At 27.7% G+C, this 72089-nt stretch overlaps 1 protein-coding gene and 1 long non-coding RNA gene across 4 annotated transcripts; one reads left to right on the top strand and one right to left on the bottom strand.

The window, feature by feature from the left end:
- Nucleotides 1–38185: 38185 nt before the first annotated feature.
- On the top strand, nt 38186–53539 carry LOC136980684 (dual specificity protein phosphatase 10-like). Of its 3 annotated transcripts, none has more exons than XM_067276847.1 (4): nt 38186–38353; nt 45488–46110; nt 48558–48923; nt 52213–53539. In XM_067276847.1, exons 2-4 carry the CDS (start codon nt 45549–45551, stop codon nt 52521–52523), a joined length of 1239 nt encoding a protein of 412 aa, XP_067132948.1. In that variant the 5' UTR covers nt 38186–38353; nt 45488–45548; the 3' UTR covers nt 52524–53539. The 3 variants fall into 3 exon arrangements, with proteins under 3 accessions (XP_067132948.1, XP_067132950.1, XP_067132949.1); XM_067276849.1 differs by lacking the exon at nt 38186–38353 and adding an exon at nt 42602–43719; XM_067276848.1 differs by lacking the exon at nt 38186–38353 and adding an exon at nt 44940–45341.
- Nucleotides 53540–60267: 6728 nt separating this feature from the next.
- Nucleotides 60268–63810, bottom strand: LOC136980603 (uncharacterized). The gene is made up of 3 exons (XR_010881580.1): nt 63688–63810; nt 61481–61569; nt 60268–61106 (listed from the first exon to the last, which is right to left on the bottom strand). It is a non-coding gene; the product is annotated as an uncharacterized lncRNA (long non-coding RNA).
- Nucleotides 63811–72089: the final 8279 nt, after the last annotated feature.

Raw genomic sequence — 72089 nt, 5'->3', positions numbered from 1 at the left:
TTTCTTGGGATGAAAAGAAAACAATATGAAGACGGATCAATTACAGTAAGTCAAGAAAATTACACAAAAAGAATATTAGAAAGATTCCAAATGGCTGAATCAAATGCAATCTCAACTCCTGTTGGCTGTGAAGAAAGTGATCTCGACGAGGCAGTGTCATCTGATATACCCTATCGCGAGGCAGTGGGCTATCTCATGTATCTTGCAACTGCGTCTCGTCCAGATATCGCCTTTGCAGTGAATAAAGCTGCTCGAGCTACAGAGAAACCAACTATTCAAAATTGGAATCAGGTAAAGCGTATATTTCGGTACTTGAAAGGTGCTATGAACTGGGGCATCATTTATAATAAAGAAGAAGAACTGAAAGTCTACAGTGATTCAGATTTCACTGGTGACAAGAAGACAAGACGTTCAACAACTGGAATTATCGCGAAATTCTCGAATGGAGCCAATCACAAAAAGTAGTGGCAACTTCCACAACTGAAACAGAGATTATCTCGGCAAGTGAAGGAGCAAAAGAATTAATCTGGCTACAACGTTTATTGTCTGAATTGATTGAAATGTCAAAGCGGCCTCCAACGCTATATATTGACAACGCAAGTGCTATAAAGCTAGCAAAGAATCCGGAATTTCATCAACGGTCCAAACATATCGAGGTTCGACACTTATGTACGTGAAAGATTTTTAAATGGTGAACTCGAATTGGAGCACATGACGGAAAGAACCAATTGGCCGATCTGTTGACGAAGCCGCTTGAACGTGTCCGATTTGAACTGCTAAGAGAAAAGATTGGTTTACGAAGATTGTAACCATGTAATCATTAAGCAAGTCTTATTTTTTCTTTTGGAGGAAGTGTTGTAATAAAAAGAAAAAAATATGACAAGGCTCCCTCTGTCGCGTAGCAGCAGAGTTAACGTTGTTTTTTTTTTTAATGTAAACAACCCGCATGCAAGTCAGCCATGTCGTTTACTCGTGAAGTCCACGTGTAAAGTTATTTATTTCAATCAAAAGTAATACGTCCTATATGCGAGGTCGTGTTATATGCGAGTAAATACGGTATTCAGCCATCTTTGGAAATTCGTCTGATTACGTAACAAAAGAGCTATATCGTCTACAAATCTGTTGTAGTTTATATTTCTTCATCCAATTTTAATTCCTTTCCATCTAGATTTGTTTAGTTGATGATTTAGACAATCATATTTAAAAAAGCTTAAATACTATATTATATCAATAGAAACATTGATCCTTTAATAAGAGACTATCATTCATCTAATGCGGTATGACGTCAGATGTGTCACGTGAGCCTCCTTTGGCTATTTTCTGGGATACCCAAACTTTGGTATTCCGGCCTCCTTGGGTAAATATATTAAAAACTACTCTTACCAATCTTTACCTCTTATCATTTCAGCCGTAGATCTATTATATAATAATCGAAACATAAAATATAAAACTTTTTACTGTGTTAAGTCAATATTTTACTGTAATATTTTAAATCCGAAACGATTTTATTATAAAATCGCTCGGTCTTGGAATTTACCAATCTTTAATTCAAAAAGTTATCATCTTTGGATGAAATAATTTCTAAATTTCTAAAAATCCTTCATTAATATAATAAAATTTAATTAAATCCATTGTATATATTAATAAAATTTAATAATAAAGCATTTATAATTACTTAAATGGTAATTTGAAATTAGAATTTAGAATCCCGATTTTTCAAATTTCTTTTCGGAATTTCTTAATGTTTAATCATGTTATAAATACATAAATTTAACCTTTTTATCTTCTACTTTTCAGCGTTTAAGTAAATTTGTCGAAGATAATTGAAGATATCCGAAAAAGATTCTCCGAAGCTTGCGAATCCAACAAATTCGTCAACAATAGACTAATTAACATTGTCGTATGACCTCACAATCGATGACGTTTAACCAACGTTATCGGTCGTGACGTCATTTGCGAAATATAATTTTATTTATTTATTTATAAGCCCGGATTATAAATACAAAATAAATCAGTAAAGAAAAATAGTGGAGTCCAAGTCTTTTCGGAGTTCGTTATTAAACCATGTGTCCCAGTTTAGGATGGGAGCAGTGTAAGAAAATACCATAAAACACAAAGTAAGGGGATTTTGGGTAAAAGGAAACAACAAGGGAGTTATAATTATTTTAATAAAGTAAGTGAATTGAGAAAAATTAAATTAACAGCATTTAATAAAATTACTGTGATTAAAAAGTATAGGAATGGTTCATTTAAACTGCGCGCGTGAAACGACAAAAACTGCGTATTTTCGTCGACATCTTGCAGCAGCAATCCGTACGCCATCGTCTGTTTTTGTCTGCAAAATAACGTTCATTTTGTATGTAAAGAAGTTTTGCGCCGGCGATTTTTCAGAACATTGAGTGTAATTGAGCAAAAAACGTGCATTAAATTATGTTTTCGAAACGCAATAACTGCTACGAAAACGCTGGAAGTGTTGTGAAAACACTTTGGTGACGACATTCTACCAAACAGAAGAGTTTTCCAATGATGAAAGATGTTGGAGGAAGGAAGAGAACGCGTGGAAGACGAACCGGGCTCTGGTAGACCATCCACTTCAACTGATGAACGTGTCGCTGGAGTCAGAGATTTGGTACTCGATGATCGTCGTTTAACAATTAGGAACATTATTGAACATGTTCCAGTGTCGTTTGGATCTTGTCGAGCAATTTTAAAAGATCGTTTGGGCTTGCGAGTCGCCCCGAAAAAAGTTGAATATTTTTAAAACGACGTGTTCCAGTGGCCGTGCTTTTCTCCAGGCGAATTTTTCTTAAAACTCGTCATTACTGGTGATGAAACGTGGATCTACTCTTTTAACACAGAAACAGTAAATGGCAGTCGAAATGTGAAGCAAGATCGAAAAGACCATGTCAGTCAGTCGAAAATCAAGGTCGTGTTGATTGTTTTCTTCGATTGTCGCGCATCGCGAACTTCTTCCGACTGGTCAAGTTGTCGACAAAGAATACTATATGGCCGTTTTGCGTCGTTTTGAGTAAAGTAATTCGTAGAAAACGACCCGATTTGTGGCGAGAAAACTCACGGATTTTGCACTACGATAATGCCCCTGCTTTCGTTCTTGGTTAACTTTTGGCCAAAAATTCAACAAATACGGTTCCGCAAGCTCCGTATTCACCTGACAAGACATCGTGTGACTTTTTCCTGTTTCCTCCATTAAAATTTCCGCTTTGTGTTCACCGTTTTAAGTCGATTGATGCCATAAAACAAAATTCGCTGCCAGTCCCGAAGGAGTTTCGAGTTTAAATTAAAGAATGCTTCGAGAATTGGAAAAAACGTTGGCATAAGTTCATTGCGGTGGGAGGGGATTACTTTGAAGAGGACGAAATAAATGTTGATGAATAAATTCAAATATTGCGTTTTATTAAACCATTCCCGCTACTTTATGATCACAGGGATGTATTGATATTTTTACAGATAGACTGAGACTTAGCCAATTTTCTTGCGACACCAGTGCATAATCTGTGTTAAATGAAAACGCTATTTGAAATACCTTTTTATCCTCTTTATAATTTTTTTTTTAATTTAAATATTGAAAAACTGTACTTTAAAGGAATCCGAACCTGGGAAATGATAATAGCCGACAACTTTCAAAGTAATTTTAAATATAAAATTAATTATACAACCACAAAATATTTATAAATGCGGAGGAGGAAGAGTAGAAGTGGATCTTCCGGAAGATTTGGAGAAAATTAGTAAAAATAAAACAGCAGTAGCCAATATAGGAAAAGTGGCCATTGTAGGCCAGGCCACTACATTGTGGGCCTGGCCTACAATGGGACAGCCAGGTGATGCGGAACGGACCAGACATATCAGGACGATACCGATAGAGGATTTGATATGTCCGGTATCAAATCCTGGAATTTTTCGATCCCTCCGAATTTGAAACCGGGATTCAATTAAAAATGGTACGCAGCTTAACCCGTTCGAAGAGCGATGTTGTTTTTTTCTTTATTTCTTTTTATAGTACATAATTGTTATTCGATTGTAAATTGTCAGCAATAAAATCAGCCTTTACTAAATAATTATGCACGCAATTATATTTTGTCAGATAACTCAATATTTGTAAGTAACGTATTGTGTAGCTCACGGTCGTGTTGAAAATTATTTTTATTTCCAAATAAAACGATACGGTAATTTAGCATTATTATATGTACGGTACAAACTGATATTCTCGTTATTTCGTTGAATACCTTTCAAATACTTAGCAATTTTGTAATCACCTAAATTAAAAATTATTTGGACAAATAATCATGCGATAAGAAATTTCTCCATTTCGAATGTTAAGCGAATGTTAACCAGATCTTTGTTATTTTATATGAAAATTTCAAGCCTGGTCTTTTTTCCTCATTCTTCATTTATGGGTTAGGTTTATCCGTCTGTAAGAAGGAAAAATTTAAGATCATTTAAATCAAAATTAAAATCATTACTCTACTCTCTTCTAATTTTTAAAAATTAGAAATAGCATAAAAGAATATATGATAAAAACATAATGTATATGGTCAATTTCAATTTGTTACAATAGGTTAAAGAAAAGTTGTAATGTCCTATAGCAGACATGGGCAAATGCGGCTCTTTTTGAGTTACATGCGACTCTTGCTGAAAGTGTTAATTTCTGTTTTTTATTATTATTTTTACAATTTTATTTTTATAATTTTGTGAAAATATGTTTATTAAAAAAATTCAATATTTGTTTTATATTATATTTATATTATATAATAAAATCGCCTTACCATACTATCTACCATGATAGTACAGAACTGCGGCTCCCATGCATTTTGCAAAACCTACATTTCGGCTCCCACTGAACTCTTGCTTGTCCATCCCTGTTCTATAGCATTTCTCAGAATAAAAATGAAGCCGATGTGCTGGACCTTGAATATGTATCACTCCGCTGCTGTAGCTAAATAACGAAAATTCTTTGAAACGTGATGTTTTCATTTTCCAAGGGATTTTCTTTTTTTTTTTTTTTTTTTTTTTTTTTTTTGGTGAAAATTTCAAAACTCACGTCATGACGTTTGTGTGACCTTGTTTTTAATATTAAATTACTTAACAAAAGTTTCTGACCGGAATTTCAAATAGATTATAACAGATTAAACATACCTTATTATTTCCTAATGTACTATTTGTTCTATATATATATATAATATTATACTTCATAATGAACACGGAGTTGTTTTCTTCTCGTATGTAGATTGTTTTCATGTTTGGCTCTTTCCGCACTTTGGGCACTAAGAGGTCCATACCCATCTTGAGTTAGCTAGGACCTTGGGTAGAGACAGGGTCCCACTTATTCGGGACAGATCACCTATGAAAAATTCTTGGAATTGCTGGAAATATAAATAAATCAATGACATTTTATTTACATAAGAATCTATCAGTATATGAGTTTAAAATTTGAAGTCATCGAAAAGAAACTGTTTTTCTTATCTCTTAATAATCTTTAAATTTTTAATGTATTCACGTCACACAGTTACCAATTCAGTTAATATAATTTTATAATTAATGGCATATTTTACACTCAATTAACAAAAAGTATATAAACTTGAATAATTAAGAAAAATATTATTCATAATTTTTTTAAATTGCATATTTTAAAACTTTCTGTAGCAATTTCCCGTAAAATTTTAAAATTTGTTTTTGTAGCGATTATTTAAACATTTATTTAATTTTTTATCTAAATATTGTGATACTGGAATACTCTTTCCAGAAACTTTAAAAATAAACGAAAAATCGTATTTAAATTTAGATAAACGTTACATAACATATTTATTTATTTCAATTTTAATTCATCTGAAAATTAAAATTAATTTCATTTATTTTTAAAAACAAATTTTAAAAAAACTAAAAAGATAATTTAATAATTATTTTTTAATAAATTTTATACATTTCATAAATAAGTAATTTTTTTATGTTACACAATGGAATAATTCTCATGTATATTTTCAAATTTTAACAACAGATGGCATTAAATGCAATTACAATTTCAAATCTATTATATAATAAATAAAATAAAATAAATAGTATAAACATTCCAAATTTTATATTTAAGATAAAAAGTCCTTATTTTTTAAAAGATAATTTGATGACATTAAAAATAAAAAAAAGTAAATTTTCTTAGCAATAATGCAAATAAATATTAAACATTATAACCGAAAGATGGCGACACGGTGTTTAATAAATACAGTACAAAAATACAAAATTCTAAACGTCAGCACAATAAGAGAAAATGTGTATTACGTTTTTATTTACACCTTCATTTATTAAAAATAGCAAAATTATAAAATTTTACGTTTAAAATATTATAAACGTAATTTATTTTTCATTCAAAATTCGATTTGTGGTAGAAACAAACTATGAACAACAAGTGAGATAACCTCCCGATCTCAGAAGTGGAACAAGTAAACATTTTTTCATCCATCCATCAAATCATCTAAATAAGTAACGTGATAATTGATTTGCAACTATTTATAAAAAGATTTAAATATTTAAATTCAGATTTTTTTTCTATCGGCTGGAATTAATTCGTTGTATTTAAAAACGTGTGTTTATTTTTATTAAAAAATAATTACAAAAAAACAAATAGTGGTTCATTAATAAAATCTGTATTTTCTTCATTAAACTTTTGATTTTTTAATAAACTTTTTAATAAAAAAGTTCATGTCTGCTGTTGCTTTTCTTTTAAAGTTATTTTTCATTTTTTACGTTAAATTTAGTCATTGCAACAACAAATTTTCAATTCTAATATAAATAAATTTCTTAAAAACTTAATTAATAAATTTTCTTTGACAATTAATAGCGTATATTTTATGATTATAATATAATTTTTGGTGGTGGTTATCATTTGTCTTTCTGGTGGTTATCATTTGTCTTTCTGGATTTTTCTTGTGTTTTTTTTTTTTAACAATAAATAAATATAATAGCTTATACAGGGCTACAGTAGAGGGAAATGGCGATATATGCTGTATACACTGCTTTTTTCATAGAAATCGTTGCGGTTATACGATTTTTTGTATAACCGCAGCGTAGCCTATACCATAAAATTTCTATAGTATAATTGATTTTATTTCAAATAATCAAACCAACTCCTTTATTTATTTTTTATTTTTTTTTTATTTTTTTTTCAAATAATTGCCTTTTTTCCAATACAATTTTAAATGCTGAAAGAAAAAATTGAAAAAACTATAGTACTAGTAACTAGGCATACGAACCTATAAGTTATATGGAAGTTTAAAATATTTCCAACAAGAAATTGCATTATATAAAATTAAACTTCATCAAATTTATTTTGTTTTAATTTTTCTGACTGCGCTTATTGTTTAACATATAAATATATTTAGTTAAACACTTTCTTAAATTTCAGCAATCTTAACTGACAGGTTAAACCATATTGTTTAATTATAATTTATAATAAGAGAAAATATCCACAATTTTGATATACGTGGCAAAATTAAAAGTAAAAAAAAAACAAAACAGAATTAAAAAGCAATTCAAGTAAATCACGTCAAAATTCTATTAAAAAATGTAAACATATTCCATTTCTAAATTTAAGTTCTGAATTATCATCGAATAATGAGTCATTTTAAGGGCAATCTATATGCATATAAGCTATGTGTATGTGTATGTTTGTGTGACTTATAGAATTATAAAATATTTATTAAAACTAACAGAAATGAAAGTATAGAATAATAAATTAACAAGTAAATTGTTACTGATATAACAGGTGTTATATCAGCAACAATTTATTGACATTATAAAGAGATGTCCAGTCGAAAGTTTAGAAAACTATTCAAAACGGTCAGTTTAAAGGTAATTAATTGGTTTCATAGTTTATTGGCTTTATAATAAGTTATTCACAACAGCAATATTTATTTTATGTACCGGTATATGATGTGTTTAATTGCATTCTATATTCCAAAGTTTCTTATTCGATGGGATAAGGTAAATTTGTATATTTGCTTTCAATATCTTCAATTTTGATATTACAGTTTGTTCGCTTTGAATAGAAAAAGCAAATAGATAATATTTTAAATTTCATTTGTGAAGAATTACATAATCGTTTCTATTGAATAGGTCTTCCTTATATAATTAATTACGAAATGGATAAACGATTATTCATTACATATATATTCGTCTTATCTTTAAACTGAAAGTGCTTTAAAAATGCCTGAAAATTGGCGTATAATAAATACATGGCAAGGGGTTTTTGGTAGTTTAATACGTATTTGAGAAGAATTAAAAAATTAAATAAAATTAAACAATATACTTTACACAACTTATATTTATCTTGTATTTGTTCAGTTCCTTCTTAGTTTACTGCACTCTGTTACTCAAATTATATATTGCAAAAATTAGTAAACTAAATTATACAAATTTTTTTTCAACCCTATCCTTTAAAAATCCTGCTCGCAAGCCTGATACGTGGACAAGTCTCTTAACTCCGACATTTCGTATATTATGTTCTCAAGAAGCTATTTTCGGAAATAACTTTTTAAAAAAATGAAGAATTTCGCAGAAAAATAATAAAGAAAAAATAAATATACCAATCTATCCAGTAAATATTAGAAATAAAGCAAACTGTGAATGAGTCATGATAAGTGATAACCTATTGATACTTAAACTAATTTTGGACCAGTCCAATATAATATTTTTTGAACTATTTTTTTACCTATGATCAATTATTATATTTTTTAAAAAGAAATTATTCAGAATTCTTATTTGTAAACTGTTTTAAACTGACGTATAGTAGAACCGTTTTACCGTAAGTAAAACGGTTCTATTTTATACGGAAAGTAGTTATACCGTTGCTCTTGGGAGCCGCAAACTCAAATAATGCTAATTGTCTTTATTAATAAAAAGGGAAAAATCATATTAGCAGCAAATTAGGTCGAATGACGTGGGCCTCGTACAACGCTACCGCGGGCCGCTGGTTTAGTGCTACACTGTACGCAAAAATATTGAATAATGTTATCAATATTTTGGATTTTATTTTGTAATATTCGACGGGGCTTTTTTTAAAAATACGGAAAAAAAATCTGATTTAATCGTTATTAGAATAAAATCGATCTTATGTAATTTTGAAATAATGTTATTTGGCGAGTTATTGAAGTTCTAAGCTTATAATTTCATTTATTTATCGATGGTTAATGTATTTTTTCAGAATAATGGAAAATTATAATTGAAGTTACTTAATAAAGAATGCAGTATAGTGTCGTAGTATTGATTTTGATTAAATGATTTCTTTTTAAATATTTATCCGAACATTCTAAAATGTTATAACAATAATTCTAAAATAAACTTAAGTATAAACTGTCCAACCTATATAATTTTATTTCAATCAATAAAAATTAATAAAATAACATTAAACTATTATGTATTTTCTACGAATATAAATAGATATTTCTAGATTTAAAAACTTTTAAATGAGATTGTTTAGGATGATTTTTATTTATTATTATATTTTTATTATTTTTTTTTTAACTTTTATCTCATTTTGGGGTCCTTTTTGTTTATAGGAGGATGAATATCTCTTGTCACTAAGACATTTTCTAATGTAGAATAAATAAATATAGGCCTATATATATAGCCTACATTGAAAATATATTGAGTGAGACGAACATTTTTATGTAACTTTCAATCATTACAATAAAAACATTACAAATAAAATATTAATTAAAATATGAATTTTTTGATTATTTACGGACGAATAATTAAAAAATGAATAATCCGAGATAAATCAAAAAGATTATTTATCGATTTTTTATAAACAAAAGTGAATATGTTTTATTAATAATTCAATCATCACTTTCACCTTACGATATGATTTAGCAGAAAACACCGTTAATTAAACTAATAATAATTTAAACTAAGTACTTTTTAAATTCAGGACATTCGCTAGAAGAAATCTCTTTTTCCTTTATGTTTTTATTGAATTTACTCTTGAATATAATAACGTAATAAATTCGTTTTAAATATAGTACTAGAATAAGGCATACGCATAGAGTTTTCTTTTTATTGTGAGTAAATATACCGCTAGAATCGTAATCAATTATCTTGAAAATAGAACTGCATTAAAATTGAATGTTTTGTTTTCCGTTTGTATTTTCTTGATGGGTGAGCTTGTCAGAACGTAATTGATTCGGGTTGACCTTTTGCGATGCATAAATCCCATCAAAAATGTCTATTGAGTCGCGACACATAAGAAAGATAAACGTTTATGTACTTTTCATTTAAAAGAAAATCGTATTAGCAAAAAGAATCGATGCAGTTTATCATTTAAAATGTCAGATTCACGTAAAATAATTCCAGTTTTTCTTTTATATAATTATATCATTAAAGAACGTTTTTATATAAAATAAGTAACGAAATAATAATATTTAATTTTATTATTATTATTATTATTATCTGAATCATAAATATGGAATTAAATTTTATAAAACAGGTAAATGTATTATAAAAAAAAAAACGCCAGAGGTATAGTTTCTATGGCATCAACTGAATCAACTTCGAATACAAAAAAAAGGAAGAACAAGATAAACTTTTATTTTCCTGTTTCCGAGACTGATTCATTCGAGACCGATATCGACCTTTATTTTGTGACGTTTTGCGAATTTTTATGTACAGATTTAAATATAGGTTACGTAGGTTCTGTATTTTATAAAATAAAAATGAATGTATTAATCTATATATATATTTTTTTCTTACTTAAAATTTGTAAAATTATTAGAGAAAATGTTACAGATTTAGATTCTGTAATGAGGTATATGTCCATTTTTATTCAAGCACTGCCTATTTATTCATACTTCAGACTATTTTAATAAAAAATAAAACTATAAAATAGAAATTTAAAGAGTAAACATATAAAATTTAAGTCTAGTTCTCAATAGGGTTTAACTTAATAACAATTTTATTTTGGATTAAATATTAATTAAAAATATTATTTGTATATATCTTTGTTTTAATTTAAAACATATATAGGCTATATAAGGCCCTATATACGTTACTTTTAATCAAATTTATGGAAGATATATGGTGTTACAAAATTATATCGACCGGATCCAGTTTACTCATTAGATATATGTTGATAAATTTTATTAAATTAGATAAAATAAATAGTCATTAACAGAATTATATCTAAATCGAAAGCTTATCAAAATTGATCAGATTTATTAATTTCATTTATCAAAGTAACTTTTACATTAAAGTATTATGTTCATTATATATCAATATTATTTCTGCACTGATAATATGGGATTTATATGCGGATTTGATTCATTTTTAAGCTATAAACCAGTGAATAAATTCTTAAAAATTTTTTGGAATATTTAAATATGAATTACTGTACAAATATTTCAATGCGAAATACTCAGTTGAATTATTTAAATAACTATTTAATTATTTTAAAAATATTTACATTTAGAAATAAAATAAACTTCAGACGAATAACAAATTGTGTGAGATATTTTACATAAATCATGAATGTTTTCCTCTAGTGTAAAATAATATTTGATTATTTATGGTCCTATATTTAAATTATTATTTACATTATATTATTAACAATCAAAAGTTTCTTTTATTAAGTTCAGTACGGTTGAGCGGCTTCGTTTAAACGCTTATATGACGTGATAAGGTAGGGGAGTTGGATCAAACTTCATCCCATTAACAATGACTCATTCCTCTCATTGATAGGTAGAAAGGTAAAAAATATGGAAAACGTTTTTGTTACTAACGTGAATTGTTCGTAATTATCGTTAATTAATCAATTAGAAATTTTTTAAAAATTATAACTTTACCCACAAAATACTAAATGTGATCAAGCATAATTAGTTACGTCTCTTTGGGAAAACGATACGTTAGCTAGACATTATGCATAAGCGACGATACACAAATTTAAAATGAAATATTTAATATATATTTTCGCTTGTTACACTTCAAGATTCATCAGAACATCCAAAAAAATAACAATTTAATAATAAGAACAATATAATTTAAATGTTCTGATGAAGCTTGAATGCGTATAGTCGGTTGTGTACTGTATAACAAATTATTTAAATTAACGTAGTCCTGATAAGTTTAAGTATCAATATATATATATATAATTTTAACGATACAATAATATAAGGAAAAATTATTACTAAAAATAAAATGTAATCATATTTTAATAATATAATTTATTTGCTGATTTATAATTTATACGGAATTTTAAGCAGTGCTAGATGCAAATTATTTATAACTTATGTTTCTTAATGTTGAATATTTGAAATTTAATCGAATTAACATAAAAATAATTCTAAAATCTTTGCATGATTTGATTTAACGAAGATTAATTGATTATAAGTTAAATTTTTGGAAACCTCAGGGACAGGAGACTCCGATTAACTATATACGAACTTCCAATGCAAACCGGAAGTCATGTTATTTCAATTCAAAATTTTCCCCGAAAGATGTTAGATAGATGACCGGCACGACTCTATTGTTAAAGGAAAGTGTGATGTACAGGGACAAGACACTACTAATTCGAGGTGGGGAGCATGTATTCGTTAATTTATTTAATTTAAAAATTGCAGTCCGGCGTCGTGACGATATCACAATAAATAATTGCTCGTCTTTTATTAATTTTCAGAAATTTCTATGTAAAGTTACTAGAATTCGATGATTTTCTATATCCGACATCAATTGTAATTGTTACGGAATCGCACAGAAAAACTATAATTCATAAAAATCAGCACAAATAATATGGAGGATAGTCTTAAATTTAATGTTTTAGGTAATTTTATCGTAAATTAAATACTTTAGCAGAAATACTTTATGGAATTCCAAAATTCTTCGGAACATAATTGTGAATGTGATGCTCTGCAGTTTATAAAATAATCACGTTAATGCAAATCAAATGTAGAGTTTATAAAATAAATATTATGAATAACATTTACCTTTATATCGATATATTTTGTATTTTTATATCCTAATCCTTTATTTTTTCAGATATTTTAAAAACGTTTTTAAATTTGTCACGCCGTTTTAGCGTATGAATCATATAGGATTAGGCTTATGTGATTCAGTAATCGAAAATCGTGCCAATTTTTTACATTAAAAAATGCATGGATTATATTTGACATTCTTTTATTACGGCATATAAAGTTAACAAAAATATTGTCAAAGTGGAGAAATTTATTTTATAAGCTTTTATTATACTAAACCGAATAAGTGATGCTCCAAACAAAAATTCAAAATCCGTTTTGTAAATTTGTTTATTGTAAAAATATTTCAAAATAAATTAAATTTTTCAAAATTTATTTTTATGTAAAATATTCCCTTTTTTTCTGTTAACAGACCGACATAATTTTTAAGACTTGTTCTCTTTAATTGTAAATGTACTGTACTTATTACTGTTTTTTGCAAAGTTTACTGATATTTTTTCCTATTAAATACATGAAATTTAGACAGAATGGGACTATATTTTTATAAGTCTAAATTTATAAGCAGAAAAATAAAATTGATTTTATTATTAAGTAATTTATTATACTAAACTCTACCCTTTCGTTTTCGTGGATCGTATATGACCTATTTTGAAGTTAAAAACCTACTTCCTGTTAAATACTGTGGTTTTTTTATTAATAATTTTTACGCCAATTTTACTGTATCTTTACAATAATTTTTACAATAATTTTTACTGATAATTTGAGCTGCCAAATAAAAATAATAATAATAGTAAAATATAAAATAGATTAAAGTCGACCTCGGCCTGCAATATATCCAGAATATGTGTTTTTTGACATCATAAATTAAGTTAGTACAAAATTATTTTATATTCTGAATACTTTTTACACATTAAAAACATAAATTGGAAAGACACCAAAATCTACAGACACCAAAAAGTCAATTTTTAATGAGTAAAAGACAACCGAAAATCATATTACTTAATGCAGTACTGTATTTATATATAACAAAAACAAATTAATGAGGCTCGACAGTAAGAAGATTTAAAAAAGTTTTATTGTAAATAAATTTGCATAAATATTATCAAGCGTTTTTAATACTTTCTTTTTTTTACAACAGCTAATAAAAATGCTAACAATATAGACCAGTAGCGCCCAAACTTTTCGAATGGTGGGCCAAATTGTGCATGACTTGTGGGTCGGTGGGCCACAAATATTTTCTGTACTTCATACATATAAAAAGTAGGCCTACTTTTATCATTTATGTGATGTACCAAATATATTCACAGGCCATAATGTGTGCACCAGGAGCCGGAAGCCAGTAGTTTGGACACACTAATATAGACTATCAAATTTAGTATTTAGAGTTAGTTTAGATTATAACATTAAACGTTCTCTGCTTTCGCAAGACGAGGACGAATATTACAAGTTGGCAAGATAAGCTTGCCAACTCCCAAAGAGTTGATTCCGGGAGTTTTTCATTCCAGGAATAAAACATTTGAGAAGCTTTAACGTTTTTTACTCTTAGCAAATATTAAAATGCTGTCACTTATCATTTAGTCTGTTTTAATACAGGTCTATACCCCAAAAGTTGATAGACCCGTCCAGTAAATATCGGAAAAACAGGCCTCAAATAGAGAGTCAGAGAATTTTAAAATGTTTGCCAAATTTTAGAAAAATTACAATAATACTCTCCGAAAGAGTTACCAACTATAGGAAAAGTATTAATAATATTGCAAGTTTTTAAAACACTATATATGCAAATCGAGTACATTAAAAACACACATATAACCACAGAGCTGTAGGCGCCCACTGTTCGGTTGCGTAAAGAAGTTTCAAAGAAAACCTAAAAGTGATTTATGTTATGTCCTGAAGTATTAAGTAGTTGAAATTCGTTGCTGATCGAGTAATAACTATGCAATCAGCTTTGCAACTAATATCAAATTTTGTCGACAAATAAAGCTGTTGAACGAATCAAAAAACCAAATCATTCGATCAAGAATTTATAAAATGAAACGGCAATATTAAATGTTCAGAATTGTAAGAATCAATCTTTTTTTTTATAGATTAAGCATTTAATTTACTACTTGTAAATATGCTACTTATTTAAAATAAAGCAAGGGCCAAAAATCTTTTATTTCAATATCTTTTAATATAAGGATAAGAACGATAACGAAGCTATTGTTGTAACAGTTATAGGAAATTTTCATATTGTGATACTGATACTGTTTCTCCTAAGATCTGAAGCTATTAATAATAATCGTCAGCTCAGTCAGGATCTAAAACTGATAAACACTACTCGGCAATGTAGGATAAACTTTTTATAGTGTATAGTTTATTAGAGTTGTTAGCTAATGATCCAAGTTTAACATATGTCATTTTAATTTTTAAACTAAATAAATATGCTAATAAAATATTTCCTTTGTTACTTCCTCATTAACAAAGATGTCCTTCAAATATGATAGAAAAATATAATTATTTAATATAAAATATTTGATATATTTTTTAATTACTTCGAATACTTATTTCTCGAGTATTTTTCTGCATAAAAATTTATCATTAACAATAATTTTTAAAACGAGGAGCTGCATAATGTCGAGCTTATACAGCTTATAAGTAATGTCTGTATTATAGGTAGGCATTATAATACAGACATCATTTAAACAGATGAAACTTGCTCTCGTAAATGTATTTATATGAAATATTACAATCGAATTCTTATACATTAAATTTGTGCTTTTGGAAATGGCTTTTAATTAAAAATTATTAATTGCGAAAATTTTTTTCAAGGCTACAAAATTTGAGTTATATTGTGAAACTTCGGCCATTTTGGTATTGCATACACATGCTTAAACGTATAAGATTACAGTTATATAAGCAAATGTTAAAACTTCTATCCTTTTTAAATGAGCAAAAAAAAAAACAAAGAATATCAGTTATATAAAAGCGAAGAAATAGCTGTTCAAAAAATGAATATAATGTGATTCTTGTGAACTTTCTCGCACAATTCGTTTCAAAGATTTATTTATATGTAAATTCGTTATAAAAAATAAAAGTGTAATTTAATTTAATTTACTTACTCCTGCTAAATTCACAATTAAGCAAAATAAATGAATGCAAAATCTGAATGAAACCGAAATTACAAAGTACTTAAATATCTTATTTATTTTTTGAATAATGTTAACAAATACATGAATAGTTTTGTGTATACTTTATATATAGGCCTATATAAAGTTACACTTAAGTTTTCGTTTATCGAGAACATTTAAGAAGTTTTAAGATGTAGTAATTTGAATATTTATAATACTTTATGTAGACGATCAGCAATTAAATCTTCATTGAAATGTTTGAATAACTGTTTTACTAATTTACTGTTTTAATAATTTGTCGATGCATTACGGTTACGTCAATACAATAGAGTTTTACAAAGACTTTTCTAAATAAATTTTATTTATCTCAAAATGATCTCACCATTTACAAATTAATAAGCTATACAAACTTTTTCGCAATAAGTTATTACATGAATTTTATTCTTTTTTAGTCATCCGCACTGTTTAGTTTATTTTACTTTATTTTCTATCATACTTCTATTCAGATATCAAGTATTAGGTTAATTAATGTTTTCGAGTATTAGGTTAATTAATGTTTTCGAAGTAATTTAAATATTTATTAGCGAGGTTGAGGCCGAAGTTTTAAACGCGAAAACGTGTACGTCGGACGTTCAGCGCTGCTTTCCTGTAAGCCTAGTAGTTTGACAATGGCGTTCGGAATGTCGAGCGTGATTCCACTAACTTTCACTAATTTAAATAATGATTATGATCATTTAAATTATAAACATTTTAAAAAATATTTCCTTCAAATGGTTAAAGTTACCAGAGGTTCTAAAGGTTTCCTGACATTGAACAAAGAAACTTGATTTAAAGATTTAAAATCTAGATTCTTCAAAAATTCTTAGACATTGGTCGAGCAGCTTTACAATGTATTAAAATTTTATTACTGATCATTATTTTATCAATTAAATTTTAAACGTCCATAATTTTTGCTTATAATCTATGCATATAAACTTTTTTTATTAAATTCAAGATTTAGTAACTTTATTTTAAGGCTAAATATTTTAAAAACAAACTGAAATGACAATTATTTTATTTACCATTGTAAAGAAGTAAAATTGTTAAGAATGGTTTATTAATAAAATCTGAAGTTTATTGTGACCAGAAGTAACATAAAATGTTAGTCATTTTTAAGTAAAAATAGAACACGAAAGTAAAATTCTAAGGACCATTTATTTTTGACAATTAAAAAATATCTAAAATTAGAAAAATTTTAAATTCTTAGTCATTGTATATTTCGAGGCGAGTCTCTACAGGCAACAGAACATAAAGGATTTATTATTATTTCTTAAAGGCGAGTTTAAGAAATAATATTACAGCAATTAAAATTATATGAAAATAAAAATTCTTTTATTTAATATTTAAGATGCATTTTCGTAGTTGAAACGTGTAGAATAAATTAAAAGTTGATATAAGAATTAAAAAGAAAGAAAAATTTGAAAAAGTTCTCAGCCGATGATGAATGGCAATACCTGGATTCCGAAGAGGAAACCTCAAATTGATTTCTGCTAACAATCCATTCGATCGTCCGTTATGAACCAACTTATCCTCCGACCACCAGCTATCCGTTCGGGGAGAGTCACTCCCCGTTACTCGCGTGACTGACAGGCGCTTCGTTGCCATACGTCATCCACGGCGTACATATAACACGTGTCTGCCATATTTGCACTGTGTTAGTCAGCTTGTGCAGGAGACTGATTCAGTTTAGGGGAAAGAAATGCTCCCCGTCCAGTTTATATCGGAAATTTTTTTCTTTTGTTTCATTCAATTTTACAAACTAATATTTCTTTATTACAAGTCTGTAACTGAAGTAAAAGGTTACGAAGTTCGATTTAGAATTTACGAAACAAAAAAAAGTGATCTAGATTTGGACACAAGATTAGAAAATATAAATATCTATAAATGAAAAATTAATTTGAGTTGTTATTAATAATAATAATTAATTTAAACTGAACTAACAAATGTTTTAACATAAACATCGCAGTCTGAAATCTGTGCGCTCCTTTCTTTTTGATACAAACTAAACGGGTCTAATTTTTCATTGTTTAAAAAAACAACGAAAAATTAGACACGTTTTGAATTTAAAATGCAATTTACTTTGTTTATAATGCTTTTGTAAACACTTTTATGAAATAATTTTGTCTATTATTCCCTATTAAATACATATTAATCAGCAAGTTTTAATGCAAGTGAAAAAAAAAACTTTCTACTTCCGAAGCTAAGAGAACCAAGCTAATACTTTTTTACATATTTTTCGATTAAATAATAATTTAAATAGTAATTATGCCATGTATGTATGTTCTGTTAATAGAAAACCCTTGGTAATTCGAAATTCTTAAAACTCTTAAATTGTGTTGACTCGAACAGTATCATAGATTATCATTGAACTTCAATTAATTATAATACTAACAATCATCTTTTTTTGGATTGTTTTCAATGGTTGTTTTAATTTCACAGAAAATTTGCTTTTGAAATAATTTTGACTATAAACTCTTAATGACAGAGCAATTCTTGAAATAGTTAAAATAATTGATGGTGTTATTGTCTGAAGCATTATTTGTCACACACTAAAATTATAATAGTCTTTATCGTCGTTTCATTTCTGTAGCAAATGCGTATTTCGATTCTGACTCACCTGGATGCGATTTGGGGTTCGTTAGTGTTGTTAGCAAGGAGGAGAATGCCACGTCATTGGAAAGCAGATCATGACCCGGCCCATGCAACATGGCCATATCGTATGTGTACTATTCCCCCGTCAACTCTAATTAAGCCTAATTCTACCACTTTTTCCACAGACTAATCTTTTCTCTCTTTCTAATCAAGTCTGTCTAACAATGAAAATATTTTTTAAAATATTTTTCGTAAATAAATCATCTCAACTTAAATGAACTATTCAATTAGCGATAACGTTAATTGAAAGAAGAAAGAATTTATTAATTATCGTTATTGCATTTTACTATCAGCGACAACAATCGGTGACAAATTTGAAATGAAAATTATAGACCACGAATGGCATATTTATCTATAATTTCCATTTCAAACTTAAACTTTGAATATAAAAATGATTATTTTTCATCTTTTCAATTACATCCTTCGCTTAAATGTAACTTAATTATATACATTTGACTGTTTTCTACTAAAATAGATTAAATCCCTTAAATTATAAATGAATATTTTTGATAATTAAGTTATTATTAATGGTACAGAAAAGTTTTTTTATTTTTTGAAATAACTTTTTACGTTAAAAATAATAAATATAAAATATTTTATGTCTCAAAATGTAGTCATTTTGTCCATGTAAATGTATTTGCAATATAATGAACTTAAAATATACTTTTGCTTAGTTTCAATACTAAAGAACTTAAACATCTTAGTATTAATATATTTTAATATAAATGTATATAAAATATCCTATGTAATGTAAACAGACATTACAAATCTGTATTTTTAATATTATTTATCGAAAAGTTATGACATTTCTATTAAAAATGTCCTTATTTTATTTTCCTTGTTTTCTATTGTTACATAATATACTACATTTTCTTTCTGGTATTCGAATGATTCGACTTAATCAATCGATTACAGTATGACACTAGGGATGATCAACCAATTGATCATTTTTCAAACGGATATTATATAGCCCTGTATTATTCAAGATGTAGCTTTTTTGAAAGATATTTATTGTTCTGTTGTATTATTTAATATACTTGAAGGATTTTGCTCAGTTAATTAATTATAAAAGCGAATTTTAAATCATTCAATATAAATATTTTTTAAATTTTGTTATATCAATAATAAATACCTAACAAAAATATCGTTTAATAATTTTAATCTGCAGAAATTGTAAATATTTGGAAAATCCAATGTGTATCTGTTTATATAGTTTTTAATTCCGTGTTTATGTAATAAAAATAAATACAAAAAATTACCAATGAACTGAAATACAATGATGCCGCCCGAGTATAGGTAACTGGCAATTTTCTGTGAAAGTCACACCTATTGGCGGAATTTGTTTAATAACGTAATCTACAAATAAAATATACCGAATGACTTTTCTCAGAAAATAAATGAATGGCGATGTTTTTCTAATGTACTGTACACTATTAACTTTTCATGATTTCATTATATTATAATTTCGCGTAGTTTCTGTATAAAATTAATTCCAATAATCAGTATTATTTCAAAGGAATTTTAATTTTAGCAATTTTTATATTAAATTTACTTAAAAATATAAAATATTTTTTTAAACTGCAACAGATACTAACCAAGATTATTGCTAAGGTCAAGAACCATTTTTTTTGTGTGTGTGTATATGTATGTGTATGTTTTTGAATGTGCGTCCGGTTCACAAGAAGAGACGCCCAGGGTGGAAAGGATAAAATTTTTCTATCATTGAATATTTTGCCTCGGAGTGAATGACAAGAATGGCTTTTTTAGTTTTTCTATTTAAATTCCTATAATGTCTCTGTAAACACAATTACGTATCATAGATTTGAATTAATATAAGTTCAATATTCGTAATCTCTGCGTGCCGTAATGTAAAAAGTGCTGTTTAACCGAAATCAACTTAATTAATAACTTAATATTAAAAATTTAGAAGCAATTACAGTATACAAAGTTGAATAAAGTATAAAAAACCTACGAACGATTTAAAAGCAATTATTCTAAAAAGATAATGTAAATTCGACTTTTTATTCTTATTATAAAGAATAACTCAAAGTTTCTTTCATTTCTATAAAATTTTAATATATTGTCTTCTTTTTTTTTTCTTGCATATGCCAAAGCGATAATCGATTTCGTGCTGGACATTCTGCAACAAATAATGATCAATTCTGATAATCGTTGTCACTATGGAGTTTTTTAAGTTGTTAACATTGTAGGTTCTAGCAGACTGGTTTCGGTTTTTTATGAGAAACCACGTGAAGAAATCGCAGAATCTTGTGAAACGACTTTTTTTTTGGATGATCCATCATTTGGACAAATATCCATTTAAATACTGTATATTGTCAGTTCTGTGTAAGTTTTGAATATACAGTGACAGTTCCATGATACAAAACACTTGTCTAAGTAAGCTAATAGTTCAATATGTCACACTAAAGCTAAGTTTAAGTGTGACATATTGAACTAACTCCGAACTAATTATTTTCTGTGACATATTGAAGCTATCTTAGCTTCAATATGTCACAGGAAATAATTATTGGTTTGATAAGAGTATCGATTGTCTTGATGTGTGCGAAGGAATAAATGACACATAGTACTAGTCTACAGGATTATAATAGTTTTAAAACAGTAAAATTTAATTTTATGCTTATTAATTTTTAGAAATTTTTATGATTAATCATGCTCATTAGACAACTTTCATTTATTTATATTTATAATATACATCAACGATATAAATATCTTTAACTTATTTTATTAATTAAATCAAATTATGATTAAATGGTACTTAATTTGTTCTTTTTATTTTAAAAATTTATTAAAATGTATGTAAATTCATTATATAGAGATTAGTTATATATTTCTCATACTTCATTACTCAAACTAGGTAGGTTATTAATTTGTATTTTTACTTCTGATTTAGAGAAATAGCAAATGATTATAGGTTTAAACTTATATTTTATAGGAAACTAGTTTGATTGTTTCACGAATTTGTATTGTGTTATTAAAAATATTTAAATTAAATCAAATTTTACCATTTTATGTTTCACATAAGACTAATCTATATCATCTCTTCAATATGTTCAAATATTGTAATCTACAAGTAAAACAATACAAAAATAATTAATTTAAAATTAATTTAAAGAAGTCTACATAATGTTTTTTTTTTTTTTGCACACAAATACTTTTTGGATAAAGTCATCCCTCAGATAATATAACCTTGGAAAAAAATATTAGACCATGTGAATGGTCTTTAATTTTTAAGAATTGACATCACCCGTAAAAAACAGAAAAAGGAAAAAAGGTGACTGCCCATATCGTGATTTATTTTTAATGTGTTTACACGGGGAAAAAAAAAGCTAAAGTTATTAGTGTAACAATTATACAATATAACGAATTCTATAATATTTCTACACACAATATAAAAATAAAACATACAAAAGAAGCTGCTCGCTATTTTGATTGTTTTAAATCAAATTAATGGCTATATAAAATAACAATAAAAACAAAAGCCTTTTTAAAATATAAAAAATGGCACTTTATACCATTTTTACAGAAAAATAGGCATTTTATGCCATTCTCTGGAGTGTCTTGCGCTCGTTAATTTAAAATGAGAGTGGCAATAAAAATGTAAAACAAAAGAGACAAACAAAAAACTTTAGAAATTATTTAAAGCTATAGATGTAGAGCTAATTTAACAATAATGGTTGATTGTATTCGTATTTATATAATCGAATCATTACGAACAAATAAAATGTCAAGTTGAACATTTTAATAGTTTTTAGTATAGCTGTAACTATTTACAGCTTTAATTACTACACTTTTACAGCTGAAACTGGCAAAACTGTAATAATGAGTATATATTATGCAAGCTCAAAATGAATACAGAAATATATAATGTTTTTCGTTTTTTATCTAAATTATGTTAGTATATATTAATCATTATTTATTAATAAGATGATTTAGCCTATTTATCATTATCATAGAAATAGTTCATAAATAAAATAATGAAATTAATAATCTTAGTTTATATTTGAAATAATAAAATTATTTATTTTTAACATTTTCTATCTTTATTTTTCAAAAAAAATTGTTTACGTTTTATTTTATTTTAAATGTTAACTTTTAATGTTTGAATGTCGGAATTGATTCCCATTTTTCCCTCATTTTTTCAAGGTAATTCAAATTACATCCAAATAATCTTTATCTTTCTTCCATACCGACTGATCCCATTACAGAATAGATCTTCACATAATGCGCAAAATTGAGGCTAATCATGTAGCACATTCATTAGATGATGCCTCGAAAACATATCCAATCTAACCCATATGTTCTGTTCTAGTTTTACTGATCCTCATCCTTTTAATTTGAAAGCCTCTCTTTCCACCATTCTAATTTATCATTCATTATTTCCCGTGAGCTATCAATCAATATTACATCATCTGCAAATAACATATACCATAGAATATCTTCCCGAATTCCGGTAATCAATTCAAGCAAAATCAGAGCAGACAGGTGTAAAATATATTTATTCTAACAGGAAAATTTTAACCTCACTTTATTGTAACGCTAGCATACATACTCTGAATAATTCTAATTATCAGCATAACTATATATTTTACGTGAACGATAGATTATTTATTTATTGGACGTTTTTTTTATTATTATTATTATTTTTGTTAAACGTTAAATAACAATAAAATTTTCTGTTTCTTTTAAGCGCTGTTGTCATCAATTTGCAATTTTTCTAAAAATAGTTTTGCTGAAAAAGTCTATCAATCATTCTGTCTAATTCTAAATAAAATAGAAAACGTCTGAATCCTTCTGATTATAAGTTACTTCCATATGAAATTCTAATAGTTAAAATACACACATGTAATCTTTTCCTTTTTACAATGGCCACTAGATTATTTCGTGCACGATTTCGTTATAATTTTTTTCTTCAATGACCAAACATTCTTTCTATTTTACTTGAACATGACTATTAATTTCCAGTGACAAAAAGTGACCTTCGTCAATGACCCTATCTAGCTAGTATAAAACATCTATTTTAAATTTCTAATTCCTGTTTTAACCTCTCAACTATCGTTCTTTTAGCTTCATTGTGTGGACCATGAATTTTATTTTCGGAAATTATAGACGTTCTAGGCATACCCATTATTCTCATCTATAGATATTTACTAATTGCTATAGATAAAACGAAATTCAGACGAGTAAAATATAAAGGTTAAAAAGCTTGTTTTAAAATATCTTTTTATAAAATAATTTTTTTCCCTTTTAGATGTATATTCGAAGTTTAGAGGAGGAAATTTTTCAAAATTTGAGTACAAATAAGAACGTAGGAAGTATTATTATATTCATCAAATCGTTGAAGTTAAATATTTAGACAACCGTGTGTCCTATTTGATTTATTACTAGCATAAATCACTTTAAGTTATTCGTTGAGAATTGTACCAAATAATGGAAAATTCAAATATATGTGCCATATTTAACAAATTCATATTTGTCAAATTCAGGAAAAGATGACATGTCAATATATGTAGTTATTTCCATATGTGGATGACTCATTCTTTAACAACACTGAATATATATATATTTTTTTTCAGTTTACTTTTACTAAACAATAATCTGGAAATAATTTAGATATATTTTAATTTTTATTTAGTGGATAACTGGATCTAATATATGGCAATTATCAATTTAATTTTTTTCTCCAATAAAATACATTAAATCTTATTTTTGTTTATACATTTTTAATTTTTTTTCGAAACATTTATATATTAAAATTATTTTTAAGCTTTATAAAAACACTCAGCGATAACATCTATAATTTTGATATCATTTCTATGTTTAATTTTGTACGCAATGTTTCTGATATTTTCTCTCTTATACCAGCTGCATCTGATCAGAAAATTTCTTGATAATATTCTGAATATAAACCTTCATTTTTTTCCTGTTGATCTAGTTTTACTTGTTTTAAATACAGGATTTCGTATCATACTTTGCCTATCTGAATATTGTTTTTATAGTCTCTATTTCTTTATTAGATCTATTTAAATTTCAGAAATTTCAACTTAATTAAAATTCTCAATTATCGCTTTTCTTCGACACTGAAAGTAGCACTATTTAAGTACGAATCTTTCTCAAATTTTATAATCTAAAAGCTCACATTCTTTTTTTTTTTTACAATATAATCAATAGAATTTTTCTGGACATTGTTAAACTTTGAGAAATATTTTATTTATACTTTTTATATTTGATAATTTATTCATAATTTGTCATTTTTAATGAATAACTAATTATTAACTTCTAAATGTAGGTTATATCCTATGTCATATACATTAGTCATATAATACAATTCTCTATATTACAACATTTTCAATAAAAATTTCGATTAGTAATAAATTAATTTTTTCAAATTTATTATATTAAATTAAATATCCAACAACTGATATCCTTAATTATAGTTGTAATTCAATTTAGCCTGGGCTTTTTTATTTGTGATTTTGAATCATTTATAGATTATTGTCTTTATTTTAGAATTAGAATTCATAGAAAATTTAAAAAATTATTGATTAAATAATCTTAAAGTGTGTTAATCAATTAACTAATAAGATTCTTTAACATTAAGTATTTACTCTATAGGCTAATACACTAATACATCATGTATCGAATGAAATAATTTTGGCAATTGCTAACGTTCAAGGACAGAAACATACTTAATTCAGAGATTTAGGCTATTTAAATTTTGTATATTTAAATTAAAATTTTGTTTCTTAAAATATATACGAAATTAACATTTTAATATTCAGTTCTTGGGTGATTAATGTGGACCTTCCGCTAAGACTTAAATAAACTTTTTATCCGCTCTTTGCGGGAGACACGGCTATAACATTTGTGAATTGAAACAATAAAAAGATTTACTCCAATAAAACAATTACAGGAATTTTTCGACTCTCTCTGCCCGGTGGAAAATTAACTTTGGAATATATCTACCAAAAAGTTTATGAAAATATAATTTAATGTGTAAATCTCTTATTTAGGCATTTTAGTAGATTTCAGAAAAAAAAAAAAAAAATTAGACTAAGGTCACTAAATATGCTAATCTGAAAAGTGTTAATTTTTGCTGTTTGCTTGTATTTTACTCTCTCAATTTTTACACCATTAATGGGTTCCTAATAGAATTTTAAATGTTAATAACAACGTAAGAAATAAATATAACGATTATTGTTAAATTATTTCGCATAATTTCATTATTTGATTTGAGTCTGACGGGACTCTCGCCGACTTGCTCGACTTACAATTGCGAAGTTATAACCTTTCTCAGGTCTACTTAGGCTAGGCTACTATATCAAAATTTTAAGGGATAATTTATGACCAGGGACGTGGAGAGCGATTTCGGGTCCGGAACTAAAATTACCAATCCCCCCCATTCCTTCGTCTGACGTACGGCTCAGTTTATTACATATTTCTCCGTTCATGCACTTGAAATTACATAAATTGATCTTCTGAACTTCTATTGATATTCTTGTATTAATTCGTCTTATATACTTCTAATAACACAACTAATAATAGCCGTATAATATCGAGCTTTTATAATTGAAGTCAACTGAACTTTCCACAAAATGTCTACCTAGCATTTCAGGCATTGTTTTGCCGTTTATTTTATCTTTATTTCATTATAAAATGACAAAAAGCTTAATTTTGAGGGTAGGGATGACTTTTATTTAAAAACACAAAACAAAAAAAACATTGTAAATGCTATTAATGAAAATCTAATAAATAAAATCTTCATAAAGTCCGTCCCCACGTGACCCCCCCCTCTATTTCTCCACCCTCTTGACCTTTAACCACCAAAATTTACTAGCATAAATCCCATAATACACAAACCTCCCTGCAAAATTTCAGAAATTTTGGAAAAATACCACAGAAATTATTAAGCTTCAAAATGGATGAACAAAATCGTCTCTCCCCACACGTACACATTCATACATACAAAAAAAAAACCTTAAATTTTTGTTTGCATTTCTCAACGTTTCAATGTTCCTGAGTGCAAAAAATATATTAAAATCTTGGGGCCATGAACAGTTACTTTCCCGGCTGTTTTTCCCGGCTGTTATATATAAACAGCCGGGAAAGTAACTGTTGTAGTTTGGGTTTGCAAAGCTCGTTTTTTATAACACTTCTTTTTCATTGTTTTTGATTATAGACCTACCCTATATGTAACTTTTATACTATTATAAATTTAAATTTTCAATAATGGAGGTTGACATTTATAAGCTTTTATTTATAGCAATGTTCTGTTTGAATATAACTTTCAAAATATTATAATTCAGATAAAAGTTTGTCATTGCAGCAGTTGCTGTTTTTTATTATTACGGTAAAACCTACTTTCAATTATTAATAAAACCGTTAAAATCGATAAACGTAAACACCTTTTCCGAAAGTAGAATTCGAACTCGCTATCTGGTGAATAATGAAGAAATCCTTAACAACCTTTGCGATAGTAAAACCTTTACTATCACTTTCGCTGAAATTTGGCTAATAGTGTTAATATAAAAGAATTTATTAAATTCGATAATGTAAATAAATAAAAACTCACGTCTTTTAAATTTCAGGGGAAAACTTTATTCTGAGATTTCTTACGGTAAAGGAATTTACCAAAGGGAATATAATAAAACAATTAACTTAAATTGTATACAGATGGTTTTCCAGGAACATGTAGATTGTTGTTGAAGTTGTAAAACTATAAAACTTTGTGAAAGTGAAATGTGTCTAACAAAAATTAAACACATTTTGGCTTTTAATTAAGTAATTATCATCAAATTATTCAACAAATATTTCACTATATTCGTGGAATAATTATCAAGTCACCAGTATGGCAAGATGGAATAATAATAGATTTTTGGTTTGGTTGCTCTATAGGCCCGGATTCCGAAACTACTACCCTCCTCTCCTCGTCGGCCCTGTTTATAACACAAGTATAATTACTTAACAAATATAAGTTTTCAGTTCTGCTGAGTTGTTTTCTGTCAAGCGTAATGCATTTATATGAGCCAATTAGAATACCAATTAACAGCATCCATATCGCATTATTTAAAATTTTTACAAAACACGGACTTACATTAACAGCCCACTGCGAAAATTTTCTCTCTTTCAGATGCGATAATTACTGAAATCCAAAAATTATTCTCAACTGTCAACAGTGTGTGGAAAGAAAAATACGACGACGCTCTAGACATTAGCAATTGCCGATGCTCACGGAAAAGAATTGGTTTTTTTTCTTTTCCTTCATTTCCTTGGCGTTCGATCAAAACGCTCAGACACCAAATTTTCAAGTTAAAAATTTCATTCCTATAGAAATTCGCCTCCCTGTGCTCTTGTACAGTTTGACATTGCTAAATACTATGCTGGACGTCCATTAATTACGTGTACATTTTTAAACTACTTTTGACCCTTCTCTTTCTGTTGTGTTCAATGATGTATTTTTGGCAAAACCCTTCTCTTTTAATTACATACACGATAGTTCATGGACCTTTCCTGATATTGAAGAATGACTTTAAGAAGTTCTACAAATATTTTCTTATTGTTTATTCACATGACTAGTATACTAATACGCTTATGAATAAATTCATATACCACTAATACCACTAAAAAAAGTCCACGTAGACAATATCTCGACCGTCTCCCTCTCAGTCGTGTACAATGATGTACCGTACTATTGAGGCCCGCATTCCCTTATACTGTACACAGTTAATGTTTGGGGTAGTCATTAATTATCATTACATATTTTTTCTTTTCATTCCAATTTTCATTAAATTGAAACTGTAAAATTACTCGTACTTAAATCTATTCTCAATACTGTCAATACTTTCATAACAAATTATAGGCTCAATTGTTAAAAATTGATAATGATTATTGATGTAAAAAAATTAATTTTAGTAATATAAAACTGCATTTAAAAAAATACAATCTTTAGAAAAAATTGATAATAACAATATCTAATAGTGAGTGATACTCTTCTATTGAAAATATTTTAAAATTAAAATTGTTTTGTAATTTAGATTAATAACTGAATCGCTTTTATTTGTAATTAGTTTACAAATATGGTCAATTATATATTATATCACTTAAAATGGAAAAATAAAATAGCCTAGTTTTGTTTCTTGAAATTAAAAATTAATCATAATTTATTAACAAATATTATTTTATAATTGTTTTTGCTTTCTTTATCTATACACATTTCCTTGATAAGCTCCAATAATGAAAGTTTTTATTAAATAATTATCAATTTATAGAAAACTTATAAATTTATATCTATATTTTTAAAAATAAAAGAAAAAACATTTTTTTTCTGTAAAATATCTTTTGGGAAAATAATTCTACATTTTTCAACACAGATTTTGAGTTTTAGTTCTAACATTTCTGTTTCTTCTTTGGATTTTTGCATAATTAAAAAATTAGAAACCATTTCTTTAAGCCAATGGTTCTTAACCTTTTCGAAGTTACGGAAAAGTTTTGAATATAAGAAAAATTTGCGGAATACAGAAATCACTAGGTCATTTTATATTTGTAAAAACAGTAAATAAAATAACTTTAAAATTGATTTAAAGAACTTCCATTTTTATATGTGATACCTGAGCTTGTTTGCTTCTGCAGATTTCAGCAATGTTGGGTCTAATATGTGATATAGTTATCCTCATTTCTGTATTAGTTAGGATTTCGCGTTTTTTAGTTTTTACGTTGGTTAATGTTGCGAAACCGAGCTCACACAAATGTGATAATGAAAACTAACGAAATTACGAGTGCCTTCGTAGAGAGGGCTGAATTAACAGCTTGGACAAAAATCTAAAAACCCTCAAGACCGTCCACAATTTTATTATGAAGCGAAAGAAACACCGTACAATCAGTAAATAATATTTGTAATGTGCATGAAATAGTCTGGCGTTTTCATAATTTTGCGGAGCGCTTGAAACAAGTTCGCGGAACACCGGTTAAGAACAACTGCTTTAAACTTTACTTTAAACATGCAGGCTTATTTATTTTTAATTATGTTTTCTTTATTCTAGTTTTATGGAGCAAATTAATTGTAGTTCACGCTATAAATCTGCTACATTCATATTTTTGAATAAAGTTAAGAAATTTATAATATTAACTGTTAACTTGCTTATAAACGTTAAAATGCAAAATGATAATCACTTATTTTTCGGGCATGATCTTGATATATGGTCCTGTATAATATAGTGAGCAGAAGAATAGTTCAAACTTTACAGTTTAAACGAATTATATTTTTCTTTAATTGTTCAAAAATATCCTGCTTACATGTATTATGACGTGTAAATTTATGTACAGTACGAATTACACATATTAATCCATAAATTTATGAAGAAAATCTGTGCACTTTTCAGAATTCTCTTAATATATTCATTTCTTATCTAGATCAAGGTAAGACTTAGCTAAGACTACAAATTTTGTACTTTTATTTTTGTCATTTTTATTTCATATATATTAAACCAGAATGATTTTTTGATAGAAATAATAAAATAAGTATAATTTTATTTAATAATAGGAATATTTTCCCATTTAATTTTTAAAATAAAGTTGACGATCTTTATCTTATTTTCCTCCTATCAATTTTTAAATAAATTCAGAATGTTTCTTTCCTTTACCTTTTAGGTAAAATATTGGCATTCCAATATTTTATGCAAATAAAATAGAAGAAAAATTCAAGTTTGATTATTTTTTTCTATTTTAGTAGAAAGACAAAACTAAGCAAAACTGATATATTTTTTTTAACCTTTTAAAATAATTCTGTAAAAATTCAATCTTGCATCTTTGTAAGTCTATAACTTATCCAAATCCATCTATTAAGGAATTTGGGGAAGAAGTCATCGGGGATTTATGTACAGTAGTCAGAAAGTTGATTATTCATTATCAGAATAATGTTTGCAGAAAGTATTAATACAGTATTAATTTTAAAATATTTGAAGTAAAATTGCTTACCTGCAAACCTTATTATTTTTTAATAAGATTCAAAAATAATTATAGATCTTATCAGATTTGCATATCAAACGTGTACGTTATCTTATTTTATTCTTTATTTCCTGGAAATCGAATATAGCTTAATAAATAAACTTTGTGATTCTTGTGATTGTAATAGTAATTTAATGTTTTAACTTATCTTAAGAGTATGGTGTAGTATGTGTTTCATTTAAAGACGAGTTAAGATCCTGAAATATTCTAGTTAGTAGTTCCATATTAAAAATATTTCAAAACGATTTTTATAATTCTGAGAATCTTCGAAAAAAAAAATTATACTGTTCAAATTTCAATAAAAATCAAAACAATTTCAGCTTTTTCTTTTTCTTTAGAAGTACACTCCTCGCTAAGGTGTTAATTAAAAGAGTCACATACGAATAATTTTTACAGAATGTTAAAGGAAATTATCGCGTAATAGATTCGAAACACTAAAATTACTAAATATTCAATTTAATATTTAGTAAATTTAGAGTAAATTTAATAAAACAACAATTTTCTAATCTATGAAACTGAGTTGCTGTATCCTTAAAGCCAGTTTAATAAGTCCTGTTAATAGATACGTACTAGTGGACGAAATAAGATTTTAATAAATTGAGGACATTGAGGCATATTAATTTTACTAAATATTCATTTAAATTATACAATAATCGTCTTCAAAAGCTAGACAAAAAAACTGATTCTTGATTTTTATCCCGAAAAGATTAACCAATTTATAATATTTTTCAATAACAATTCTTGTTTTATCATTTAAATCTTTTAATATCAACATTATCATAAGTCCTCATTTGTACACAATTTACATTGCATTTGTTTTCTTAAAGATAAGATTTTTCTTTTTACTTAAGATGAAATTTTTCAAATTTAGAAATATTTTTCTTATTTTTACTTCAAAAACTTTACTGTAGGCAAATTTAATGACAAACGAATATCTTTTCTCTCTATAATTTTTATTCTCAAATATTAAACTACAGAAATATTATTTATATTATGCAATATCAAAATTATTATAAAATTTTGGAATGCCAAATATGAGAGAATAATATGAGAGAATGTAAACATGGTACGAGGGAATGTCTGAAGATAAAAGAGAGAGTACCAAGTAGAGATAGCAACAATGAGGGTCGGAATTTTGTTGTCTCTGTATCTAGATTGTTTAAAAGAATTTAATCCTCTTAAACAGTCTGTCCTCTATGATATAACAGAATGCCAACCCTCATTGCTGGTATCCTTTCTTTTATTATCAAATATTCCATCTTATTATATTTTTAGAGAATTTGATTATCAAAAAAATTATGTTTACGTAATTTTGCATAAAGTATTCTCACTTTGTTGGCAATTGAAAACAATTAAAGCTAACATAAGCAATTACTTCTACCATTCATCCATTTCTACTTCACTCTTCACTCCAATAATAATCTTATTATCAAGAATAATCATAGGTTTACTAGAATATTTACAATGTCGTTCTTGTTAATTTTTTAATTTTTATTCCATTCATTTTAGTTATTTTCGTTTTCTCTTATGCTATTATTTTCATGGGAATTATATTTCATCTTCTTTAAATTCTAATTACGTATTCACTTTATATAAAATATATTTTTGTACAGTAATATATTTTTATTTCCATTTTCTGAAATGGAACTGCCTAATTATTAATATTTTAATTAAATTAACAACAAATATTGATTTAACATATATTTATTATTTCTAATATTATGAATATAGAAATTGTTACATGATAATTATCATTTCTAAATATTTATTAGCCTATTAAATTATATTTATCGAACAATGAATTATATGATATAATAAGGTTTACTGTAATGCATATTTATGTTAATGTTTATTTTTATAAACTGAATGATATAAAAATTTAATTTTCGTAATTTGTATTTTCTGAAATAAATTTTAAAATATTACTAAATGTTAAATTTTTAATGATTTGTTCTGCAAGTATCTCAAAAGAAAAGAACAGAAAAAAAAGAAAAAAAAGGCACGCTATAACTTGGTATTTAGGTCGGTCATATCTTCTAAGATCTTAAGTCATTCAAAATTTACTTTTTATCCCCTCCCACATTAAATAGCAACCCACATAAAGCAAAAAAATGGAGACCGTATTTTGTTTGTGTTCTCTTTCAGCAAGATAATAACTGATGCTCAATCGTACAGAGATTGTATGATTCAGTGCTTTTCGTTCGGACTTTTGTGACTCACTGGTGACGTGAGTGTTGTTAGTTCTAAAATGTAGGCCTGACAGTGACGCTTGGATGAGTTCGTCTCAATGGGTTAACTTATTCCTCGTCATTCACATATGGCAAATCTACGTGTACGATGTGAATATACCATGAATGAATGTCCTGTATAGAACATTTTCTCGAGAAGGTCAACGAGACAGAACTAAAATATTTTTGCAGAAAAATTTCCATTTTATTAATTTTAATTAAAGCTTCTTTTAAGATAAAATTGTACGATGCACATTAATCAAAATATCATGAAAGAACTTGTTAGGTAATTAGAATGAAATAATTATAATATTTTAAGATTTGGCTTAAAATTCTAGCCTTTTGCATTGTATTTATATTGTATTTGTATTAATAATATATTAATATTATTAATATCATTACAATATTAATAATAATTTACTTTTTCTTAATAATTAACGTTAAAATATATTAATTTTGTCTCTTTATAAAATTATAAATATTAGCGATAAGATATTCTATTAAAATAGCCAGAATATTCTGAATTATTTATGAATGAAAAAGCGCTTAATGCTTGAATTGCTATAGTATTCATTCATGTGACGTTAGGAAATTTCATGGGGTGTTTTTGATGACGTTTCGAGTTCAAGCATTTCCTATGGAAGCACGAAGTGGAAAAACCTTTGATATAGAAAAGATTTCGATAATATTTTGAAATCATAAAATCCCCATCCCACATCGATCAATGGATTTCAAATTTGTGGTGTAAGATATAATTTATTACTACTGAAACAAAGTTATATCAGCTAGAATTTAGCGATTGTTTGACAATATAATATTAAATATGAAATAATTAATATACAAATATTTATAAGATATTTTGTAAATTATTTTAATAAAAATATCGGATTTTTATTTATATTTTATTATTCTTTGTTTAATACTTAATAAATAATGAATATAATAAAATACGAGAACATTATTTATTGAGTTTTATCATTTTTAATTCCTGTAAATGACTAAAGTTTTGAAAATTAATCAAGATATATTCGAAAGGATTATGTATATAAAGAACATATATTAAAGATTGTATATATATATATATATATTAATAAAATTAATAAAACAAATAATTTATTACTTATAAATATTGTGGAATTTTTAAATGTGAAATATGATTTTTAAGAAATTGTAATGTTAAAACAGAATATACTTTAAATTCAGAATTAAAAAAAAGAAAAAAAACATAGCATAAATATTTAATATTGAAATTATGAAAGCAATATTATGAAACTATTAAAAAATATATTTTTATTGCTAATATTTGTTTTACTTTTTGTTGTGATCAGTATTACTACTAACTTAATATATTTCCTGGATTAATAAATGATTTTGCTTTTGTAAAATGTTGCATATTTTAAAACTGATTCATATTTTAGTTTTCAAATGTTAAAAATAAATAAATAAATTATTCCTATATTTTGAAGAAAGAATATGAATTTTTTAAAATTTCAAATAGGTTTTGTTTTATATTTTTAAAATGTTCTTCATTCGTAAATTTTATACATTTTATGCAATGAATTTCTAAATTAGCAATTTAATATTTAATTATTCGATTAAACAACTTAAAGTCATGTAATAATTACATAATTGGTAAATAAAAATTTGGACAAATTAAAAAAATAAATTGAATTTAAAGATTAAAATGAAATAATTTATAGGTTTTTATAGATTTATAATTTACATTTGTTCTTGTTTTTAATAATAATATATATATATATATATATATATATATATATATATTATTTTTTTAAATCGTAATTCTTAGTATAGAAGTATACTGTATGAACATTTCTAAATAAACATTATTTTATTTTTATAAAGAAAATAATTTCGAAAATATGACATGCTAAAATTGTATATATGTTAAAATATAAAAATGACGAAACACGAGAATTGAATTTAAGAGAATTTTTATTTTTATAAAATCAGGAAAAATACTTTGAATATTTTTTTTAAAAAAACATATCTAGTGAAAAAACGGTAATTAAATAACAGCTATTTTTAAAAAAATTGTATCGCAATTTCCATTCATTTAAACATACTTTTGTAAGATGACTTCGAATAGTTTAAGTGTTTTAAAGTGAAAGTTGTATGAGAAATAACGTGGTTATAAATGAATAAACTTCTAAAATATTATATAAATTTCCATATGATAATAATAAAAAATAGAAAAATTGGGAATATCTTTAAAATTATAGCGAGTTTAACATTATAATTAACAACTTTAAGCTTATATGCAACATTTCATTGATAGATATGGCATAAAAATAGTTTTGTGAAATCCAATTGGAAAAAGTTTGATTTGCTGTTTGGTAGGTTTTCTTTTTTTGAGTTCGATAGCACTTATCTTAAGCGTTATCTAAGCGACATATATCAATTTAGAGTGCATAGCAGCTGTACTAAAAATCAAGTAGAAAACTGAATGACGTCATGCTACTCTACACGAAACTATTGTTAGGCATTCTCAAAGTTCGTTGATACATATATATAAAATAAAACACGATTTGTCTATTTACAAATGGACCAGTGTAAAATACATTGTATCTGATATTTTCAAAGAACTATTGGCTTCTAAAATAAATAATTTTATTTGAATATAGTTTTTTACAGTAGATAAAAATAGTGGGTAGTATTAAATAGATGCAGTATAATTGACGCTATTAATGAATTATGAATTACAGTTATAATTATATATATACTGTATACAAACTTCATAAATTTAATTTTAGTAAATGGCTGAGATTAAGATACAGTTTATTAAGAACATGTAACATATTTAAATGTTTGTATATATATTGAAATTAAAATAACAGGAATAAATATACCATCAAATTTAAATAAAGGTAAAAGTAAGTGTTAAATTTATGATTAAGTTCTGGTGAGATTTTTTTTGTTTGCATCATTATGAAAGAATTTGAATTAAAAGGTTAAGAATAGATTGGAAAGATTAAACGAACAAAATTATGAAATTTTAAGAAAAATTATTGTGATAAAAATTTGTACGTAATTAAAAATCAGAAGGAAAATGAGTTTCGTTTCGTAAATTTTTTATTTAAGCAAAACAATTCACAATAATAATGTAAATTACTTAATATAATTCATATGCAAAGGTTTATTTAAATGTTTTATATACAGTATAACTTATACATACGTACGTACATACATTAATATAGATAAAATTTTATCAATTCGTATGCTTATTAATAATGTACAAGTAAAATCAAAATCATCTTATCGTATGTAGATTAGTTACAAGTTTGCTTGTCCTAATTGAAAAGTAATGAACTTCGAAACTGAAAACTTAAATAACGTATTTTTTTTATCAATAATTTAAATGATAAATTTTATAGATATTATTCTTAGAAAGTAATTTGAAGCATATGTTTCGATGATACTAAGGCTCAAGGATTATTTATTTCAAATAGACTTAATTCAATATCATTTATCAAACTTTTTGCTTATATTCTATCACTAGTTCAGAATTTATTAATATAAGGTTAACAGATAAACTGTAATTTATATTACATGTTGCTTTACGTTAGCAGTTTGAATGAATGAAGTTTATTAATACATTCATTTTATAAATTTTAACGTGTTTTTCTAACTTACAAAATCAAACTTTTTGAGATTCTTTTACGTTTATTTGTAGATCATTCATATAACCAAATATTCACAAATTACATATTAGTCATCGTTATAAAATCATAAAAATATTTTATGACTAACCGATTCATCACTAAAATTCTATGACATTCCTACGCGCTATGCGATAATTTTGTGCATTTTATATATATATGTGTGTGTGTGTGTGTGTGTGTAATATTTATATTTTATATGTACCGTACAGTACGTGTATATGTATATATATATATATATATATATAAACACGTGTATATTTTTATATTTGTGCTGTACATATAAATCTGTATGTGGAACTGTTAGAGAGACCTACTTAAAAACTTAAGATTATCAAGTAAATTGCTTATAAAATTTCAATTTTTATTATTAAATAAACACACGATAAAAGTATTTTTTATATTAAACGAATATAACCCATTTATCTACATTTTAATTTATCAAAACTTTAATGCAAAACTGAAAATATAAACTATTCATCTTATTAATTAATAATAATAGTAATAATAAAATGAACGAGATTATAATTTTATTTTTGAAATACTTCTTGAAATATTAAGAAGTTTTATTGTTTTAAAAAAATGTTATTTAGTTATTCATTAATTATTAAAATATAAGCACACATATATATAAGCTTTATATGTGAAAATATCGAAACATGATTTTATAAACTTCATATAAATAAAATTTCGTATATAAATTAGAAATAGAATAGAATTGTTAGAATGAAATAATAACAATCAGAATTGTACGAACCACCTCATTCAATTTATTTAATATTTTTAACCGTAATAGAATTTTAAGTGCAATGTTTTGTAAAACGTCCTTCTAACTAAATAGCTGCGATTTTGTAAAAATTTTAATTAGTTATATCCTACTAAACTGGCTTCATTTAAATAAAAATTTATATTGTCTTTTATTCAGTTTTCGTCCATTTATTTCTTTATTATTTTCTATCTAATTTATATTAAACAGATAATGATTATTTTATAAATTTTATCGTATTTTATCTATTTTATGATTTAAATTGTAAATAATAATAGTTTATAGTCTAATTACTTTTTTATCTTTTTTCATAAATTTTTATTCGCATTTTACTATAACAGTATAATTTTAAAATTATTTAATTTGTATAAAAAATTTAGTCGCGAGAGATATTAATGGAAGAATTTTGTATATTTATTACAACTGTAAAAATTTGAATAAAAGTTTATTTATCAATTCGTATTTAAAGTTATGTTATTATTTTATAATACAAAACAAAAACGTTTATGATAACAAGTCCAATTTTTAAACGGGACAAATTTTTTAGTCTATAAAAACTATGGAAAGGACGCAAATAGGACGAAACAGCTTTGTGAATGAGGGGTAAATCTACTTCCTGCCTCACCATCTGCCACGTACTAGTGTAAACAAGGCAGCGTACCCGACCTCGATCTACTACCCGTCATGCACAGCGCGGACTACGTCCTGGCTAATGACGTCAACGAGTGAGTCATCGACTAAAAGTTGACTAGGAACTGCGACAGGCGAACCTGTTGCAGCCAAAAACTCGACAACACAACACACAAACTTCCACTCGTCCAAAGATCAGTCGTTGTCGGATTGGTTAATCTAAATAATATCAAACCATATGGACAAGCTGAGGAAGAGTATCGAGGTAAGCCATACCTTTATGAATATATACTACGCTCTCTCACATCTATCTAACACGGTGGCAAAGCTCGCTCGGTCCGAGGAAATTTTTGACACGCTCGACATTCCGAATAAAAATTGTGTGCTCTTCTGCAGCTCGGAGAATACCAGATTTTTAAACAGGGATGTATAGGAAGCGTTATTTATTTTCCGTTTCCTGTGGTCCTTTTTTTATCGTTTGCATTCTTTAAAATTAATCGATCCAGTACAGAAATAGAATATAGGCTGGAGAAAAATAATGCAAGGACTCGAACACTGTAAGTGGCGATGATTCATACATGTCGCCACTAGCAGATAAAGACGTTACGAAATCATTGTCGCCTTTATAATTCAATGCAGATTAGACTTACGTAAGTTTTTGATTCATAGGTGTTTCGTTGCTCTTATTTCCGACGACAGCCATCACTTGTGTATAACATTTCTATCTGCTCCGATATTTACTACATAAAAAATAATACGAGAAAGTAAAGTTCCTACGTTAATATCAGATTATTTTTTCCTCGTTATTTATTGCAAGTTTTTAATTTTTCCCCCTAGCGTCACTACTTTCTCGGGTTCTCTCTTTTGTGAAAAATAATAAAAATATAAATAGATGACTAAATTCGCTTGGCTCTTCGGCTTTATTATTATTTTTGATTGTTTTTTCAGTGGTTTTAGTTGATCGAAAAGTATTAGTTTGAGTTGTTTATCTGTTAGAAGTTTAATTTCTTGAACTTTACTGGTGCGCTCTAATATTTCGATTACGTGTCGAGAGATGGCGCGACATAACACCCGAACTTTTCCTCCAATCGAAATACTGTTTCCCTTGTTGTAGTTACGACTAAGTTTTTCTTCGATTTCGGAGGGTAAACCAATGTTTTAAATTTTCTATTTCGGTTTATGAAATGGTAAAAATCAGAAGTTACGTGAATAAAATACTTAGTCATTTGTTTCTTAATTTATAGCTATAAAATTATAACTTAAATCTATTGTTATACGTTAAGTGCTGGAATGACCTTTGACGTTAATATTAAACGTATGGCCTTAAAATCGAGGTCGTGCAAGGTCGCTCTTCGGAAGGTGGACTACAGTTTAGGGATATTTCCCCGGGCGTGACTAATAATGAATGTTTCCTGTAACGAGTCACGTAAATATATTCTCGACTTCGACTTTGCCGATTATCTTAGTTTTTCTTCTAATGATCTTTTGTAAATTGAAGGTGTTCATAAAACTTGTGAGTAATTTTGACTCGCATATAAAAATAGCGTCTTGCAAATAATAATACTATAGTACGAAAAGTAATGACGTCATGTAATTCAAGAATATTTAAACACGATTTTTTTAATGTGAACAATTAATTAGTGATTAATTTCGATAAAGAAAGGTTACAAGATTAATATCGTTACTTTTTATGCTAAAAATATAATTAGGATAATGATTATTATTAAAGATTAAACTGTGAGTAGAAGCAGTAGTTTTAGGGTAATCTTTTAATTTCTTTCCATACGAAGGAATGCTAACTATTGAAAAAGTACTTCAAGCATATGCAAGGCTATATAAGGTTAGATTGGATGAATGTTTTCATGAGCTGTTCCTTTTTTTTTTATAAATAATTTTAAAAGTTATAGTCATAAAAATCCGATTCATAAGTGGATTGTTTTGTTTTTGTTTTTTTTTTTGCTGTGAAAGTTTTAAAAAAATCCAATTCTTAATTAACTTATTAAAGCATCTTTTTTATCTTTCTTTTTATCTTTAGTATATTCCTCGTGTCTCTTAGAATATATCGATAGTTTGTAAAACTAATTAAAAGTGTGTCAATAATAATTGTTTTGCCAATAAGTGACAATTTCGATACGCAATTTAAGTGCTTCGTTCTTTTCTATTTAAGTCAAGGATGAAAAATCAAATTAATGATAACGACTATTTTACTTGAAAATCAATCTGAAGGTCGGGAGATAAAATCTCATTAAGTGCAACTCTTCGAAATGTTTAACTTTTCGATTATTCGAGCCATTCTATTCTATTGAGGCGCAAAGGTGCTACTGTTAATTTTTGTTTCTTGTTTGATCAAAGTAAATTAATTGATAATTGCTTATCCTAACAGGTCTATCGATTTCCTGAAGAGTGGGAAACATTAATGATTCCAGTTTCCGTTTTCCACGATTTTCTTTATAGAAAGTGTTTATTTGGCGTTTCTCGATGTTCTTTCCGCTTCTTAATTAAGAAGTGTTATCTTTTTTTTATCTATGGATGGACTCGAATAAAATTTTTTATTCCCTTATATCATTTAATTACAGTTTAACACACAAGGTGTTTAGATTTTATAAAAATCTTTAGGGCGTAGATTAGATTGTTTAAATATAATACTGATGATCTTATAGCTTTCTGATTCATTCAATGGTGGTTTGTCATGATGTAATTTTTGTATTGTATTATTACTTACATCATATAATTTTCTCAAAAATATTTTTCCATAGAACGGAAGATATAACGTGGGAAAGTTGGAAAATCCGGATGGATTTCCTATTATCTTTGTTATTGATTAAAAACACCTGTTTAAGTAATTTTTATTGCATGCGAGTTACGCATTCGATAAATATAAAACAGTTGATCCACACACGAAATCCAGAAAAATTGAAATTCTCCAAATACCTTCGACAATTGAATGGGTGGTCTTCCTAAAAAAACCTGTTCATTTTCTAAAGAATAAGGGCGGAATTATTTAAAATAATCTTCATAACTTCCACCCGTTTGTATTAAATCTGTGTTTATTCTGGTAAACTACTAAGTTTTTATATTATTACAACCAACCTTCTATCTACATCATAATTACTTAATGAGGGTATTCTGGATTCTTATTTCTTCAATGGACTAAGTCGAGAAAAATTTAATTGATGCCATTTCCTCGTCGTAGTGAAAAAATTATATAATGCGCGTACGGTATTTGCATATCAAGGTTATGATGTTTGTAAACGAACGAAGTTAATTGAATTATTGACGTCATTACGCTCGGAGGATAAATGGAACGTTTAAGTTCGCTTGTACTGAAAACGGGATTAATTAAGTATTTTAAATAACGATACTGTACTCGTTTTTATCGAGTATCGTCTATGTGACTGATATCTTCGCTTGATAATATTCTTTTTTGGACACAATCCAAGATTGTTGTATCATCGCGTATTGTCTTCCACGAAGACCACTTTTTTCACTCGCGAATTACACTTAAATCTAGAGCCATATTTTTATAATTGATTAATTTTATTATTTTTTTCATAATGTTTTTTGTTAAAATTAACTTCTGACATACTGTGCATTGTTAGAAGGAAACTGAACAGTGTCTTTCTTTATAGTACCAGGTTAAAAGAAAAAAAATGGGACAGATACTTTAATGTTATATCATCTAAAGGATATTTATAACTTTGCATATAATACAGTCAAGATGAGAATTTTTAAATGTATCTTATTGTACTGTACTTGTTAGTCTAACAAGTAAGTTAAGGAGCAAAATAACTTGTAAAGGACGTTTACCTCAAATATCGTAAGGAATATTATTAAAATTAGATTTAGATTTTTTAAATAATAAAAATACTGGCTTTAGAAATAATTTATCAAAAAAAAAGAGGGAAATTCCATGCTTTTCTCATTTTAATGTAAGTACGAAATTGGATAATATATAACATTTAATTACGTTGTATGTATTTTACACGATTATATTTATCGTTATTTATTATTATGTTGGATGTAGGATTATTTTCACTTCTCTGAGAATCGGTAAATATTATTGTATTATGGAAAGACCTTGAAAAGTGGCGATTTGTCAACGTTGCGTCACTTGCAACAGGTCTTGCTCTGGTCTTCCCTGGCCATGAGTCAGGAGGGTGACGATCGGCGGCTGATGGACGGATTTTGAACGCTAGATATGCAAATCGCTAGAGATTTCTCTATGAATGACGCATAATAGATTGAGCCTTCTATTTTTATTTTTGCGATAAATATAGAAGGTTGACGATAAGAGTGTAAAGAGTTTTTCCTCCATAATGCGATACACGCTCTTATCGAATATTAAAATTGATCATTCGAAAATGTTAAATGAGAATTTTGGCCTTTGACAGCTCTCTGGAATAACTATAATCTGTTATTCCAAGTGAATTAATTTTCTTCTGAAGCATAGAACTTTTTAGGACCGAGACAATTATATTTAAGACGTTGTTAACATTTTTTCGTCAGTTTTATAACAGGGAGATAGACATAATTGTGTTTATCACGGTTAGAAAAAATAGTGAATATTAAGTGAAGCTTTTTATATAATTGTTTTAAATTTAAATTTGGATATTTTGTTTAACAACAATGTGAGGATAATGTATTTCCAACATATTTCAATAATAATAAAATTTAAAAAAAAAGCAGGAAAATGTAGGACAACGGCTTAGGTAGAATGATTCATCGAACAGACGCGATAAAGATTGTCCATTCTTTTTTTTGTGCAACCTCTTTTCTTATCCCGGAGTGATTCACGCTTCACCTCGATCTGGTGACGTATTTGAACGGAGTGGAGAAATCTACGTCTGGTTGCTAAGGTTACGAATCACGTGCCAGAGCTAGCTCCTCGGAGAGCATTTTGCTTCGCTGTAGATAAAAATCCGAAAAGCGATAACTTCTACTGGATTTTAAGAATAACGCATTTAAGAGGAATTTATTTAAGTCGCGAGTTTCGAGTGTCGTCGGAGATAAAACTCGGGACGTCACTCACCCGTTACAAAGCAGTTAAAATGCCTTCGGTTTATTCTCAAAAGTGTCATTAATATTTCTCCAATACCGAATGATTCATTTTAAAGTGCTAAACTGTAAACGAAAAGGTGAATCATCTAAATCGTTTAATATTTCTCGCTATCGATTTAACGTGGTTACGACTTTTATTAATAAGGAAACAACCAGATCTGATGTAGAAAAGATAGACAAGTTCAATCGTTAAGCGAATACTCGGCATCTGAGAAATTGTCTTGCCGATTTTCGGATCAAAAGCTATTAGCTCGTAGGCACAAATCTCGGTCGTTCCGCGGACACCTCGTCCTAACATCATACAATAGTCCGGCCTGTTTGTTCTGATCCCTTAGTCACCCGGGGCTGTGACCTCACCCGACCAAATCCTCGACTCGACTCGTCGATGATTTCATTACTGGTCCTTTCACCTCCTCCTGTAGTGACGTGAGGATGACGTCATCGACGCGGAGTCTCTAAAATCTGTCGTGAGAATGCTTGGATTTGTCATTTAGGCCCGAGAGCACGTGCTGTCTTTGTGGTAACCACGTGGTCGTAGGAAAGGCGTGATTTTTCGTATGAAGAGTCGATAAGGTAGGACGAAATTGCTAAATATTAGAATTATCGATAAATTATCGTTTCTATGTTTAATACCTGCTCATTACTTTTTTTAAACTTTGATTTGCGATAAAAAGTAAAGATAAAATTCGAGTAGACTAAATATGTGTGCGCGTTTTATAATTTGTAACGAGGGTAAAACAGTTCTTACAACAAAGCATTTCTGTTTTGAATCCACTTTTAAAAAAAATAAAATTATATAAGTTATTAGGAATATTTTGTAAATTACATTAAATGGCGATAAAAATTTTAATTATAGTTTCCGAATGATAAAAGACCTAAAAGTCCCGCACGCGTTCATTCTAAATCACTCGTAAAACGCTTTTTCATTGGTCACAAGAAGCGATGACGTCATTTCAACGAATGAGTGGAGGATTTACCCTGAGTCACTAAAAGACAAACTTTTGTTCTGGTGATGATCACTCGTCGATTTATTATGATTTAAAACATTGTAGTCCTAGTTGTTTGGATAACGATTTCGGATTTCATTCAGGATTAGCGACGTTAATCACAATTTTCCGTATCGATGGTGATAACAAGTCGGCAGGAAAGGGTTGTCAGTCCAAAACGCTGGTTCAAAGTAGGTTTTCCCCTTATTACGTACCGAAAACCATTAATTATAGTCTTAAGAGAGCATTAAAACTTTCATTCACGGTTGATAAAATCCTGATAGAATTGTTGGAAAATATTTTTTTTTTATAGAAATCCCATCTTTCAGCAAGTCCCGATTGTTGCGCTCTGTTTTGAAATTTACTTGTGATAAATCCAAGTTGATTTAATGAGTGTCATAGATTCTTGTGGTCTAATAGCTCTTAACCCCGAATAATCCTCGAAGATTTTAGTACTTATCCGGAAATTGAAGTAGATAATAGGAAATTTTTGAATTTTTCTCGAATAGTATCGCTAATTTTCGATTTTAGTATATTTATAAAGAGTGCATAAGACCAAACGAAACTAATTTAGAGAATAATGAATCTATAACAATAACGAACTTTTAAATATACTGTAGAAGGTATTTTAATCCAATTCTACGAGCAACTTTTACTTTCGATAACATAGAATTTTAACATAATTATCAATAGTTTGAAGCATAATTTTTTTTTGGTTTTAAAGAAGGTAAACCGTAAATGATAAATTACTTTAAATTTTTAAACTTTTTCTAAAAGGAAAATGGAAGTTTTGTTTGTGCGTATTCTTAAGGAAGCTTCATTTGTATATAAAATAAATGATCGTCAAACCTGTAACTATACTTTGTTTGACATTTTCCTAACTGTGGGTAATGATGGAAGTTTTTAGTGTTATCTTTTACAAATACCCTTAGAATTTTTTCGAGTTAAAAATGTGATGTCCCATTCTAACGAGTGCATTGGCGTTTTTAAGTCACAATGACTCATTATAACCATCAGCCATTTACTTGCCAGGTATGGTTGCCTTTCCTGGACGATGTGTTGCTAATTTCTTCTTATGAGTCACGTCCAACACTATGTTGGCGCTCCGGGTGTCAGTTGCTTTTAGTTCTTCGGCTGTCCGCTAGTTTCTCTTGGCGCTTTTTATTCACTCGTTCGCATTGATAAATACCGAATTTGATAATCGGTCAGGTTAGTAAAATAATTGTAGGTTTTGTAATGCGTAAAATTTAAATAACTTTATTTAAATTTTGTGACGACTTCTGCAATAGTTTAAACCGTTTTGTTATCATAGCTGTATCGTATTTCCGTTTCATTGGGTTTCTGTTTCCTTACAGATGCTCGCCTGTCTGTAACGTGTAACATATCAACACGTGTACTACAGATCCTCAATTGTTCATGTCTGGTGCAGCGCAGTTACAGGTCCTTCGGGAAGTGTCCGGCGGCATGCTACAAGTAAGTGACCAGAGGAGGCAAAGGTTACATTTGGCTCTCAATAGGACGCTGTGTTGTACTTCCTGCACGTCTCCTCCGCCGTCACCTCCTCCTTTAAACGCACCAGTACAAAAGAAGAGTCGGTTAGATCCGATAGACTGTAGAACTTATCTCAATCACGTGAAAATGATTGCTGCCAACGAATTAGCGGCCGATGTAGGAAGCGGAACCGTTTTGTTGGATTGTCGCCCTTTTCTCAGTTATAACAACAATCACATCGCGGGAGCTATAAACGTCAATTGTTCAGATCGCATCAACAGAAGGAGATTGCAACAGGGGAGGGTGCCGTTGTGGGATCTCGTGCCTTCAAGAGAGGGTAAGGAAACTCTAAAGAAGAATATTCTGGCCGATGTCGTTGTCTATGATGATTCTACCAGCGATGTGGACAAACTAAGTCCTTATCATCCGTTAGCCTTGGTACTTCATGCCTTATGCGAAAACGGAGCTAAACCCGGAGTGTTAAAAGGTAAATAATAACAAATATATATATATTATATATATTTTTTTTTTTTAAATAAAAATAGTGAACAGTCACTTAATAGTGTTGTTATTTATCTTCGTTAGCTAATAAATATCTTTTTTAGTCAATAATAATAATTAAGTGTGTATATGTATATATATAGCTTAGTAATAAAAAAAGGGACAAGATGAGAATATGGGAATTTGTAGCTATTGCGTCAGTTCGAAGGTCACGGACAAAACAAAGACCCATGTGTGTTCTTCCTCTTGTTTTGCATCTTTCGTCATCTGGAAATGCTTCACTTTTTCTTTAAACATTTTCTCACAATAAAACATAGACCTGCTGATCATTTGGTTTGCGTTATATATAGCTTAAGCCAGTATGGAATTATAAATAGCAAATATACAGTTTTTATCCCAAGTCGTTTACGAGTATGTATGATTATCTTTAGACTATATATATATATATAAGTTTATGAATGAAATTATATTTATTTTATACATTTAGATAGCGTTCTTAACTAAATAAATACAAATGGTAGATTTATCTAAGTAGTGAAATTCAATAATTCTGTTAGTAATTTTAATAATAATGATAGAATTGCAAATATTATTATTTTATCTCTGAACAGAGCGATTTTAAAATGTTCACATTATCTGCAGTTTTTTTATTTTATTTTGTTGTCAACTTTGCTGGCATTTAAGTAAAAATTTTCGAAAAGTAAATATTAATTTGGCTAGTAAACGATCAATGGTTACGAAACTTAAATGGGGGGAAACAAATAAAAGTTCTGTTATTCGACAAACGTCATAACCTGTTACGTATTAGAATAGCGCCATCTCTTGGTCGATTGCGTAATTATTAGGGGAGAGTTGAGTCACGATATATAGTATTTTGCCGTACAAATGACCGAGCGACCACAACCTCTCAGAAGTCCATTAAGGACGGGCATTTGTCACCTGACCCGTGCCATCCCATAAATCCCCTTAACTGCCGGGGACTTGTTCACATTATGCTTAGTGCGAATTACTGTCTCGAAAAGGAATAGAGCATTTTATACGGAAGGCTGTCATCGTTATTTCTCGCCATCAATTTCTATTGTAATTAATAGTATCGAAATGTTAAATATTTCTTTAAAAAAATTTTTTATATGTTTTTACCCAATTTTTTAAGATGACTAAATAATAAAACAACGCACATATCATGCATTGCGGAGACTAATTAAATTTTATTTACAAAAAATGCATTCTCACATGAAAATAGATAAATTAGTATAAAATCTATTTAAGAAATGTTGATCAAATATATTTTGAAACTGTTATAAGCAGGGACATTTTTCGAATATTTCAGAAAATAATTGTAATTCCTTAAATGAAATAGCAATTCTTTCTCAATCCAAGAAAATTCTTAATGAGAAATTATCAATATTTTTGTTTATTGAGACTTGAAAAAATTCGGGAAAAAAATTTTAAAAAGAAAAGGTAGGTGTGTAGATCTTAAAGATGAAGAATTCGTGATGTTAACTCAAAGATATTAGTAAGCATCCAGGTCGAGTTGACAGAGAGCTATTTTTGGTTGTCTTTATTAGCAATTGGTTGGCCTAACCTGTATTCATGATTCACTGGAGAAACCATCAAAGATCCTTGCCAAAACATCTCTTGCATCGTTCTCTAAACATCTGGATTGTTTTTTTCTTTTTTTAACACAAGTTTTAAACTGTGTTTTTAAGCTTCGATTTAGTTTCATTCTCTCGTTGAATGAAATGAAATTTAAAAAAAAAAAAACATATTTAATCTAATTTTAAATGTTTTAAAAATTTAAACGGGTTAAATTTTGAATTCATTGCGAGTCTCCTTTAGTATATTATGAAATATTAACTATAACCTCCCCTTATGAAGGACGGGGAGGACAATCGGCTTTCGATATATAGTACATATCGATGCGAAGAGCGGGGTGGGGCGGTCGAAGATCTTGGCCTCTCATCCATCACACTTTTGGTGTTTATCTTGTCTCTCCCTCGGGGGCCACGAGGCTCCCCACTCCATTAATTAGGGACCCATTAGAGCCTCGATAGTTGACGATTCTATCGTTATCGTCCCCCTCCCTTAGGTAGACCAAGAGACATGATTCACCGAAGCGACCTGACTTTTATTTTCTCGTAAATGCATAAAGGTTTTTTAATTTTTATACTTTCAGTATATTTATCATTGTAAATAGTTACGGAGAAGTTAATATCATTTTTATATCGAACAATACACCTTTAATTTTGTTATTTTCAGTTTCATTGAACTGTTACTCGAACTATTTTTTGTTCAAGTACAGGATTCCAAGATTCAATATATAAGACTGCATTTAAAAAAATAGGCAATAAATAATAAACTTAATAGATAGTAGAATAATAGTTTTAATAATATAACAGTAGCGATTCTCATGCTGGGATATTTGTACCGCAGGTGGTTGGAAAGAATTCCAGCGTTGTCACGGTGATCTATGCATTAGTACTCAACAAAGACCATCAGGAGAAGTTTGCAGCTCTCTCATCAGTCCTACCATGCCAGTTTTAACTGAATATGAACTTTTACCGAAAGCGGAGAACTTGGATGCCACGCCAATCCTCCCATTCCTTTATTTGGGCAATGAAAGAGACGCATCCGATTTGCAACGTCTTCGCACGCTAGACATAAATTACGTTCTGAATGTTACTTCACATCTCCCCGGTTACTCGGAAGACGACGGAATTATTCATAAGAGATTACCCGCTACAGATAGCGGCCATCAAAATTTGAAACAATACTTCGAAGAAGCTTTTGAGTTCATAGGTAGGTGACATTCTGTCCATCGTATATTACTGCATGATCGTACTGTGTGTTGGCTTTATGAAATATTTGGTTTCTTAATCTATAAAATATAGAAGAAATTTTATAATTTCTTTAATTAAAGAAATTTAGTAAAATTGTTATTATATTTCATAAAAATTCAAAGTTTGTTTACTTTTGGCATTCGAAAAATTGTTTCATAATTTCATTCATCTGCTCCTATTTCTGTCTCGACCTTAGAATGTCTGACTTGGATGATTCAGACTGTTTACGGATTTGTCGACTTCGCTTAGACTCATTGCAAAGAGATTACGAAGAATTAGTTCATTGACTATCTTTTATTATTATTTTTTATGTATTTTTTATTCATCATTGGGAAACAAGCTTAATTACGCTCTCCACTTTGGATGCATATGAAGTAATAACGGAAGCACATCATTAGCTTTGGTCAATCTAAATAATGTTTTTATTTTATTCAGTCATGAAAAAGAAACAGCAGAAAATATGGGATAAATGTTTTGTTTGTTTATTTTTTAAATAGTATGATAAAAATTGAATCTGCTATGCATTTTGTGAAATATAATTTCAAGTATTATTATAGAAATTTAAATCGATTCTTAACCCACAGTTTGGTTCGAAAAGAAATTTGCATGGAAAAAGAATTTTGAATAAAAACAACAATAATTTGCAGAAATAACTTAATAATGAGGAAGATATGCAAACTGCATTTAGAAATTTTGTTCTGAATCGTTACACTCCAAAACATCTTTCATGAAAAAAAACAAGAATTTTTATTAAAAACTTCAACTTGGATATTTTTAGAATAAAGTATTATCAACAGTAAATGCATGTTTATGTAATAGAAGAGTTTTTTTCAATGCAATTATAACCATAAATGAAAAATTGACATATATTTTCATTTTTTAATGGAGGAATATTTTATCAAAAATTCGGTTTCGGGCCTCGAGTAAAAATGATTTTGTGAAATGAAGTAAACAAATTCAGTTGTGCAATGAGTCAGATTTAGTTCTTTGTCCATCCTCTCATTTTACTCAGAAAAGAGGAGTCCCATTGTGGAGATTCTGACAGACAAGACCAGGAACAATGGGAATCCAGCTGCCTACCTGGTGGGGCGAAGTACGATCGCCTCTTTCTATCCCCTTTCTGGGCTTTCCCCTAACATTACTCATCCCCCATAGTACGCGACACGTCACTGGGTGAGTAACCTCACAGATGGCGTAAGTTTTGGTGACGGTCGCAAAACCAAGCCGACAATGAATCGTTTCTTCGAGCACGTGGCAGATTGGACATAACAGGGTCAGTTGGATGACCATCTGCTAAGTGATGTTTATTCTAATAAAACGTCGAACCATGTGTTGAATTAAGTCAACAGTTTTACGTAACTTTCTAATACTTTGTGTGATTGTGTCAAAATCTAGTAACTGAGCTACACTTTAAGACAACTTTTCCTCTTTTTTTCAAAAATAAGGATTATTTTATTTCATATTGAATAGAAATAAGAATAACCAAACCGTTCGAAGGCTTTATCGCACCTAAAGAGAGAGAATGTGATTCCGTTCCCACTGAAAAACTGTAGGCTATATGGGAACTTCCCGGTTTCACCGATAAGTCGGTAACTTCTATATACTAGTCTCATGGTTGGTTAACTCTTCAACAGGTAACTTTTTTATCGGCTGGAGTCTTTTCCCATAGAATGCACCTATGACTCATTTCTTGTACCTGCTCTACCTTCTCCCGACCGTCACGTGACGGCACCATTATCCATGTGAATCAGTGCTTCTACTGGTCTCTGCTGACGTCATCCAACTCATGATGATATACCTGAGGGGAAGGCAACGAAACAAATCAGCCCTGCCCCCTTTTTTCACACACCATGGTCCCTTTTTTTCGACCTATTGTTCAAAAATCTCGATCTCTCGTGACTCATGCTATTCTTTGGGATCAACAAAGACAGCGCATGCGTCACTGTGACGTGATTGTGGCCAGCTGGTATGATATCACCGAATAGTAAGTAACGTATTCCGTACGGGGACCAGATATTCCATTTCCCTAAATCAATTTGCCAATGATAACGAGCCGCATTTCCTTCGATTTTCCGTACTTGCACTCTGTTACGTCACGTCGACAGTATAGGCATTTCGTTTAGCTCGGATTCCATCATGCAGTCAATAAATACCAATATCTTGTACACGGCGCAGACGACCTTTCCGTCTTAACTCGACAGCTACGTCTACTATTCGTCCTCGCGTGAGTCATTCTCGTTCTGCCTTACCTTCCTGTCACACCTGGTAGTCACGTGACTAGTACAGCTGCTTCCGGTCTCGTTCTGATCCAGCAGGTGACGGGCAAGGACGGTTGGTTGGTGACTCACCTATGCAACGTATTTCTCGAAGTGTTGATGTCGATCTGCTTAATAAGCAATGCATAAACTTCCAAAGTTGTTACGTCAATCAAACGTTTTGTATTTACATACGATCCATTTATAAAATAGGTTAATAAAATCATTGCATTTATTACATTGTTAGTGAATATACTGTAACTAATTTTTTTCCACATTTGTATTAAAATATACTGTTTAACTTATAGAAAATGTATGTGTAAAAATTAATAGTGTTATAGAATTTTTGTTTATTCAAATATTAGTCGATTCATAATAATTTGTGTATATATTTTTTCGTTTTTAAGTTTGTTTTAACTCCTCGAGTGTTGAAAAAATGGTAACATTCATTCTGCTTACCTGAATTAGTCGATATTGACTTTGCTCGTTCACTAGCCCCATATATAGATCTGATTAAATTGTAATTAAGAGGCTGAAAGGGATACCGGAAGGGTTTCGACTTCTTAAAATTCCCAATAGCGCAGCAGGCACCCTTACAAACGATCATTTAATAGAGTTTCGATGACATCAGCTTAGCTTTTTGTCTGCAGTGGAACAAGCGTAACGGTCATTAGAAGTGATCTGGATGACTCCCTGCAGAGTCGATGCTTATCCCTCTTTGACTAAATATCTCTCGAGGGAGTGTTGGAATTCTCAATTGAAATGAACGATAGAAATACAGTTACTGTACTTTTTGCGCATACGTAATTTACTTTCAAATAAATACCCGAAGTTTAGTTTTTAAACTGTGTTACTTTATTATAGGTATTATTTGTCATTGTACAAACGTATAAGAACTATATATAAACATTAATAATTTGTCTTAAAAATAATTTTAATTTTTGAGAATTTTTTTCGAAATACTCATTCTCGTTTTATTTATTTATTTTATAGATGAAGCTCGCCGGAATAATAGCAACATTTTGGTGCATTGCCAAGCTGGCATATCACGTTCTCCGACCATTACCATTGCCTATATTATGAGACATACCTTAATGAGTTTGATCGATGCATACAGGTTTGTGAAAAGTAAAAGACCTATCATATCCCCTAATCTGAACTTTATGGGCCAGTTGGTGGAACTGGAACAATCGTTGAGAACAGATAGCGAAGCGGACGGACCAGATTGTGCCTCTTACAAACAATGCAATGGAGAAAGGACTCCTAGTGCGCAAACCCCACCCGAAACAGGACCTAGTGTTTGACGCCCTCTATCGGACAATCGTTGGGTTAATATATATTGTGCCATATCCTCGAGGAGGACCAATGTACAGACTCTTACCATCCAACCAACATTTAAGCGTGAAAAAATTCTCACCAAGCTCGTGATATCCTATCCATTCGACTAGATCTGATGTATATTTTTCATCATAATCGATAAATAAGTGTTGCAAACTTTCACGTTTGTAATACCCTATTTTCAAAAGCCAATTTTCCTGTTTTATAAAATTTGAAATTTAACTCGATCTCTGTCCGTCGATCCTATTTATACACTGTATATCCGATTAAAATTTTTATAATTATGTAAACTTTCCCTCGTAGCAAATAGGAAACAAATAATTTAGGATATTTATGAAAGGAATGATACATATGTGACTATTGTTTATTTTATGCTGATTCGAGGTATGACAGCTATTTGTAGCATATAAGTGCCTTTAAATTTATATTTTGTACGTTTAGAGACTTAAACCTTAAATTTTTTAAATTAAGAATAATAGGTACCGTCCGTATTCGAAAATGATTTGAAAAATAAATATGTAGGGTAGATATAGGTGCGATTATATGAATAAGTTAACTAGATAAGTCATTTATATAAAAAGTTGGAAGTAAAAGTTTACAACATTCGAATCTTTCAGGCTTGATTGCATTCTCAAAGGCAAACTATTTTTGCAAGATGGTCACAGACTTAATATTTATGGAATTTTTGTATATAGATATATATATAATGATGTCATTTAATTGGCAATTCGCGAACTAATTTGGGATTCAAGCCTTGGGTTCGAATGCTTCAATATAAGCGGGTCCATAGTTAATCCAAAATTTTAACCAATCTAGTCTTCTGCATTCTCTTATAATGAGACTTTATTGTACAGTTGAGTATTTGTCCTTTTTTTTTTTTTTTTTGGTACATGTAACACAAAAAGGTTATATATGACATTCAATTGACAACAGTATTTTTCAAACAGAATTGAATATAATAAAAGGATGATTCATTTTAAAATGTGTATTATGTCAATTTTGTTTTTAGTTTCAACATTTTTAATAGATGTAAAAAAAGGCTTTTGCATTTCATTGAAATAAGTTGTAACGTAGTTTATATTACATAATTCGGTTGCTATAATATTGCTAATTCTGTATTGTTACAGAATAGACTAGTTTGAAAAATTATGCAAAAGAAAAATTACTTGAAAATAATAATACAGTAAATACGATTATAAGATAATCCTAAATAATCTTTGATGATTTATCATGAAATTTTATCATAAAGTGGTAGTACAAAGTAATTTATTCTAAATTATAAAGTTAAAAACGATGCATTAGCAGCATCAGATCTGCTGATTCATTATTGTGTTTTATGGAATGTATATTCAATACCACTTAAATATTTTTAGTTTTTGTGGTAGTTTAGTTTTTAAACTTGCAGATTACATAAATTTCGACTATAATTCTCATCGTGTTTATTAGAAAAAACGAAAAATTATTTTATGCTAAAATTTTAAACTTGCATATTAATGACAGTTCATATAAAGAAATTGTTTGAAAAATAAATTTTATTAAATAAAAAATTAAAATATTTGAAATAGCGTTCAAAAATCTAAGAATTATCTTTCGTTTTTATCGTAATTCTTCAACACTTTTTATGAAAAATTGATGAAATAATTTCAATTTAAATATGAAAGAAAAACTTCAGAAAATTGCAAGTATTGTTATTTCGGATAATAATAATAATAATTAGTTAGGTTTCTTCTGAAACCTGAAATCAAATTCCAAAATTATGAAATTAGAAGTAAATTTATAACATTGAGACTCAAACGAATGTAAATAAATTAATTAATTAAGCTAGAGTAATACAAAATGAAACAAATTGAAAAATACATTTTATTCTTATTTAAACGAAAACATACACAAAATCACATATTCGCGTAACAGAAAAATTTAACATTGTGCACCATATTTAATAATAAATATCGTGCTTGAAATTGTGAATAAGAACACACTCAAACAATTACAATAGTTCAAGACTAAATACAGAGTTGCTGTTTTAATTTTAAAAAGCTTCGTATTGCTACTTTCTCCTTACTGGTTTTCTGCTACCAAACATCATAGAGAATGTTATTTTGTATTTTTTTTATATTAAGAAATTTTAAGTTTTTGATGCTCCACGGTTCACGTCTGTGCGGTGATCTACCACTGGTACTATTGTGTTTGATGAACCCATTTCAAATAATGCAAGAGCTGATCACAAGTTTGAATAATCGATTATAAAAAAAAAAAGATAAAAATATTTAGAAAAAATGCTTAAACGAAATTATAAACAATAAAATAAAGTAAATATTTCTCTTGTTATAGTTTCTTTTACAAAAATGAAATATCCTTAGTTTTACTTACTTCATTTTCAAATTTTAATCGTTTTTACTTCAATAAAATTAAATTTCATACACGTTTATAATCTCTAAAATAAGCATTTTAAAGTTTTTATATATTGAAGTGATTTGTAATATTTTATAATATAAAATAATAATAATATTACAATTCCTTTTACGTAGTTTTGACAATTTTGAATTTGTTCTTATATCTCTTCCTTGTTTAATTAATAAAGTATAATAATTTAATTATAATTAATTAAAATTGTAAGTAAACTTGAATCGCTTAATTGCTTGTTTACAATGAAAAATTCCTATTCAATTTCTTGTACCACGAATTTAAAATTGTTCTAAATTATATTAACATTTTTTTAAATATTCAATTAAATTTCTTTCTAGATAATTCGTAGAATACTTTCTTTTTTTTCTCTCTCTCTCTCCTTTAATCTTACTATGAAAAGAAATATAAAATAAAAGAGCAAGTTTTTCATGATTTCAACATGCGAACTCTTTGGTCAATAAAGTCAATTTGGTTCGATTCAAAATTTATTTTAATGAAAATTTAAATTTTAATGTTATTCCTTTACTCCTTTAATTCTAATAAAATAAAATCATTATTAATTACAGCAAAGCTTATGCATTTATCAAAATTTCATTTATTTCTAATTGCAGATAACTTACTTAAAATGGCTAACGCGTTTAATTTTGTGGAAATTTCTTTAAAAAATCACAAATTAGAAGTATTATTTGTCGGTTGTTATTAATAACTACAAACCCTCCTTTTAGAAATTTTACAGATTATTTGAACTAAATTTTATATTGTTTTAAGCTAAATTTCATTTATTCTATAAGTTGTTTCGGTATGTAACTTACGCAATAAACTATCTTCATATTCATAAAATACAAAATATAACCTGTAACAAAATGAATTTTTCAAACTTATATGCCTTAGAAAAGATTTTTATATATTGTTTTTCAAGATTAAATAAACTTAATCCGATTAAATCCTATTTTAAACTTTTATCTTCGAGATGGAAATAGCAGGAAACAATAATTTTAATCTAAAAAATAAATAAATTTATTTATTTACTAAAAATGTTCAAATTTCCTGTTACAAAAATATAAAATATTTTCAAGAAACAAAGAGGAAAATTTCAAAATTTTATATATTAAAAACACTTTTTTGTTATATCCTCCGGAATTGAAAAACTAATCTCAAAATTTAACGGGGCTTAAACGTTTGAAATATTGTAAATCTATTGGGAAAATAGTATCCGAGAAAAGAAAAAGGGCGAAGGGTTATCGTCGACATTAAAAAAAGAAATTATAATGGATAGGTCATGGCCCAAGACGTGACTCACTATTGAAAGACATGGGGTAGAAAAAAAAGATTTATACCGCGATCGAGGAGAGCTTCATTCATAGGATTAAAGAAGAGACCGAACAAAATCGTATGAATATATAGAATAGGAAAAAACCAACATAGCACTGAAAAAAAGAAAATGAAAAAGAATTGCCATTGTTGATATAGTACAATCGGATTCTGTACTAGAGTCCGATTGTACTATATCAACAAGAATAAGAAGCTTTACACATGCTTCATTACGTGATGTTCAATGACGTTCATTAATTGATTCAATTAATCTGAAAATATATTTAAAATAGTTTTGATTAAATATAATAAAAATTTAGTTTTAACAACAATTACTCCATTCTTAATCTGAAAATTATAACTTCTCTACTCATACTCTTTCTCTTATCGTTTTAATATTTGAAAGTAATTAAAATAGTTAACTGTCTTTGCAGCATAGAACTGATGAGAGTATAAAATGTATTAGCAAAGTATTATTATTAAATTAAAATCTCCTCGAGGTGTCCGATATCTTGACAGGTAAATTGAGTATTTCTAGAACAGGTCATAATTTTTTTTCTTTTTTTTGTGGTACCCGTTATCGCTTGAATCTCGACAGCTGACTTTGCAAAATTCATGAATAGATATTTTTAGTGAACGAATTTAAATTGCGATATTATTACAATGTTCGATTTTAATTTATAAAATTCTGGATATTCATTGTATTCTTTAGTTGAAATTGTAACAGATATCAAAGTATAGTTTTATGTAGTTTATCCATAAACCAAAGTGTTATAAATAGAGATATTTGTTAACAAAAATCACTGAAGGATATTTTAAGGAAAAATTCGAAACTTTTCTTTAAATTTATTATATTAATATACTTATATGAATTTGAAAAATACGAATTATGTTCGAACATCTCTATCATGATACTTTAGACCACATTCTTATGAATTGCTCAATAAAAGGTCATTCACTTTGTAGTTATTACCGTTCTTTTAACTTCCTCGTATCTTCTACATTCCTGTTTCTTTGTAACATGTTTTGTATGAGAATTAATCTGTCAACCAGAATAAATCATTTACTCTTTGAGTGTATAATAAATTAACCATATGTAAAAAACTTTTTTTTAGAATTTAAAGAATTTACAATGCCTTAAGTACAATCTTTCATCGGAGAGCTTTTCTCCAATTTGAATGATAAAATATATATAGTATATATACTCTACGTATACGTTTTCTGTTACTCAGTTCAGACATTTATTTATATCAGCTTGCTTACGTTTTATTTATTGTATGTCGAGTAGTCTACACACAAGTTATCTTATATAAAGTTAAAAATGGAGTTATCAATAGGTCAATACATGAAAAGCAACCTGTTTATCTTTTGGGAACTTTTGTTTTCACATCAATCAAACGATTTCGAAATATTCATTATAAATAAGACTATTCTTTCGTCTTTAACCATAATGTCAACAACATCGTTTCTTTTCTAAGACTGAGTTTACTCATCGAGATGGGTCAAGTGCTACTATACTATAAATAGTTCTAACAAGCACAGATTGGTTTGGATGCGTTCCGAGTAAGTCGACGAGTTATGTTAAAATTGTGTGTCAAATTCAGTGAATCTGTTTAATATTCACATACAAAAATTTTGAAATATTAAGAGTAATTAAAAATATAAACTTATTATTAAGAACAAAATTATGTAAATTAATTAAAATTTTAAATATTGATCGTATAAAAACAAAATGTGACGTTGGGAGTCCAGATGAAAAAGTTATCAAAAATATATAGTAATCGCAGGAAAAGTTTTATTACTAAAATAAAATAAAAACATCTATAAAACTCGATATATTTTCTTCCAATATTCAACGTTTATTAAATATAAACTTTTCTCAATTGTTTTAGAAAATTTTTATGGTTTTAATGTAAAAATTCTAAATAACTACCAGAAGAGAAACTATTCGAACGTCTGTCAAAAGCGTAGCTTTAATTAAGCAATAACCTCTGGAGTTAGGCAATGTTTTCTTAACTTTGTTTATATTCCAACTTATATCGTGAGGTTGATCAATGTTAATAAGGTTATGAATCATCCATCAGTAAGTCTACACAACTATGAAGTGCGGATACAATCGTAGTATGGCATCATATAGACAGCATCAATATTGATAAGGAGAGAGCCTTGGGAGGGTGGCGTACATCCGATTCCCTCGTGGCGACCTGTCCCTTCCTATAACGCATTATCGCAGCCGATTTCAATGTGATCATTAGTTCCTCGATATAATCAGCTTTTGTTTTTAATGAGATGGTTTGTTAATGAATATTCGACCTCGTATTCTAAAATTCGCAGACTGCCGATAAGGGAATAAGATGGAAACATGGCTGAAAATGAGGTCCCACGACGGATTACTTTATTACAGAATAGAAGAATTAATTAGGAGGGAAGAAAAACGTTCCATTTATGGGTTTAATGAATGTTTCCATATTACAAGGATCGCATGATAAGCGAGGCAAAATACGATGATTAAATTTGTTCAAATTAACTCTTGGGACATTGTGATGTTGCGTGCGTTTTAATAAAGAAAAGAATGAAAAATAACCATTGTTAATTGATTCTTAGGAATTTTTTCGATAATCTGATAGGTCTATATCACATTTATTCATCTAACTTAATATTACATAATCTGTAATAATTAAATTAAGTACTATATTATTGAATATTACAGATTTTTAATTAGTTTGCAAGAATTTAAAAATAAAATAATGATAAATATAAGAATTGTGGAATAAGATAACAATGTTTAGTCTAAAAAGTAAATCCAAAATATTGATGTATTGCTAATAAGTAAAATGTTAAATAATTTCTTTATTATAAATATCGATTTAATTAACATAATAATAATAATAATAATAATAATATAATAATGAGTAGATTAAATAGTAATTGGAAAAAATAATGAACTATGTAATATGATAAATCTGTTGGAATTAAATGACAATCTCAAAAATGATAAATTTATATGTACAGTACATTCAGACACGTTATTATAAATAAAATAACGTCATTAAATAAATTTTTGAGATTGATTATTCTTGTACTTTTCTGCATGTACTAATGTTACATATCAACAATATTAGGCCTATACTTGAATTTTACAGCAAATTGATGACGCTTGTTCATAAAAGTAAAAGTGAAAACAAACGTCATCCTACTCCACTTTTCCCTAATCATTTTATTCTTATTTATTACAACGTTGACAAATAAAATATTTATTTGACTATTATAAATATAATAATTTTCAAATAATAATTAAGTTTAAATTAGCCAATATTATATAAAACACTTCTTAAGTGGTTTATTTTTATTAAGCTTCTTCTATCCTTAAGTTCTCGTATGAGATAGGAAAGATAAACAGTTATAAACAGTGAATACTAGTCTACGTGGGATATACGAAGAACCACTTTAACGCTTTACGACATTAAAGTGCTTGGACATTAGCGACTCTTAACGATACTTGACATTTATGACGAAATATGTGCGTTTAAAATGAAAGTAATTATATAGAGGAAAACGCCAATCAAAACACAATTAACGGGATTAGGATATCGAGTATTAATCTTTAACTAATACAGTAACACTTAATAATATTGATTGTAGTCCAAACGTGGATTACAATGATTGCTTTTTTTATTGGAACGCTTATTTTTTAATATTGATTACATGTATTATAAAAAGAGTAGTCATTGTTTGTTTTTGAGTAAAAAAAATTGCGCTGTTAACGTAAAACCTATCTAGATAAATAATATAAGTTAAAACATCGGAATCTTTTAAGCTTTTATGATATAAAGTATTAACAATAATATTTCACTTGTAAAATTTAATGAAATTAAACTAGTACTTAAATATAATTGAAGGAATTTTTCAAAAAAAAATTTACAGAAAATGAATTTAAAACTATAAATAGGCACGCTTTATTTACAAAAATAAAGCATATAAGGATGGAAAATCGTTAAGTCTCAAAGAGAGTACTCAATTTCATTTAAGTGAACTTTTTTTACATTTCGATTTTGTCCTTGTCGTAGTTTTCCGCCTTGCATACGATACATTAAGCGTCAATAACCACGAAAACAGTGTATAGTCATCGTTTGACCATTCATCATAAGAACGTAAAATATTAGTATTTGGCACGGTCCGATAACTCTGTCAGCAGTCGACTTTGCTGCGTCATTGGTGGTTTTCGAGTGAGTTTGATCGATCGTTACTTGAATTCGAAGAACTATTTTTGCCACTAACTGGAAGGCTCCCGCTTTGAAAAATCTCATAAACGACAATGTAGGCACAGAACATGGGATTTAAAAATCGTTAATGCACTTCTTATACTTTTTATTAATATATTTTTGGCATAGTGAGAGCGTAAAATTGTATAAAAACAACTATGCGACTACCATTACAAATTATTGTAATAAAAATGATACGGTTATAAAATAGCAACATTTTCTTGGAATATAAATATAAATTTTCATTTATGACTTTGACTATTACTTATAAACAGATAATATTTTAATGAAATATTAGTTTGCCCGGGCTCCGACAGAAAAGATTAAAACTGTTTCCATCTAGAACTGACGTCATTCGAAAAGTATGTACCAAATCACACACTTTAGTCCGGTTTACAGGAGAGGCTCGCTGCAGAACCTTCTTACAAAGCCCGACGTCCTTGTTCTGTCATGTCTTTGGCATGCGAACGCCAAGTCGTCACACAGTAGACGTCCTTGACCTCGGGAACGTTCAACAGGTATCGTCTGGGGTTTGTTTGTGCACAGACAAGATCTTACAAACATTTCCACCTGAAAAAATTATGCATTAAATTTAATCACTAATACAGTTAACACGCCTATTTTTTTCCAATCGATGTTCCATCTTAGATCATGCAAAACCACGAGAAGCGTTCTGCAACATCACTTTTACTACAGTTTTAACTCTTTTATGTTTACGTTACAAAATCATGTAAGAATGTGTGAGTGAACACCAGACTAAAAACATCCCAGTGTTTGTGTTTAATTATAAAATATATATAGAAAATAGAACAAACTAACAGACTCGTAGTTAACAATGCTGTCTGTAAATTATTAAATTATGATAATTAAAATAAGTGATAAATACAATCGATAGAATATTCATTCATCAACGAATACATTTAAAGGTTTAGAATTAGGACTACCTTTTCTTACGATTTTTATTGAATCAATGCTCAAGGTTGTCCGGACATCGCCTTCGTGTTGACACAGTTTCGCTCATTTTCTTGAGTAGCTACAAGGATGTAACAGAATAATTATATCGGACCACACCCAATCAGAATATAGTTAAATACGTTACTAAAAATGAGATTAAATCTTTTTAAAAAACTCATTTTGGTTTACATAAATAAAGATTTGCTTCTTTTATGGCTACTTGCAATTAATTTTATTCTGAAATGTCTATAATTAATATTTTTATATAGTTTATGGTTCGAGGTCAAGTTATTCATTTATAGATAAATATCTTTGCATTTTAATGTCTATACTTTCTAATTAATGTGCACTATTTGACACTATTATTTTTCATTATGCAAATTAAAATTTTCTTCTGTACATCTCCAATTTTTTTTTTTTTTTTTGCTTGCTTGGCATCAGGTAATCAGTATGCAATAGATACTACATAATAAATTAAGGTGTAGGAGTTATTGATAAGACTGACCGACGCGAAAAAAACGAAAATTTTACAGATTTAATATGTAAGACGCATTCCTACCCACATCTTATTTAATAATATTGTTTATGATCTTATAATTAATTAAACTGTAAAGCTATTCTGAAAGTTTTGATCGTAATTGTGATATAAGAAGTAATGATATTTACATAATAAATAAAAGTTAATTTTAAAATTTATGCTGAAAAATTCTTTTGCATAATAAAGTTTTTCTTTTTAATATAAAATAATTTAAAACTGAGCACGAATTTATATATTTTATAAGAATAATTGCTTTCGAGGAAAGTATATAATTAAGTTTAAAAAATTTGTTAAAAAGTTAAATATTCGATAAATAAATTTAAACGAAAATTTAATAGTGTTCATACTCCATTTTTAAAATTTCTTCGCCTTTTTTTACTGCACTATTTTAAATTTATTTAGTCGTTTAATAAATTTAAATTTAAATTTATTAAGATGCTTTAAGTAATCGAGATAACATGAAATTAAAAATCAATTTGTGATGAACAAGCTGGATCGAATAAACAGGCAATAAGACGTCCAAGAAATGTAGCAAGAAAGAATCGGTGAGTCATTGAGTTAACTCTCTCTCCATTGTAGGTCACCGATGGGAGGGAAGAATGTGACGTCACCGAACTCAGGTTGTTACCATGGAGATGGCACGTGCCAAGCCGTCTGAGTTTCGATGACCCAATAGCAACAGAGCGAAGAAGAAAATCAAGACACAGGCCCGGATCGGAAAATGGGACACTTTTATAAGAACAAGATGGCGTACCCGTAAAGACTATTATGCCCTTTGCAAATTAATAAATTCTTTCAAGCGGAAACACAGGGGAGAGTAAAACGGATAATCTTCATCGTTCATTATGAAATTAATTCACAATTTATATGCTGAAAAAAAAGGAAAAAGATATTCACGAAGATGCATTAATCATTATTTAAGATATGATATATTTTTTTCAATTATAATCTCCTTATATTTTTAATAATATCCATATCTGTCGAAAGTGGAACGTATGACTAATACCTAAGTATTTTCGCTAGTAAATAAAATATAGATGAAGTATCAAGGTAAACAGATATTGTGTAAAAATTTACTTTTATGTGGTTTGTTTAAATTAACTAATTTCAAAATTATTGTATTATTTAACTCCATTTAATGTGCAATTTAATTTATATCCAAGCGTAAGTTTAAATATTTATTGTTAAATTTTAACTTTCTATATAGGCTAATTGTTTAATTGCGTGCTTGTTTATACATATAAAATGTTGTTATTGTTTAAATGAAAAAATGCTCAATCGAGATCAACATTGCGATAATTATAATTAATGATTAAATTTCTACACTCTGAAATAAACACATAAGTTATATATTTTACTTAACTAATGCATAGAATACATCTACAAACCATTTATGTAAATTAAAGATATTATAAAATTATATATTTTTAAATACATCTATTGAAATTCACACTTTTGTTTTGCATAATGTTTAAACATAACAAGGAAATGCATTTATTATATAACAAATTGAGAATTTTTAATGCAAAGTAAAAATAAAAAATATTGAACACTGAAATGAATAAACCATAATTTAATCAGCAATCAAGGAAATGTTGGTCAGTTCACGAAAGGTATTAAAAAAAGAATTTTTTTTTCTTCTTCGAAGAAAATAGTTACCTGATATGTTGTCATGCAAGGCATATCGCAATAAGAAACTCCTGGATATTTCTTCCTTGACAAGAACCAATTGTCGACGGTTGGTTTAACAATCACAAAACTTTCCTTATGACTCATCACCTAGAATGGGATTCTGGTCTAGCAATAGACCTCTTAAGATACTCGAAAATAGTCAAGCACCATCGGTAAATTATAAAAAAAGAAAAAGAAAAAAAAACTTATATGTGGCATATATCGCATAAAAATTTATCTTCCTGAATATATTTATTCTTCTTTAATCGTATTAGAAATTATATAAAATTTAAAGGTTTGCGAATTTTATAACTAGTATGCATAGCCTGTTTTTTTTTTTTTTTAGCATTATTAAAAACATTTATTGCATTTTATATATTTCCTAATTCTATATACTTTACTATAATTTAGCTTAATTTTATTCATATTAAATTTAGGCCAGTGTTACTATTTTAATTAATAAATTAAAATTTGCAGCATAGAAGTTAGTTTTTTAAATTAATCTTATAACGGTTTACTGTTGTATGTTTCGTCTATTCATTTATGGATCTTCGGCAGCTCCAATAAAAAAGAAAAAAATAAGCAAAACGCAAAATGTTTCGATTAAACTTTGGATAAAGATTAACAAGAGATAATAGGAAGTAAAAAGAAAAAAAATATTATCATCTTCATCTTATACTTGTCTCCAAATTAATATATCTGAGGTAGCTTAACAGTTCATAACAGTTAAAATGTTGAATTAATTCATCTATTCTCTATATATTAAGTCAATAATTTTCATTAAAAATTTTCAAAACTTTCAAATTTTGAATACAAAAAGTTGTAATAAATAATGCAGTAGAAACAGCTAAAATGTTCACATTTATATATAATTTATTTCAATTTATTATTTCTAAAATTTTGCAGAAATTAAAAATGATTGATCAGTTAATGGAATACGGTATTAATTATAGTATAGGTTGCGCAGTCTAATTACAAATGGTTTCTATTTTGTACTCTTTGATTAAAAAATTGCAAGATTAGTGGCAACGTTGACAAGGATAGGAGCTAAGTTTCGTTTTATAAGCATTTAAAAGTTGATTCATCTCGAACAGGTGCGCACCTATCTGCAATGTTACACTGTGTCACAACGTTACACGCTCCGTTTCTTATTACTAAGCCTATCACGTGGCCCAAGGTTTGCATTACATTTAGTCCGAACCTTTAGTGACTCACCACTGAAGTTTGCGAAATTATATTTCGTGATAATTTCGTACTTAAAAAAGATGAAAGACGAAGGAATTCAAACTAATCTGTTGAATCTTTAGTCGCTTATCCCGCCATCTAGTGGCCTTTTTTCATCCGAATGTAAAACCATCAGAAGTATCGATTGCTGACTTTGTTTCTGCTATCATCCGTTAAATTTAATCGTATTTTCCATTTGATGATAACAGATGCTTAAATCCTATTATCGACAAATTGATGAATATAAAATTTGATTTATTTTTATTGATATGGATATACTATCGAAATCAATAAAAGGCTTAACAGATTAGCATAAACCCACTTCAGAATTATTCTTTAATAGATTATATTTCGAAAAATATTTTCTTATTCAATCAGATAATTATTTTCGGATAATATATTTGCTTTATACTTGTAAACATTTCAGGAAGAATACTACACAACTATAAAAATTAAACGTGGATCTACATAAAATGCAAAATATTATAAACAGATATTTTAATAAGCCAAGTGTGTGTATGTGTGTGTTTTATAATTAGGCTACATTTATCTATATTAAAATATCAAAATTAAAAACGTATTTATTTCTGCGACCGTTTACATAATGCAAGTAAGGAATACTTTGTTTAAATCTTATTATTTAAAAGAAAACTTTATATTATGTACTGTACATAAAACTATATATAAAAAAGAAATTCATCAGCAGGTTAATTTTATTCAATTAAATTAATAATTATGTTACATAGTTTTTATCAAATTTTAAATATGTTTTTATCTCGGTGGATTATATTATAATTTTATTGATAATTAGTTTTCTGATATAGCAATTTAAAAGTTCTAAACCAAAATCTATGTAAGTTGTAATTCTTTATTACGGATAGAATTTCTTATTGATTTAAATTTATAAATTATCTTTTCGGTTTTAAAAGTTTAATACCGTTTAATTAAGATTGAACTTAAATATTTTTGAGTTAATTTATAAATTGTAAAATCTTAAATATTTTATTTCTTAGTTATAAAGGCATGATAGCAATATATCGCAAAATATGCATTTTTATTTATGAAATTATAGTTATAATTAAATTTCCCTTAAAGAATATCCAGTTGATAAAGAAAATACTTTTATGTAGCTTATTATAAAAAATATTCTATCTAAAATTTCAAGCTTAATTTTAAAATATTTAAAATTTGTTTTTAATATTATAACTTGAAAACTTATACTTAATTTTTTGCTATTTGCAATTGTTGATTTCTGATTAAAATACATTTTTTTAATATTTTCATGATTTAATAAATAAATCAAATTAATTACAACATTAAATAAGTAAATTGTCATATTACATTAAATTACATTCAGTGGCTATTTGGATTTTGAAAAATTCTAAGAATTATTCGATAATTTGTGAAAATGAATCTACAAATAGATTAATTTAATATTTTAGAGATTTTAATAAATTTTTTAAACGAATTATTTAATTTATTTATCAATCTAAACTCTTTTCGGTAGAATGATTAAACATTAAAATACTACTAATATTGTTTGTTAGACTGTTTCTGTAATAAAATTAATTTTAAATGTAGGTTTCTTTGAACGTATTTTGAAATCTAATATTTATTTTACTTTCTGTAATATCGTTAGAGACAAATATTTAAATAAAGCCTGTAAAGTTCCAAAAGTTTTAGGTAAATATATAAAATCTGATTTCTTTGAATTTTAAGATTTAAACAAAACATTATTAAATCTGTTAATGAAAAATAACCAAATGGAATTATCTTCCATTACATTTGAGACAAATGGGACAATCTGAATACTCACATTCATTAACTAAAAAATTGTTAGGCTATATACGGTCCTGGATTAGATTTGGAGCTCCTCTATTCTGTATATCACTTTATTATAACTTAAATTACTTCTTCAAGGTATTTGAAATGTTTAGTTATTCAATTAATAATTCGTTATAAATGCATAGGCTATACTAATAAAGGAAAAATAAAGTATTAGTTCTAAAATTTTGCGCTTGTATAAGGTCCAGCGGGATCATTTATAAACCTGGCACTGGTTATATGCAGTAATAAATTTCAAAAATTATTATAAATACTTAAAATAGATTTTACTCGAATTAATTGAATCCAAGATATGAGTAGAAAAGTAAATATCGTTATGTTTATTTTTCGTGAAAATTAAAATTTAATCTTGTAAGCTTATGTTACTTTCATTAACAATTAAATTTGATTAAATATTGAATCTCCCAGAAGTAATGGAAGAATGCACTTATCTTCACATTTTAGTTTTAACGTCATTTTAATTTAAACTGAAATGAGCAATTATTTATTGTGATGTCGTCACAATGGCGGGCTGCAATTTTTAATCATATTTTAAATTTTAGTAGTGTTTTGCCCCTGTACATCATACTTTTCCTGTTAACAATAGAGTCATACCGGTCATCTATCTAACTCTGTTTACGAGAAAATTTTTGAATTGAAATAATATGACTTCCGTTTTATATTGGAAGTTCTATATAGTTAAGCGAGGGCCTCCTGCCTTTAAAGTTTCCAAATTTGGTCTCAACTTTCATCTATGTAACTTCTTTCTCGATATTAAGGAAAGACAACGGACAGACGGACGACGGTGGAAATTTATAGGTCTACAGTTTTTTCGAATTGCAGCCAAATGAATTATAAACCTATCGAAGAATTTTAATTCTTAGAAATATATAAATAAAATGCAAACAATATTAAATTATATTTAGAATATTTTATTAAAATTAAAATTTTACAATATTTACAAATAAATCAATTATTTTCTATATTTAATTAATATTAATTAAAATCAATATTATAATTTGACTAGAAATATTCTAATAGTGTACAAAATATATTTTAATTTGAGTTATAAACTTCAATTCAAAAAATACGTTAATAAAAAAGAAAATTTATACAATTCACTTTTCTAATTTCTGGAAAGACTTTTAAATTCTTTGTGTTTAAAATATGATGAAAAATAATAATTAAAATATGTTTAAAAAGATTTATAATTTATTTTTGTATAAGACCAATTATATATATATATATATATATAAACATATAATTAGTCTTTTATATAATCTCATTTAAAAGGCCAATTATATGTTTACATAATTAATATTGGTCTTATATAAAACATGTTATAAATATATATATTTATAATATATTATATATATATTTATTGGGGCAATGATGAGGCAGTCCTTTAACTTAGAACTGAACTTTATTTTAATTTGAGACTATGTATATTTGTTGATACACCCATAAAACAGAACAACAGGTTTCTTCCTGGCTCTTGCAGTCTTCGTGGGATGTTGCCAGTCCATATACAGTTTACGACATCGATACTCTGCTTTAGTTTCGCATTCCCAACAATATTCAATGATAAATATTTTAAAAGTCATTGAGAAAGCGCCTTTTTCAATCAATTGAACTTCTCGAATTCTCGAATTTACAAAAGTCTCAATTATTACAAAAAATAAATTATCTTTAAACCTTCACAATGTCTTCGATTACGAAAGCATTGTACAGTACATCATTAATTTATTGTCTTTTTAACAGAAGTTTCGACAAAAATATATTAATTACAAACAGTAATAAATTACGAACAAAAATATATGAAAGATATTTCTTACTATAAACGTGATAATGTAATATAATATTGTGATAGAAATTTAATTTTTATCTTTATAAAATTTCACAATTTACACTTTAAATTTTTGTAGCACACAGAATAATTCGTTAAAAATAATTTAAAATATTTAGATTTAGTATTATTTAAATTATTAATATGCAGGCTGTGTAAAAATATGTATGCAAATAAGTACTTTATATTAATTTAACAGGAAACTTAATGCTTAATTAAAAGTAACTATAATTTATTATAACAATCAAGTAAATTAAACTGCTAGATATTTGCATTTGTTGATGATGTTACTAATAATATTTCTAAAATTCTTTATCATTTTAATATAGAACATTCGCAATTTTTATTTTGAAAAATCGTTATCATGAATTCATCCTCAATCGGATAGATTAATGAAAAGTTAAATTTAGTTGTTAGTAACTTAAATAAATTAAGAAACATGTTCTTTACAATATAGGTAAATGAAATATGGACAAGTCATTAGTTTTATTTAATAATACGTGAATTTTAATGTTTAAATTCTTATTACGTATAGAAAATCAATGACAAATTTTTAATTTAATTTGGTATTTATAACATTACATCTATATCATAAAAATAGAATTTTATTAACATAATAAAAATGAAGCATCTTCTTGAATGCTGATTGAAAATTCTAAATTATCAATTTGAGTCGTAAAACTATCGAAATCGTTTCTTCCTTCAAAGATATGGAATAGAATTAATACAATTTATAATAATTGCTAATAACAAAATAATAATAATACATTTAAAAAATTATATAATACCGTCAACCTCTAAACAACGGCCACTGACGAAAATGTGATCGTTGTTTGAAGGCTCTTTTGTATGCATTTTTATTATAAAAAAGAAAAAGTTTCTGAAAAAAATGGCTGGTGTTTAAAAGTGATCATTTTTGGAAGGTTGCCGTTATTGTAGGTTCTATCATGTTAATAATGTTTAAATTGTATTAATCTTACAATTTAAACATTATTAACATGATAGTAATATGCCGAATAATTAAATATTATGAAAATGAATAAATTGTTTTGAGCAATTGCATCTTCTTTAAATATACTGTATCGTATTTTTAAAAATATTTTAATCTGTTTGAAATTATATTTTATTTAAACAGAGTTAGTCTAAGCAATATTTCATAACTAATATATCTAAGAGATTGATGACAGAAGAATATACCGTCTAAGATGCCATAAAATATCATGCAATAAACGAATAAATCTAAATTAAATTTTAGATGAATACAGTTATATTATACATCAATCGATCTGTATTGATACAAATTATAGTAAAATTTTTAAGTGTAAAATAAGCTTTAGTTATGTCAATTTAATCTTGGTTAAGTTAGTACGCCAGATACAAGAGCACAAACCGATACAGGGGAAAAAAACGTATCAGATAAAAATTTTTTATTCGCTTCAATAATTATTGTGATGTTTATTGAATTAATTAACACGCTAAATTATCTGATACATGCAATATCAGATTTGGAGTAAAAGTTTGAACATTACTAGTTCTAGTCGCTTACTAACAAGACGAATTCTTAAGTTTTGTATTATTTACGGTTATTTTATATCATCTGATTACTGTATTACTCACTCATTTTAATGTCTGTTTCCTAGAAATAGCAAGCACTTCAAATATAATATAAGATATGTCTTGCAATCAATTATGTGTTCTGTCTAGTTTCATTTTTCTTGACGCGATATTAACATTTAAAATTAGTAATAGACCTACTTTAAGGATCAAATTCTAAATGTGATTACTACGAAATCTTATGACGTGAGAATAATGCTTAGTGGTGTTCCACAAATATTTAAGCTATGTCTTTGGATTGTCAGTAACGTACTGTACAGTACAATCCGAGTTTAAATTTTGCTTTGGCTTACAATAGACTATTTTAAGCAACGGTTGTCATTCTTTCTCACACAATCGTTAAATATAACATGTAAGATGTAAAGAAATTCTTTTGGTTTAGAATGGCAAAAGTATTCTTAACCTGTGATTCATTCGGGGCTCGAAGACCGAATATCTCAAAGAACTGTCTTGTATAACTGTGATTCAAACATTAGTCATCGCACGAGGTGGGAACAAGATGAGCGTTTCTGGGGTGGAAATCGGGGACTTTGTTTGGTTTCTCCGAGCAAGAGATCGAGAGAAAGGGGCCGTCTCTTCTGTCGGTGTCCGTTTCGACCACGTGATTCACTGTCTAGACCCCTATAACCCCTTTTCCCAACCACTCGAGTTTCCCGCTCGTTGGGGGTAGAAGCAGTGCAGTCTTGTAAAAGACAGGATACCATTAATTGACGATTACTCGCTTCCCCTCTCTCCCCTCTACCCGCTAACGGACAAAATCGGTGCGAAAGACGAGAGGATAGTTGAGTCATTCTTGGGTGTCCGCACCGCGCCAAACTTGTCAATCATCGATACGGAGATAGAATCTGGATAGATCTATGGTCGATGAATACAACGATGTCAGCTATACATTCAATGACTCTTCTCGTTGAAAGTAATCGATACAAATTGTGGAATAATCGCTTTAATCCGTGCTTCAATCGATTTATAGCGAATCTTCGATTAACTATTTTAGTCATATTGGCTGATTGCAATCTATTAATGGTGCGTGTGCTTATATAAGACTGATCGACTTTGGTATTTTTATATTGGATAAAAATCGATTTAAAGAGTAGCCGAGAAGAGTTTTTATTATCATTCAACTATTTAAGATAATTTAAAACGCTAATTTTATAATTGATTAAAAATGTTCGTAAATGAATTCCGCTTCATTCAGTTTCTTATATTAAATTTTATAATTCCTAAAGGTAAAATATGTTTAAAAAATTAATGAAATATGATTTTAAAGAAATGTTTTATTTATCTTTCACACCTTAAATTTTTAAAAATGATACGAATTTTAACCAATAAATATAACAATTAAATTTAATATTTTGTTCATTAATTAATCTGCAAGTTTGTTATTTTTCAAAAGGCGTCTGTAATTAAATTTTATACTCTTACTAAATTTTACATTAAAATCTTACATCTTGAATGAATAATCTTAGACGTTTTTAAATAATTTAAATGAAATAAAACAGTAATTAAACAAAATAATTTATATAACTATATTTTGAAACGTGTTTATATAAGAAAATAAAGGCTTTTTTCTGTTAAATAAAATGAGAAATAATAAATATATTATTAAATTTATCGATGAATATCGGCAGAAAGGTCACGTTATGATAGATTTGGACTTGATTTTGATTCGAAACTTTATAGTTTTCGCGTATCGTTCGATACGCGAAAACTATAAAGTTTTTGATTATTGATTATTGATTATTGATATTTGATGATTATTTTCTGTTGAATGCTCTTGTATTCAACAGGAGCATTCAACATAGTCTGTCTTAGAAAAATTGAGATGTCCACTAGAACATATTCAAATTCTTCAAAAACTAATCATAATATATAAATAATTTTT

Source organism: Centruroides vittatus, unplaced genomic scaffold (assembly GCF_030686945.1).
Source record: "Centruroides vittatus isolate TY-2023 unplaced genomic scaffold, ASM3068694v2 contig_717, whole genome shotgun sequence".
In the NCBI taxonomy this organism is placed as follows: Eukaryota; Metazoa; Arthropoda; class Arachnida; order Scorpiones; family Buthidae; genus Centruroides; species Centruroides vittatus.
This window is presented reverse-complemented; position numbering and strand designations above follow the sequence as displayed.

Bases quoted from the DNA above. Each gene is read 5' to 3' on its own strand.
- LOC136980684 (XM_067276847.1), top strand. From the start codon at position 45,549: ATGTCTGGTGCAGCGCAGTTACAGGTCCTTCGGGAAGTGTCCGGCGGC. The intron at 46,111-48,557 runs GTAAATAATAAC...TTTGTACCGCAG, and splicing joins TAAACCCGGAGTGTTAAAAG to GTGGTTGGAAAGAATTCCAG. The intron at 48,924-52,212 runs GTAGGTGACATT...TTTATTTTATAG, and splicing joins AGAAGCTTTTGAGTTCATAG to ATGAAGCTCGCCGGAATAAT.